We start from the raw sequence: 72,089 nt of genomic DNA on the forward strand, positions 1-72,089 counted from the left end.
CCTGAAGTTCTTCCATGACAAACTTCGGACTTCCGGGGTCTGCGAAGTTCAATAAAAATGAAAGGAGCGCTGGTCACACATGCGCACAAGCGCGACCAGTGCACAATTCATTTCTATGGAGCTGCCAACAGACTCCGGAAGTCCAAGGTCTGTCATGGAGAAATTCGAGGGACTTTCGGTCCCTTGTTCTCCTTATCGCTGGGCGTACCAGCGATCCCACATGTATCACCTATCCTGTGGATAGGGGATGCATGTCTTTTATAGGAACAACCCCTTCAGTGGCGTCGCGCTGTAGCAGCCATAGCGGCTGCTAGCAGAGCCTCCGTCCATGGGAGGGGGGGCCCGTGCCACGGGCCCCATAGCAGCCGCTACGGCTGCTACAGTGGTAGTTACGCCACTGCATAAGAATGATATCTTCATGTTGGAGTGAGCATGATCTTCCCAACTGGAGGCATATCATGTTCACAGACAGAAATATGGGTCCGTATTATGAACCCATATTGTAATTTGTGTACTACAGTATAGTGCTTTTGTGTAACTCCACGAGGCACAGTATTTTCTTACTAGAAGCAATGATTCTAGAGAAAGAATAGCTAGAATAGGGTGTGCATATGTTAAAGCATGCTGTGATTTTTTTTTATGGGAATCCATGAGGTAAAAATGTCTGTTTTGCCTCTGTGTAACAGGGGTGTCATAAAGAGTAGAGCTCATAGAATGCTATGGATTCATGGGATATGGATTACAAATACGGCAGTTTTCATCATAGAGATGGTGAATCCGACAAGAACTATTACCTGAAATTAAACAGGTTTTTTACTTTGTAAAATCAAAGCAGGTCCGCCAATGGCAGTCATGAGAGCTTTTGCTCTGCACTATTTGAGAGGTTTATACATACTGTTCCTATATCCTATGGACAGATCCTCTGGGTGCCAGAGGACACAACCTTTCTGATACTGGCCAGCATTAGGATGTTATCTGCGGCGGCATCAGGGAATGAAGAGGATTGCAGCGAGGAGCAGTAAATAAGTGCTCGGGTCTGGTCTGGGGTCTGCATTTATTGAGATGTCTTTTTCTTGTGTACTGAATTCATTTTGAAGTCTGAGGTGCAAATTAATTTTTGGGTCTGATCTGTTGTCTGGATTAATTTTGGGGTCTGGTCTGTACAGCACATCGAAAAAAAATCTGAACTTCTTGGAAAACCAAATCCAGCCAATGAATTAGAACCAAAACACAGGAGAGTTTGCACATTTTTAGTTCATAAGTCCTTACTCTGACACTGTATTCAGTGAGAGTGAACTGTGTGAGACGACCAGCGATAGTCCCAACTCTGGTCACAACGCTCATCAGCTTTTCTGATAGATCTCAGAACCAGCAGAACAAGATCACTTTGCAATCAGGGAATACGAGAGACTTCAAACAATGATGGCAGATTGAATCATCAGAAGCCAGTTAAAAGCGAATTATATACAACTTCTCTAAAGATGGTCTGATAAACCAAATTTTTCCAACTTGCAGCATGGCTGTATCAATGCCTCAGACCAGACCACCTCTAAGGGCTCATTCGGACGAGCGTGTATCTCGTTCACGTGATGGGTGTTAAAACAACAGGCGTCATGTATTTCAATGGGGCCGTTCACACGACCGTTGTTTCAACAGAGCGTGCGAACGGTCCATGAAAAAATCGGACATCTATTTTCCTGCGTGTCACGCATCCCTCCATAGACTCTAGTCTATGGGGGATCCGTGACAACACGTCCCGCACGGGTGCACCTCGGACGTGAAAAACTGCAGTTTTTCACGTCCGAGGTTAGCTACGCTCATCTGAATGTAGCCTAATAGAGTGATCACAATTACCATGTTAGAATTATTAGCATACTTGTCTAGTTTACTGTAAGGCCAAGGCTACAATGAGACTATTTGTAGTACTACATAATTTATTTTAACTTATGAGTGCCAGCTGCAGTCCAAGATTGCATGCAACTCAATGTACTCATTTGGACTTCAGCTGTAGCTCAATAGATAAAATCAATTATTTAGTACTACAAAAAGAAATCCTACATACATAGCATTTTCGTTTTTGTAGCATTTTTTATGTCAGTGGTGCATTCATCAAAAGGTATCACGCTCTAGGCATGGCGTACTTCTCCATAGGCTTCTCAATAGAACTTCAAAAACACCAGGTAAAGTGCCTGTAGACAATGACACAAAATAAAAACGCCTCTGAAATGCATTTAAAAATGCCATAAAAATACTTGAAACACGTAGCGTTTTTAAATAGTTAGAAAAAAGTGTGTGTGAAGGAGTTTCCGCCACTATTATAATGGCTCCCTGTGGTCTTCATCCTTTGCACAGTCCTGTTTAGGGGGTGTCCTGGGCAGTCTGCATGTCGCGGACAGTATGAACGCAGCTAGTGGAAGATTGCGCATGCTTATTCTCTTATGCTGGTTTTGTTTTGTTTGCATATCCAAATGGATCTCCAGCCTTGTGATAATGATGATATCATAATAATTATAATAATAATAATTATTATTATTATTATTATTATTATTCTCTTAATCAGTATCCTCTAATTATTCTTGAGATACAGGAGTTGTTGCATAGTCCATTTCTTGACTTACCGATAGGGTTTTCCCACAAATAACATTGTTAACCTATTGATACGATAGGTGATAAACATTAGATCTGTGGTGTCTACCTTTACTGTATATTAGAATTAATCACTTCTTTGGAGAGATAAATTATAATAAACTTCTGGCAACTAAACAAATTCTTGGAAAATGAAAGATTTGAAAAAGAAACAATATGAGCTAACATCTATTCTTTCGTCTTTTGGCCTTTCATCTTTTCCTCCTGTTTTTACCAGGGTTATTGTAGATTTGAAAGCAATTTTAAGACTAGAAATCATTTTTATCGTCCCGTACCTAGAAAAATATTTGACAAAGGCCTTGTTCATTTGTCAACTAAAAATTGATTTTATTTTTTTCAAAAGCCGGTCACTCCTTCACAGTTTTTTTTTTTAAATCTTTTTTTTCTTGGAAAACTTTGCAGTAAAGAAGATCAATTAAAAGGACAACTCCTCAAATAACTATTAGTGATAGAGTTATGAGTGACTCAGATTTCTATAATAGACATTATCACATTTTAATGTCAATGTAGTACTGTGAAATAAAAAAATAATGGTACAATTTACGCAGCTCATGTTCATTGCTTTAATAGGTGAGGAATTACATTTAAATTTTATGCAATGGAAGTATCATACTTTATCATCAAAGTTCGTAGGCTTAAAGAGGTTGTACCATGTCCATAAGAAAGTAAGACGCTTCTTAACCAGATGTATAATACCAACTGAAAGATTTGGTATGGATTTGGAAAGCCACTTTTCTTTTTTATCATGACAATGACTCAATTTACATTGCAAGGTCCAAAAAAATTCTAACAGGGAGTATCTGTCTCATCCAGGGAAAGCTTGATTAGATGGAAGGAATCCAGGAAAGCTGAATATCCCTAGCAAGGAATAGTTTGCTAAGGGTGTTGGTAATTGCATACCTCCCAACTTTTGAGTCTTGAAAAGAGGGACATTTTAAGCCACACCCCCTAACCACGCCCGATATCTCGCATAAGCACATCAAATCGCGCCCAGCTCCTCCTTCAAGTAACTAGAGCATATTCTTACTGCGGATCTCTAGACTTACAAAAAAAACTAGATAGATAGATAGATAGATAGATAGATAGATAGATAGATAGATAGATAGATAGATAGATAGATAGATAGATAGATAGATAGATAGATAGATAGATAGATAGATAGATAGATGTTTAATGGAGAAATGTGTTTTTTCTTTTTATTGCCACTATTATTACTATTCTCCCACTCCTGCCAGGAGAGGGAGAAGTTACAGCAGTCTAGCGAGTGGGAATGTGCCTGGAGACACAAGATTTTCTAAAACCATAAAATAATGTAATTTATTTTATGATTTTATAAATGCTAGTGTTCCCATGCACTAAATTGTTTAAACTGTGTACTCACCAGTCACCCCTGTCTTGTGGCTTCGTTCTTCTCCTCTCCAGTGTTCTGCTTCGGTGTGTCTGCTGCACTCTGCTCCCTTGCTCCAGGCAGACTGCTGCACAGGCAGCGTCGTTGCAGGGGGGCGGGGCTGGCAACAGGGAGGGTCCGGGGCAGGGCGGGACATTGCTCAGACTGCCTGGATGGCGGGACAGCGGTGAAAAACCGGGACTGTCCCGCCGGATCCGGGACGGTTGGGAGGTATGTAATTGCTCAGTTGGGGCCTTTGGATTTTTATAGAATGAAGGACAGGTACAGTGGGGCCTATCATTCCCTTCCTGTCCAGTACAAGATTTTCTCTGCAACTCAGGTGTTGCAGTTCAGTTCATCATGGAGAGATAAAAGGTGTGCACTCTGTGCATTGGGTGAGGCGATGTGAAAAGAGACAGAACCTGTCCATCTGTCTGTAGACAATAAGGGTATGTTCACACGCAGTGGTTTCAGACATAATTCAGGTGTTTTACGCCTCGAATTACACCTGAAAGAACGCCCCTAATACGCCTGCAAACATCTGTCCATTGCTTTCAATGGGAATTACAATGTTCTGCTCCCACTAGCCTTTATTTTATGCATTGCTGTCAAAATACGGCGTGTAAAATGGCGGCTCGTCAAATGAAGTGCAGGACACTTAAAAAACGGCCGTAAAAAACGCTGCAAAAAATGTGAGTTGTTAAAAAAACTTCTGAAAATCAGGAGCTGTTTTCAGGCGAAAAAAGCTCCGTAATTTCAGACGTATTTTGCTACTGCGTGTGAACATTCACTAATACTGAGGTCTGCTAGCCTCCTGCTGTACATTTGCATGTTGTGTAAGGTAACACATGGATTCTGGTTTTGTTTTGGGTGGTTGGTAGTATGCCACTTGTATAGTGAGGGAAAACGTGATAAGTTAGCTTTCAGCACTAAATGTTCAACAAACTTCTGACATGTTATAGTGACATGTCATAAGTTTTGATTGGTGGGGCTACGAGCACTGAGATCGCTAATAACGAAGCGGCAGAGTTTCTCGTGTGAGTGCTGAGCCTCTTTGTTTCTGTTCGGCTTTTTCCGGAAATCAATATAGTGGTGTACGGGCTCAGCAGAAAGTCTATGAGCCTGTACACTGCTACGTCGGCTTTCCGGAAAAAGCCAAATAGAAATGAAGCGGCTCAGCACTCACATGAGCGCTTCTGCTGCTTTGTTTTAGCGATTGGTGGGGGTCCCAGTGCACCGATCAAAAGTTCTGACATGTCACTATGACATGTGAGGACTTTGTTGAACGTTTAGTTACCCTTTAAGGCCGTATGTTTATTTTTCATATTCTGTCACCAAATAAAGAACAGGAAACCCACCTGTTTGATTGAAAAAATAACTTCTGTGGCACTGTCTCTGACTACATTTTTCCTACCACTACAGAGCTAATTCCATATATATATATATATATATATATATATATATATATATAGCAACAGTTCCAAAAAACAAGACAGCACTCCAAATTCAGTGATAGATAGGATCACTTTAATCACCTATTGCGACGTTTCAACCCTACTCAATGGGGTCTTTCTCAAGCAATCATTGCTTGTGAAAGACCCCATTGAGTAGAGTTTGAAACGTCGCAAGAGGTGATTAAAGTGATCCTATCTATCACTGAATTTGGAGTGCTGTCTTGTGGAATTGTTGCTGGCTATTTGGGACACTGGTCGTGTGTCTGAACAAGAACCTGTGCACCCGATACTAAAGAAAACGGTGCTGCTTCTACTTTGTTTATATATATATGTGTGTGTGTGTATAGCACAATGCCAGTTAATTTCTGTAAGTGCGTAAGTGCTAATATGATATTTGAGTGAATATAAAAACATATGCTATGTGTATTAATTGCTAATAAGAGATAATCGCAGTATGCAATATTATTAGCATATGGTATTCAATCTCATCGAATGTACACGGAGATATTTGAATTTGTTATAACATGTTTATGCTTTCTGCTATAAAGAAGAGCCTGTGGCAAGGAACTCAAGCCCTGCATTGTAATTGTACAATAAATGTAGTACTCGGACTAATTAGAACAAGAGGGTCGAGAAAGTCAGCGGGGAGCCGGTACTCCAATGTAACCATATGAAATGTGCAATGTTTCCTGAATATAGAGCAAAGCAAAACTACAATCTACCACCCTTCTAGGCAGATGTAATTAATCCACTCTGGCCGCATGAATAACATTTGTCGTTGGATACGGTGTGCATAAAACAGAAACATTAATCGAGGAAAACAAAACTGCTTAACTTGTCTCATTGAGCAACATTCGATTTTTATCAGATGAGCTTTGATTGCCTTTTTGAAGTTAATGGTATAGTCAACCTCATTCTCTGCAGTCTAAATGGGCTTTTAGCAAGGCCCCAGAGTGTCTAGCCATTTTGTCCTAAAAGCCTGTTCTTTGGTTGTGATTTATAGTTAGCATCTGACCTGTTAAAGCAATGACCCTTCACTCTTTCAAGATTAACTACGTATGTCAGGTCTTAGAGTAGTCTGTGTTGATCATTTCACATGCTCCGCTGCATTAAAATTTGGTACCCTGAGGTTATTATAAAAATAGTTATATCATGTCATAGACATATAATGTCTGTGTGTAGACAAACTGTATGTTACAGTGCCTTGTGAAATTATTCACTCCCACCCTTGGAGTTTTTCCTGTTTTGTTGCGTTACAACCTTGAATTCAAATGGGTTTTAAATTTGATTCTATGAAATGGACCTTACAAAATAATCCAAATTGTTACAGTGGAACAAGAAAAAAAAGGGTAAGTTCACATGTAGTGTAAATACTACAGATTTATGGCAATGGATTTTGTTGCAGCGGAAGTAGCAGCAGAGAGGATGAGATTTGAAAAATTGCAGGTCGAAAAAAAATAAAAAATATTATACTTACCCAGAATTATTTTATGTGCTTCCTTGTCCACACCAGCCTCCTGGGGTGACGTTTCATCCCACGTGACCATTGCAGCCAATCCCAGGTTGCAGCAGTCACATTGGATGAAACATCATCCCAGGAGGCTGGACTGCAGGACAGCAGAGGGACGCGCCACCATGGCTAAGTAAGTATGAAACTTTTTTTTTTAGTGCAGTTTCCGCATCCCGGCTTAAAAACTGCACCACAATTTGGTGCAGTTGTTTGGCTGGAATTCCCTGCTGTGCCCAGGGCAGATACGCTGAGTGCTTTTAAATAAATAAAAAAATAACTGCAGCAGAACTTTCACGTTCAGCTGACCGCCGGGATTCAAAGAGGAAAAAATAAAAAAAATGGTTTGTCCTCAAGGCAAACGTTGGCCATATTCTTAAGAGGTTAATTATTGTTTGCGCCTCAGTAAAAATATTTTGCACCTTTAACCCCTGCAGCCACTTTTGACCTTCTTGACAGAGCCTGATTTTTCAAATCTGACATGCCAATTTATGTTGTAATATCTTTGAAATGATTGTACCTATCCAAGCGATATCTGAGTTTTCTCGTGACACATTTTACCTTAACCCCTTCCCGACATTTGTCATAAGTATACGACATGTAAAGCCAGTGCTTCCCGCAAAATGTCAGAAGCTGAGTCGGTGCCATCATCCCCGGATGTCAGCTGTATCTGACAGCTGACATCCTGCTGTAACGGCGGGACCAAAGTTAACTTCGATTCCCACGATTAACCCCTTAAATGCAGCCATCAAAAGCGATGGCTACATTTAAGGTGTTGCAGCTCATCGACACCCTAGCAATGAAACCGCCGGGGTGTCGGTGGCTGCAATGGCAACCGGAGGTTTAATACTGGCCTCCCGGTGTGCCTAGCATGGAAAACTTCCAGCCACCGCCCGGAGGCGGGGCCTGAAAGGCTTCCGTAGCCGCCGGCAAGATGGCGCCGGCTCAGGAAATGAGCCAGCGTCATCAGCGGTAGATATCAGCTGTATGTTACAGCTGACATCCACCTGTAATGGCAGGAACCGGAGCTAGCTCCGATCCCTGCCAATAACCCCTCAGATGCAGCGATCGGATGTGATCGCTGCCTCTTTGTGGTTGCTAGCAGATCGGTACCTGTGCCCTGCAATCGCACGACTGCCAACTCCTATTATGACACCAGGAGACCTAACAATGGCCTCCTGTTTGCCATTACGGAAGTTGATTAGGCCCCGCTGGGAGGCGAAGCCTAATCGGCTTGCTGTCAGTGAATGACTGACAGATCTAATACATTGCAGTACGTAAGTAGTGCAATGTATTAGAAAAATAATCTGACAGTTGGACCTTCAAGTCCCCTAGTGGGACTAAAGTACAGTGTAAAAAAAAATGTGAAAAATAGTTGTAAAAAATATAATAAAAGTTTTATGTAATAAAATAAAACACAATCGCCCTTTATCCAGTATTAAGTCCTTTATTATTGAAAAAAATAAATAAACCATACATATTTGGTATCGCCGCGACCATAACGGCCTAAACTATAAAAATATTATGTTATTTATTCCACGCGGTGAACGGCGTAAAAAAAAAACGTAAAAAATAATGCCAGAATTTCTGTTTTTTGGTCACTTTGCCCTACAAAAATTTAAATAAAAAGTGATCAAAAAGTCGCATGTATCTAAAAATGGTGCTGATAAAAACTGTAGCTCGTCTCGCTATATTATGTCCATCTATATTAAGGAGAACATGGAGAGGGGATTCATACAGAAGTCCTCCTCTCTGGCTGGAGCAGGATTCTTCTTTGTCAAGCAAAAGGATGGTTCTCTGCGACCCTGTGGTAAAAAAATCATATCCCTTGCCACTGATCTCTGAACTGTTTGACCGCATACGAGGAGCCAAAAAATTTTCTAAGCTAGACCTGCGGGGGGCTTATAACCTAATCCGGATTCGCCGGGGTGACGAATGGAAGATGGTATTTAACACCCGTGATGGTCATTATAAATATCTAGTAATGCCCTTCGGCCTGTGTAACGCTCCCGCGATGTTCCAAGAGTTCGTTAATGACATCTTCCGTGACCTCTTCTATGTTTGTGTTGTGGTGTTTCTTGATGACATCTTGATTTTTTCTCCAGATCCAATGACTAATCAGAGACATGTCCCTCAAGTTTTGCTGCGGTTAAGGGAGAATCGCCTGTATGCCAAGCTGGAGAAGTGCATATTTGAGAAAAATGCTCTACGCTTCCTGGGCTACATCATCTCGGATCAAAGCCTCAAGATGGATCCTGAGAAGGTAAATGCCGTCCTGGAATGGCCACGCCCTCAAGGTTTGATGTCCATACTGCATTTCCTGGGATTTGCCAATTTCTACAGACAGTTCATTCCAAAGTTCTCCTCACTGACATCTTCTATCTCTACCCTCACTAAGAAAGGCATGAACGCCAAGGTGTGGTCTCCAAAAGCGGAATATGCATTTAATAGCCTGAAGAGTGCCTTCACGTCAGCCTCTATCCTCCATCATCAGAGATGTATCTTGACAGTTTTCGTTGGAGGAGGACGCCTCCTCTGTTGGTGCTGGTGCACTCCTGTTCCAGAGAAGTTCCAAGGACAAGACAGTGGTATGTGACTAAACTCTTCTCTTCTGCAGAACGCAACTACTCGATTGGGGATCGGGAGTTACTGGCCATCAAATTGGCCCTGGAGGAGGGAGACATCTACTATAGGGTGCAGTTCATTCCATCATGATTTTCACTGACCACAAGAATCTCACCGATCGCCAGATGGCCCAACGACTGAACCCCCGTCAAGCCAGGTGGTCTTTGCCCGGTTCCAGTTTGAGCTCCACTACCGTCTGGTCGACAAAAATGTGAGGGCCGATGCCTGGTCCAGGTCGTTCGAGACAGAGGACACCATGGAGTCTCCACAAAGTATTATTGACCCGTCTTGCATTGTCTCGGTCAATCCTCTGCAAGTTAGAGACATCCCTTCGGGGAGGACTTTGTACGCCTGGCAGACAGAGGTAGAATCCTCCTCTGGGGACACAGCTCCAGACTGTTAGGTCACACGGGCACCCGTAAGACCCGAGACCTGATGCTCATAATTTCTGGTGGCCCACGCTGCCCAAAGACATCATGGACTTTGTTTCATCCTGCTTGGTGTGCGCAGCTAACAAGGTTGCTCACGCCAAACCTGCTGGCCTGCTCCAGCCGCTGCCTGTGCCCTATGCTCCCTGGCAGTATATAGCAATGGACTTTTTTACGGACCTGCCCCACTCTGCGGGATGCAGTGCAGTCTGGGTGGTGGTGGATCGATTTTTGAAGATGGCTCACTTCGTTCCGCTGACCGGTCTACCTTCTGCTTCTCAATTGGCCGCCCTCTTCATCCAACACATCTTCCGGCTGCATGGCATGCCTCGGCATTTTGTGTCAGTTCACCTCAAGTTTCTGGAGAGCCCTCTGTAAACTCCTCAATGTAAAGTTGGACTTTTCTTCAGCCTACCATCCTCAGTCCAATGGTCAAGTCGAGAGGATCAACCAAATCATGGGGAACTGCCTACGAAACTTAATCTCCGAGCAGAATGATGAATGGGTGCAGCTTCTTCCTTGGGCCGAGTTCTCGAACAATAATCACTCTAGCAAGCACACAAAAACCACACCGTTCTTCATTGTCTACGGCCAACACCCACAAATTCCTCTCCCAGTGTCCATTATGTCTGAGGTACCAGCATCTGATTCTGCTTTTATAGACTTCCTGCAGATCTGGCAGCACTCTCGATCCTCCATTCTGCTGTCAGTCGACTGCATAAAATGGATGGCAAACACAAGGAGAAGAGAACCTCCTCAATATCTCCCAAGCACCAAGGTCTGGCTGTCCTCCAGGAATATCTAACTGAGAGTGCCATCATACAAGTTTACTCCCAGGTTCCTCGGACTCTTTGAAATCGTACAGCAGATTAATCCTTTCTCCTACATGCTTCAGCTGCCTCCTACCCTCAGGATCCCTAACTCCTTTCATATCTCCATCCTGAAGCTGGTGGTCCTGAACCACTATACCAAGATTCTTAGCCCTGCAATGGCTTCCAGCGGTTCTTCAGATACCTTCGAGGTTAAGGAGATCTTGTGCACCACGAAAGTAGGAGGAAGAACTTTTTATTTGGTGGATTGGAGGGGGCTTGGTCCTGAGGAGAGGTCCTGGGAGCCAGAAGAGAACCTTAATGCTCCTACCCTCCTGAAGAAGTTTCTCTCTCGCTCTGGCCCCAAGTGGAGGGGGCGTAAGAGGGGGTATAATGTAATGCCCATGGCCACGGGCCACCAGGTTTACTTACCTCCTGATGGCCGCAGCCATGGATCAGTGAGCGCTGGTCCCATCTCCTCCTCAGAAGATGCCAGTGCTCACTTCCACTTCACTCGGCCGGCTTCCATGGGGTCTTCTTATAGTCCATGGTGCTCATGGGCTAATTTAGTACTTTTACTCAGGTGTGCGCTCGCCCTTTAAGAGCGGGCATGAGAGTGCGCGCGCACCTGAGTAAAAGCACCAAATTAGCCCATGAGCACCAACGACTATAAGAGGGGCCAGTCCCTTCCTGCATTGCCTGAGCGTCGTTGTCATTACCCTAGTTTGTCTCTGCAAATGGTCTCCTAGTGTCTTCCAGTTCATAGTGTTTCCCGTTCCTTCTACCTGTAAACTGTGTCCCGTGCTATCCTGGTCAAGTGCCATATTTAGTTGGAGTCGTGCTGTGCTGTGTACCACGCCTGTCCTGTTACACCACTCCTGGTGTCCGCCTTCTGCAAAAGTCCCATCCAAGCCTGCCTTACTACTGTCTGAAGCTACCACAGATACACCTATACGAACTATAGACTTTGACCTGTGTCCTGTTGGCCAGCTGCCATACCGTAAAGGTGGTATGGCCCAGTGAGTCCACACACCCTACGTGACACCCAGGTATTTAAAATGTGGACCAATCTGTAGCCTCTCCGTTGGTAGCATGAAGTCAGCCTGTTGAGGTCCCACCAGAAGAAGTGAGGATTTAGTCCAATTAATAGCAAGACCAGACAGCTTACCAAAATCAGTGATAAGCTGAATAGCATTATAATGAAATAGACCAGTCATTTAAAAACAGCAACATGTCATCTGCATAGAGGGCAATTTTTTCATGGAGCATCCCATATTGGAAACCTCTCACATCATCAGCCTTTCTAATAGCCGCCGCAAGTGGCTCGATGGCCAGGGCACATAATAGAGGTGGAAGGGGCACCCCTGTCTCGTCCCGCTATATATACAGCGGAATCAGAGATCAATCCATTAGCCTTAAGTCTAACCCTGGGAGAATCGTACAGAAGCCGAACCCACTTAACAAAGGTGTCTCCAAAGCCAAGACATTTTACAGTGGCCCAGACATATTTCCATTCAACACTGTCGAAGGCCTTAGCCACGTCAAGTGACGCCACTGCCTTAGCACCCTCAACAGATTGTGTCATCTAAAGATTAAGAAACAGTCTCCTGAGGTTAACAGCTGTGGACAAATTGGGCAGGAAGCTCGCCTGGTCCTGATGCACCACTTTACTAATTATACCGGATACTCGAGTAGCCAGGAGTTTCGCAAGAATCTTGACATCTACCGTTAATAAGGATATCGGCCTATATGAGTCAGGTTGTCGGACATCCTTACCGGATTTGGGAATTAAGACAATAATAGCGTCCGTCATGGATATTGGGAGATCTCACAGAGAAAAGGGTTCTTGATATACCGCAAGTAGCTGTGGCAGCAGCTCTTCTTTGTATAGTTTAAATACCTCAGATGGAAGGCCATCCACTCCAGGGTACTTATCATTAGCAATGGAGGCAAGGACCTCCACCAATTCATACAGTGTAAGCGGAGCATCCAACTTGGAACTATATATGTTTGCATAATACTTTCTCAGAACCTCAAGTATCTCTGGGGAGGTATCTACTACCCCTCCAGTATCATCATACAACTTTTTAATGTACGGGGAGTCTTGTTGTGCTCTGGAGACTACAGCTAGCAGATGTCCCGTCTTTTCCCCCTCCTCAAAAAAGCATGGTTTCTGGAAGAAACGTCTATGACTTGCCTTTGTCAATAGATATTGGCGTAGCTGTTCCTGGGCCTCCCTAAGTTCCCTCTGACACCTTTAAGACGGGTCATGTATTAATGCCACTTACGCTCACTGCACATCACCCCTGAAACTTTGTTCTCGGGCCCTAGAGGATGATATGACCTTATTGACCTCTTTGATCAGGGTGCCCCAGAGGAAGGCTTTCATGGCATCCCAAACCACAAGAGGTGATGCAGAGCCCACATTATACGAAAAGAACTCTAGGATTTGTGCCTGAACAGGGACTCTAGGGGTTAGGATTTTCAACCAGTAAGGATTAAACCTCCAGAAACCCAGTGTTTTACTTCCCATGGGAGGCAACCCCAGGGACATCTGTATTTGACTTCCTCTAACATACCCAAGGCCGGGGTGTTTCCCAGGACCAAGTCAATTCAGGATAGAGTGCCATGTGTGGTAGAGAAACAGGAATAACATCTAGAGTCCAGGAATCTAGAGCGCCACAGATCTATCAATGCCACTTCATTAAGTATTTTACCAAAAGCTGTCAAACCTCCCCCACCAGACGGTGCGCCTCCCACTGCCCTATCCATAGAATTATCTATAGTATTAATAAAGTCACCCATTATCACCCAGAGTGCTTGTGGAGCATGTCTGGTAAGCTGTAGTATTCTCTGAAGGACGTCGCCTGAGAAGGGCGGTGGAACATACACCGTCGCTATAATACATAGGAAATGAAACAGTTTACTGTATAAACATATAAATCTACCTTCATCATCAATTTCAGAGCTAAGGCATTCAAATAGAATAGCACGATGAAAAAGGATGCTCACACTTCTAGAGTAGGCGGTGTGAGTGGCATGAAATGCCTGCCCTATCCATGGTTTCTCAAGCAAAGATAGCTTATCTGGGGTCATATGTGTCTTCTGTAGGCACAACACCAAGGGTTGAGTGTCCTTAACAAAATCAAAAACAGCTCTCCATTTTGAAGTATCCCCAAGACCTCTAATATTCCACGATATTAATTTTACGAAGGTAGTCATAACACCATGTATGGAGAATAATAGAAGGTGAACAAAATTTGCTATGAGTGTAGTAGGATTTAAACCCTCCCTAGTTTCCCCCCCCCAAACTAAAACCCCAGAACTAAAAAAACAGAGCCCCATCCAACAATTCCCTTAAGGTGCAACACAGGGACCAGGGATAAAACATATACAGAGTCCAGCAGAGCAGCTGCTCCTATCAGGGTACAGCCAGTCCGCTGGGGGTCAGGAGCAGGTTAAATAGTCACAGCCTTATAATAAACCGGTATACATACATAAGGACTAACTGCTGTCGTCTATTGCATCTATAGCGCAGGAGAAGAAAAGGAAATGAAACAGGAAAAATGTAACCCACCTCCCTTCCCCTCCATGCTCTCTTGTAACAGAGCATCAGGGCACATGTGTCAAGTGAGCAAAACACAAACGTAATCAAGGAAAGTCCATGGCAACATTTATATTCACGCCACCCGGGTATCATTAGAAATTGAGAAAGAACGAGGAAAGGAAAGACAGAGACAAGAAAGGCATTAGCTCTTAGGGTATGTTCACACGCAGTGAGCAAAAACGTCTGAAAATACTGAGCTGTTTTCAGGCGAAAACAGCTTCTGGTTTTCAGACGTTTTTTTAACAACTCGCGCTTTTCGCTGCATATTTTACGGCCGTTTTTGGAGCTGTTTTTCAATGGAGTCAATAAAAAAACTACTTTAAATACATCCCAAGAAGTGTCCTGCACTTCTTTTGACGAGTCGTCATTTTATGCGCCGTATTTTGATAGAGACGCGTAAAATAAAGGCTTGTGGGAACATAACATCGTAATTCCCATTCAAAGCAATGGGCAGATGTTTGTAGGCGTATTAAGGGCATTTTTTAAATTTATAATTTGAGACGTAAAACGCCTGAATTACGTCTCAAAACAGTGCGTGTGAACATACCCTGATACATCAAAGAGCCGGGTATGTGTATACAAGAAGTCTCAGTCAGGAGGATTTCATAGGTGTTGATCATGCTGATCCAGCCATCTCACCGCCATCTTCGATTGTTCAAAGAAATGTGTAGTCCCTCAAGCAACCACCCGTAAGCGGGACGGGTACAGCATCACGTATGGAACCTGTAGAGCCCTCAGATGCGGCTTCACATCTAAGAATTGTGATATTTTCTTCTGAATGTCCATAGAGTAGTCTGACTACAAGGATATTCGTCTGCCATCCATCAATAGGTCAGGCTGATCTCTAGCTTTGCGAAGTAGAATGTCGCAGTCTCTGTAGTGCAGAATTTTCGCTAGCATAGTACATGGGGGACTGCCCGGAGGTTTTGGTCTCAAAAGAACTCGGTGTGCCCTCTCTACCGCAAATAGCGGAGTCAATTTATTTTTGCCGAAGGTTTTAAGCGGCCAGGATTCAATATATTCCGTGAGGGTAGGCCAGTCCACCTTTTCCGGCATACCAATTATGAGTATATTGTTTCGCCTAAAGCGGTTTTCCAAATCATCCTGCTTAGCTTTAATGGCCACTATATAATCAGAATGGTTGTCCCCTCTCCTCTGCAACGGTGTAAGCACATCCTCAACTTCACTAACCTGTTGTTCCAGGGCAGTTGTTCTCTCAGAGATCTTTTTAACATCCTGCCGGGGAATAGAAATGTCCTCCTTTACACTGCCAACTTGAAAATAGTGTAGTGTAAGCAGATAGTGTAAGCAGAGGTTGCACAGTATTGTCTCCCTGCACAGCCTCACCCACACTGTCCTCATGCTCCAAATCCAGGGAACATATCCGTATCTCCTCCCCTCCATCCACATCCTCCCCACTCACTGTTTTCTGAGCAGAATTGGCTGACAGGACCTGTGATGCCATGTTTCCTTCTGAGGAGGCATGTCAGGCATACTTACTGAGCCGTGCTGCAGCCTCCCGTTGCTTGTATGAGGCGCGGCTAGCACGCGCTGGTGTCTGTGGCGCAGTGCCATCTTGGTCTTCCTTCTCGCCCCCTTTACCTGCCTTCCCCTTCGCCACGATTTCTCGGTGGAGGCTCGGAGTAATGCCGGAGTGTGACCGGAGTAGTCCCCCACAGAGTAGGACCCTCGTAGAAGTCCCAGGTACAGGATAACGGGCACTGAAGGGGAAAATGTCAGGATCCCAGCAGGTGCTCATTACTGCTGCGTCCTCTCACATCGCTTGCCGGCTCTATCCCCAATTCATTGTATATTTAATGGGAACCTGTCTGGTAGCTTTAACCCCTTGAACCACCACCATGCATTTTTTCAGATGCAGCAAAATCTATAAAATCAACTTTTAACGGCACACACTATATGCTAATTACTCATTAAAGTGTCATGGTGCGGTGCAGCTATCCAAAAGAGTCACATAGTCCTGCCTCCAAACCCACCTACCCATGTTTGATTGACATACCCCTGGCTGATATAGCTTTCTCGGATGCGCCATTGCCTTGTACTACTTGGGGGGCTGTGTGGCACTATATACAAGGGGGAGCTGTGTGGCACTATACACATGGGGGAGCTGTGTGGCACTATATACAAGGGGCTGTGTGGCTCTACTAAGGGGGGGATGTGTGGCACTATCTGCTAGGGGGGCTGTATGGCACTATTTACAAGGGGAGGGCTGTGGCTCTATCTACAGGGGGCTGTGTGTGGCGCAATCTACAAGGGTCTGTGTGTGGCACTTTCTACTAAGGGGGGCTGTGTGGCACTATCTACTAAGGGGGCTGTATGGTGCTATATACAGGTGGCTTTATGGCACTATATACAAGGGGGAGGTGGGGGCGCAATCTACAAGTGGGGTGCAACACTGTCTACAGGCGGGGCTGTATAGCACAATCTACAGGGGACACTATATATAAGGGGGCTGCGTGTGGCATCTGGGGGGGCCCCAGTCAAGAGTTTTCTATGGGGCCCAGTCTTTCCTAGTTACGCCCCTGGTGCCCAGCTTGTGCCACCATAACAAGGCAGATTTCTAATTATTATGCTGTGTTTCCCGGTTTTAGAAACACCCTACATGTGGCCCTAATCTTTTGCCTGGACATTTGACAGGGATCAGGAGTCAAAGACTACCATGCGAAATTGAGGCTTAATTTGGTGGTTTACAAAATATTGGTTCACAATTGCAGGGCTCTGATGTGAAATAATAAAATAAATCCCTGAGAAATGACCCCATTTTGGAAACTGCACCCCTCAAGGCATTTATTAAGGGGTGTAGTGAGCATTTTCACCTCACAGGTTTTTTTCCATAAATGAATGCGCTACGGATGTTGCAAGGTAAAAAATTAAATTTTTCCCTAGATATGCCATTTCAGTGGCAAATATGTCCTGCCCAGCTTTTGCCACTGGAGATACACATTCCAAAAATGGTTAAAATGGTTCTCCCGGGTATGGCAATGACATATATGTGGAAGTAAACAGCTGTTTGGGCATGCTGTAGGGCTTAGAAGGGAGGGAGCGCCAGTTGGCTTTTGGAGCGTGGATTTTGCTTGGTAGTAGTTTTGTTTGGAGTTTTACTGGTGTTTCCGTTTATAATGTGGGGGTAGATATAATCTGGGCAGACTACATCAGGGCAAAGTCAGGTGGTATAATAACGCGGTAAAAAAAAACAATAAAATAATCTATAGATGTGTGTTACTCTGTGAAGCAATCCTTTCTGCACAGGCCAGTGTCACTCTGATAAACTGTGTCCTTTCTTATCCCCCTTTTGGTCCACACTCTGCACCTTTGTAGCTTGGTGAATTTTGCTGGAAAGGGTTGTCCTCGTCTGATACGGGCACCCTCGCTTCCAGCAGATATGTTTGGGCCCTACCCTTCCTGGTTTCCTAATTATAGGGCCTTGATAAATCGTCTCTTGAAACAGAAGAAATGTTCCCCTTGGGCCTGCACAACTGCATATTTTTTATTTCCTGACTTATTGGAAGCTTAGCTAATTGTATTTTTTCATAGAGGTAGTGGTATGTGGGCTGTTTTTTTGCGGGGCAAGCTGTTGTTATTATTGGTAGAATTTTGTGGTACATGGAACTTTTTGATTACTTTTTATCCTAGTTTTTGTGAGGCAAGGTGACCAAAAAACAGCAATTCTGGCATAGTTTCTTTTATACAGCATTTACCCCTGCTGTATACGAACATTAAACATATGTAAATACACCTTTCTCTTGCTTATAAAGGACCAAACAAATCAGAATTATTAAAACCATTACATGCCCCTGAGGTAAAATTCAAGATATTGTATTCTATATTCACCCCTTGGTGTTTTTCTGGTTTTATTGCATTACAACCTTGAATTAAAATTATTTTTTTGGGGGTTTGTACCATTTCATTTATCTACCACTTTAACCCCTTCCCGACATTTGTCATATGGATAAGTCATGGAAAGCTAGTGCTTCCCGAATTTTGCCGTATCCATATGACAAATGGTGGACACCGGATCAGAAGCTGACTCAGTGCCACCATTCCCCAGTGTCGGCTGTATTTTACAGCTGACACCCTGCCATAACTTGTGTTGCAATTGCTACATTTTTTATTGTTTTTGAGGATCTAATTTTTCATCAGCAGTGAGGTACAGCAATGGGGAGTCCCACTGCTCCCACATATGCTAATTTGTACTTTGGCTGGTGGGAGGAAACTGTAGTTTTTGGAGATAAATTCTCCAGGTGGACCTCATCTATAGGTCTCTGGATAAGATATATTGATGACGTGCTGTTACTCTGTAATTCCACAGTTGAGGATTTGCATGCCTTTGTGGCAGCTCTGAACGAGAATGATCTAGGGCTGAGTTTTACGAGTGAGATCAGTGATCAATCACGATCATTCCTAGATCTTAAGATCACCAAAACTAAGGAAGGTACAATTCGAACTAAAGTGTACCGCAAAGAGACAGCAACAAACAGTTTTTTACAATGGGACAGTTGTCACCCTTATCCCCTCAAACAAAGTATTCCAAGGGGCCAGTTTATGAGGGTACGCCGAAATTGTAGCTCTTTAGATAATTTTGAGCTACAGTCACAGGATCTGGCTACTAGATTGAAGGAGAGGGGTTTTCCCAAAGAGGTAATTAAAAAGGCTTATAAGGTGGCAAGAGATTCTGATAGAACGAGTCTCTTAGTTCCAAGAAAAAGAAAAGATGAAAAAATCACAAGACTCATAGGCACTTTTGACTCCAAGCAATCAGAAATTATGAAAATACTAAAAAGATACTGCCGTATTCTCAGTGCAGATATGGACTTGGCGGATCAGATCACTCATCAGCCATCAGTCACGTTCCGAAGGGGTAAGAATATCAGGGACAGAGTGATGCTGTAATGCCGGGGTAGGGAGACAGACAGGTGAGCCCTAATCTACCCGCCACTCAGTCCCTGCCTACTTGCAACGACCCGTCCTAGACGACGGCGTACAACTGGGCGACGGTCCCTACTCTCACTATGTGCACGACAGACAGACAGACAAGGGTACAAGGAAGCTAAGGGAAAAGGGGCAGATGCCCACGGCAACACCGTGAGCTACAAGAGTAGTGAACGAGCCGAGTCAAACCAGGAGTGTATGAGGTACCAAACGTAGAGCAAGAGAGTAGTCAGTAAAGCCAGGGTAAATATGAAGCAAAGGACAAATAGTACAAGCAGCAGCAGCAGAGCCAGGAAACCAGCAGAATCACAGGGAAAGGAGAAGCAGGAAATGAAGGTCTAAATAGACAGAGGGCGGGATCTAGCTCCATCTGGCCAGGCTGTGATAGGCTCTCCCACTTCTCAGCCACCCAGCCTGAGTGGTAGAAGAAGGAGTCACTCCATCAGACTTAGGAGCAGGTGCAGACTGAGTAACCACGGGCGTCGACACAGAAGCTGTGTCTGGCAGATCCTTTACAGATGCATAGTTGTTTTGATCCTATACCACAAAAAGGAACATGGCTAGATAGGAAGATTCCAGGTACATACAAGTGTGGCAGCTGTAGAGCTTGTAACTTTATCCAGAATGGGAGAAAATTCAAAAGTGTCACTACCGAAATCGAGTATGATATACGAGATTTTGTGATCTTATTACATGCCCATGCCCACTGAATTATGTGGGTAAAATTATTCGGCAATTTCATCGCCGAATTAGAGAACATGTAGGAGATGTGACAAATGTCAGAGATACTCCCACATCTAAGCACGTACATGAAAACATCATGGAAGAGCAGAATGTTTAAGATTCCAGGCGATTGAACTGGTCCTTCCTCTGAAATGGGGAGGGGACTGGGACAATCTAATCCTGAGAAAAGAGGCCCAGTGGATCTATAGACTGGAATGTATACAGCCAGAGGGTTTAAATGAGCAGACAAATTATACATGCTTTATCAAAACATCTATTCATCTAGAATCATCTATTAATCTTTTATCTTTAATATATACAGTTATATGAGCAGACATTTTGTACTTGCTTTATTTAAACATATATTGATCTAGAGTCATCTATTAATCTTTAAGTCTCAAAATTGGTATAGTTGTCCCATATTATGGACAAGATGTACTATCGTACAAAACACTTCTTTTTATCTACTAATCCACACCTCATAGTGTTTCACCAGAGGGTTTGTTAGATTAGGGGTTGCCAGATTGCAGTGTTGAGCTGGACAGCAATCTTTGTTCTCACGTCAATATTTTGCTCCGCCCCCTAGATGTGAGGGCTAGAGGCGGTAATGAGATGCACTCTGCGGCCTTTCTTTGCACATGCGCGTTCGGCCTGGCGATGGTGATGGGTTCCGGGTACGTCAAATGACACGCCAGGAGTCACAATACCATACGTCACGAATGACATGGGCGATTTTGATTGGCCAGTTTCGGGACTTAGCCTCAACCCAAGGGGAGGAGTATTAATTATATAAACCCGGAGTCCTGAGGGAAGCGTGCCGCTGATATCAATGCGAGCACGCTTCCGTGTATGTAACAGAATATCTGTTACAAATCTATATCACTGGCGTAGTAGCCAGTCGACAAAAACACAGACCCCAGATGAAATGTTATATATAGAAATGCGTAGGGTCAGATGAGAGAGGGATTTTAGTCTAGGTGACAGCAGTATCGTTGGGCAACCCCAGCACTGGGGTACATAGGAGCGGTAACTGCAGGCTCTGGTGCGGTGTAGGGTCCCATTCACCAATGGTTAAACGCTGTTTGATCCCATATATTCTAACATACTCATTTATAGGAGGGTTCGCAAATGAACCAGAAATTGCAGTATATTTAATAATCTTTTAACAAGCACGGTGCACTCTTTTCACAGTGGTAATTGTACCCCTGTTTTTAGCGAGTTATTCAATAAAATTATAAAGTTTTACTCATTAGTCACTTCAGTGAATTGTAATCTTCAATACTTTGAGGGAGCACAAGTTAAATATCATAAAAAAACTCTGAATTATTCGTATACAGCAGGGGTACTAAACTACTATAGTGAAGGTCCATTTACCTGGGTGTGTCGTGAGGTGTAGTGCCGAACTGAACACCAACAGTAATCTCGGACTTCTGCCACAAATTTGTAGTTTGATATGCAGCGCATTCAATAGGGCTAATCCATGAGTAGAAATGAAACAGATTTTCTCGAACCCACAAACTAGGCCTTAAGATGTCGTCTTGTTAAAGTGCAGCTTCACCTACAGAATCATTTCAAACTGACAGCCAGGTAGGTGTTTTAAAAGCAATGCCTTCCTGACATAAGAACAACTGTCATGTCTTTGCCACCCCTTCCTGCAGCTGCTGTGATTTTTTTTATTAATGGAAATGTAAATTATATAAAATAGTTTCACAAAATAAAGCGCTATACTCACATTGTACCATAAAAATTCTGCTACACGCTGTGCCCCCTGTAGATACAGCCACACAGCAGATAGTGCCACATAGTATTCCTTGTAGAAATTGCACCATGGGCCATAGGGCCAAACAGAATGCACACACTGTGCCCCCTGTAGAGAATGCCACACAGTGTTCCCTGTAGATAGTGGCACACTGTGCCTCCTGTATATAGTGCCACAGTGTGCTCCCTGTAGGTAGTGGCACACTGTGCTCCCTGTAGATAGTGGCACACTGTGCTCCCTATAGATAGTGCCACACTGTGCACCCTGTAGATCGGGTCACACAGAGTGCCCCCAAACAAAGTGCCACACAGTGCCTTTTGTAGATGGTGTCACACACAGTGCCCCATGTATAAAGTGCCACACAGCCACAGACACTAGTTACCAATGACAAACCTCTGTTGCCTGCCCTAACCATTGGCTACTGACCCGTGATGAACCTTGCCTCCTGCCATGCCCTTTTGCTATACCTGACTTTCCCTGTAGCAAAGTACAGAGCCCTGTATTGAGGTTAAAGGGTGAATACTGTCACGGCTGTGGGGTATGTCGACCCACTAGGCCGCTCCGCCTTAGCGGAGAATCAGCTGGCAAAACAAAAGTCTCTCGGATAAGGGTACCTGGGTAGAAGATCAGGCAGATACTTGGAGTAGCAGACAACTGGTAAAGCAGGCACAGATGATGCTTGGAGTAGCAGTTGACACTGGATGTGGCAGATGACAGTAGACGTGGTAGATGACAACAGACATGACAGATGAGGCAACAGACATGGCAGATGAGGCACACACGACTCCAATAGGCTTAGGCTCAGGAACAAACACATCAACATGGAGCAGGAAACAACTAAGGGACCATTTGAATAGACGAACACAGGAATACAAAAAATGCAAGGAGAGGAAGGGCAGGGCCCTTTTTAAAGTTCAGGGTGTTACTGGGTTGATTGGAAACTTTAGACAGGTGCGTTGGCCCTTTAAGGCCGGCAGTGAGCTCGCACACGCACCCTACAGGACACATGAGAAAATAGCAGCCGTGTGTGTCGACTTCTCTGAGGAGGGAGATGCCGACATGAAGATACAGTACTGCGGTTGCGGCTGCCGGTAAGTGGGACGTGCCGGTGGTCAGCGACTGTGGGTATAACGAATACCAGGGGTTCCCTTAGACTCCGCTCCCTGGTTTAGCCCTACATCAAATCTCTTGGTGACAAAGTGGGCTCACACCCCCCACTGCTGACCTCATGACAGATTATCCCATGGGCCCCGTGACAAAGGTTATGGAGAAATGGCCAAAGTACAGATGTGTCCACCCTTACCTTTGCTTGAATCTGATTAAGGACTCCAATTTCTCATGAAACCAATTCAATACAATATCTCAACATGTTAGAAAAACCCTTGACAGTCTGCAATTCAGATTACAACAACTGGGTGGACCCACATAGACAAATATAGCATTGACATCTCTTGACAGAGTATCGCCTTGTGTTTTTTTCCAAAGCTGGTCATCTCATGCCACACATCACAGAATATGTTGAGATAAGAGGAAAGGTAAAAAACAATACATTTCTGTCATGAAATTGGGAAAGCGTGGAAACAAACATAAGGTCTTTCTGTCCTGAAGGGCTAATTGAGATCTTTGCTATGGGCCCCCTGTACACCACTATTTGTGCCGTTTACTTTTGTTACAATATTTGTCCTCTGAAATAATGGGAATTTCTAGAAGTAAGCCTGTGTTCACATCAGCGTTGGGCTTCCATTCATGGGTTCCGTTAGACCTTTCAGTCAGATAAATTCATGAACGGAAAGCCAAACGGAAACCATAGCTTCCATTGGCATTACCATGGATTTCAATGGAAATGCTTCCGTTGCAGTTGGTTTCCATTTGTTTCCGTTCAGTAAAGTTTTTGTTTTTTGAACGGAAACAATAGCGTAGTCGACTACGCTATTGTTTCAGTTAAAAAAGCATAAACATTACGGAATGGAAACAATGGGAAACCATTTGAAACAGAAGCATTACCATTGAAATCAATGGTAATGCCAATGGAAGCTATTGTTTCCGTTTGGCTATTCATTCATAGGTTTCTCCGATGGAAAGCTGCAACGGAACCCATGAACGAAAGGCCGACGCTGATGTGAACAGGCCCTAACAATTGGGCCCATGTGGCTCATGAACATTTACAAACCATATGTGTTTTTACTATATTGTCCAATGGACTAAATAGGATTTGTAGAATTCACTTTTTATTGAACAACAAATAAAGGCAATTAAGGGACTATTAGCTAAATGGACCTTAGTCACTTTTTAAGCTGCAGAACGGGTTAATTGAGGTTGTCTTACCTCTGTCTCTTAGATTTGTATTTCTCATAGCTTTAAAGGGAAATTAAACATTCAAGGATTGGCAAGAGGGGCTAGTTTAGTCATCAATTTATACATGTCATACTTATACACGTAGATCATAATTAGAAGTGTTGACTTTAGAAATATGTGACCATTTCATGTTGAGAATTTTATCATTTTGTTATTTTTTTTCTAAATGAGTGAAATGAGAGTGTATGCATTACATTCTCCATAATAATTTCTTATACAGTGCCGTGCCATTATAACTTCTTAGGCCTCATGCACACGACCGTAGCTGTGTGCACGGCCCATCATTGCGGCACGGACGGCCACAGAGTTTTATCCACGGGCTGCCCGTAAATTACAGACCGTGCACACATTGGTTTCAATGAGCCTGGATGCAACCCATAATAAGACATGTCCTATCTTTTTGCGGTCCAGGCTCCTGGCCAGTGCACGGACAGTGGAAACCATGGTTGTGTGCATGGGCCTATAGCAATGAATGAGACCGCAATTCAACCGCAAAAACACGTTTCTGTGTATGAGGCCTTAGATTGTGATTTGTCTAGATTGCAATTACAGAAATTGATCCATCTACTATATTTATTTCAAGATTCGCATATATGCAAACATAAAATCCACGTGGTATCCACCATTAAATCAAGGCGATTTAATGGCGATTTCATGGTGTATGCCACGTGGATTTCAACTTTGTGTATGTGCGATTTGAAACCATTTATTTGTGAGTATAAATTAAAACCCCTTAAAAAGTCTGGGGCTGGCGTAAACCTTATTGCACTATGTTGGTTCCATCCTCTCCATAAAGCAGCTGAGAGAACAAGGGGATATACAGAGACAAAATGCCTGTTTGAAAGGAAATACAGCAGTTTGGATAGACATCTTTTCTTAGGAGGTCGTGGAGAGTTATACTACCTCACCGATGTATCTGGGATTCTAGTCGAGTGTAACAAGTACTGAATTAATTGGGAAGTTGGACACATTTCTCTAATGTTGCTGCACCCAATACATATAGCGGTGTGCTTGTGGGTATCTTCACCTTATTGTTCTTATTGTTCTGAGGACACCTGATAAAGAGCAGCAGAAGCAGGTTATCCAGCATGTATTTTTGGAAAATTACAAATAAAAATAACTGGTGCTGTAAATGAGGCAGTATTTGCTGCGGTACCACGGTAAAAATTGCAACTCAACCAAAACATGTGGTATCAGAATGCCCTGTTATGTGTAATGCCCCGGGCTATCTTCACTGAACACTCCCTCGACCCTCTCCCCCTCTCTGCTCTGAGTGATGGCTCTAACGTTCAATCAGGAGACTACTCGAGCCCTAATTCAGGGCAGAGGAGGCAGCTGCACAATTGTGGCGCCAGGGGCATTAAAAAGTAGATTTCTAAGGGATTAAACTGCTGTCAAATTCCCTTTAAGGCTCTATTTACCAATAAAATATCCCAAGCAGACAGACACTATGCATGATAATACACACATTCAAAAATATAATGTCCATCTAGTTTTATATCTTTAAACGGCAGTCTATAGGTTTGAATTGATCACGCTGAACAGATAGAGGACGGAGAGTTACATTCCTCATTGGAACTTCACAGTGACATCTTTATTACAAGGAATCAATCAGTCCTTATCTCACCAGGAAAGAATCCTTGAGCTCTAATGAACTGATTTTTAATGTTGATCTGCATCTAGACAAGAGCAATTCCCTCACAGCAACTAGAAATTTACTGAAAGCAAATGCTGTCCCTATACCTCAAATAGCGTTAATTTTTTCTTACACTGCTTTTTAAAAAGAAGAGGGGTGATATCATAGTTTCATAGTTACATTGTTAGTACAGTTGACAAAAGACACATGTCCATCAAGTTCAACCAAGGGATAGGAAAAGGGATGGGAAAAAGGGAAGGTATATATATATACATATATATATATATATATATGTATATATATATATATATATATGTATATGTATATATATATATATATATATATATATATGTATATATATATATATATATATATATATATATGGACATTACACATACTTATAGGGGTTGTCTGGGCATGGGGCAGTTTTTCATGCTGATGACCTATCCACAGGATAGGTCATCAGTATATGATCGGTGGGGTCTGACATACGCACCCCGTACCGATCAGCTGTTCCAGCTGCCTCCGTCACCGGATGTTATGCACTGTATGCAGTGTTCAGTGCCGGAAGCAGATGGCTCAGTACACTGCATAGCAGCCATTCTGGGTTACTGCAGAACTGCTCCTGCTGATTTGATAAGTACAGATATGCAGTTCTGCAGCATAGCCGCTGTACATTGTACGGAGTCATTTGCTTCTGGCACTGACCACTGCACAACTGGTGATGCAGGAGGCAGACAGAACAGCTGATTGTTGCGGGCTCTGGGTCTTGGACCCCACACCGATCATATACTGATGATCTATTCTGTGGATAGATCAGTATGAAAAACCCCCACATGCCCCGACAACCCCTTTAAGCTGGAAGAGTAGTATGAATTGACTGATGTATGCTTGCAGGCAGCCGGTAGTGGGTCATGCCAGGAGACGGTGACCACTTCTTTCTACTACAGAGACTCAAGGAACTCCCAAGGGTTCACCGTTAAATCTTGTGAGACAACGGACAGGATGAAATAATGGAATTTACAGCTACAACTAGTAGGGTATTAACCCCTTAACAACATGCCACATACATGTACGTGACAGCAGTTAATGGGAAATATGGAGTGGCTCACAAGTTGAGCGCTTCTCTATAATTAGCAGGTGTCGGCTGCGTAATGCAGCTGATACCTCACTCAACGGCCAGAATCAAAGATCACTGTGATTCAACCCGTTTAACCACTTAGATGCCGTGACCGCTGCATCTAAGGCATTAGAATGAGGAGGGGGCGCCCTGTGATATGCCATGCCTTCCCCTGGGATGCGATCGCAGGGTGCCAATTGTCATCATGGTAGCCTCGTGTAATAATGAAGGCCCTCAGGTCAGCCATCATTGCACTCCTATGGCCTCCGGCAGAGCTTCATGTAAGAATCATGATTTACTGCAATACATTACATATATTGGCCCAATAAGTGTCTACTGTGTTTTTTTTTGTTTTGTTTTTGAAAGTACTATATAGCTTTTTTAAGTCTGTTTCGTTTGGAGAAAATACACTAAATTACTGTGTATGAATATCTCAAATGTAAAAACAGAGATCTATCTAATGTTATTTATCATGCCCAGGTCTGTTACAATGGCAAGGGGGCATCTTGGAAGAAGAAAAATGGTTTTACATGAGCATAGAAGGATTTTCACTGTAGAAACAAAAGTTATTGTAATGCTTAATTTTTTTAATGGCTGGATGTCTTCTAGAAGGGAGCAACTAAGTAACTAAGAAAGACTAGGCCCCATAGCAAACTTTTGACCATGGCCCACCCCGGGTGCCACAAGCAGCCCCCCTTATAAATAGTGCCCCCTGTAGAATGTGCCATACAGCCCCCCTATACACAGTGGTATATAGCCCCGCCTATATACAGTGCCACACCCCATTTGTTGTTAGCGCCCCCACCTCCCCCTTGTAGATAGTGCCATACAGCCCCCTGTAGATATAGCCATAAAGCCCCCACTGTATATAGTGCCACACAGCCCCCTCCCTTGTATATAGTGCCACACAGCCCCCCTTAGTAGAAAGTGTAGCACAGCCCCCCTTAGTAGAAAGTGCCACACACAGAGTCCTATAGATTGTGCCACACTCAAACCCCTGTAGATAGAGCCACAGCCCTCCCCCTTGCAAATAGTTCCATACAGTTCCCCCATATGTATGGTGCCACACAGCCCGCCTTGTGTATAGTGCCACACACCTCCCCCTTGTGTATAGTGCCACATGGCCCCCCTTTGTTTATAGTGCCACACAGCCCCCCCTTATGTATGGTGCCACAAGGCAATGAAGCATCCGAGAAAGTTGTATCAGCCAGGGAGATGTCACTCAAACAAGGAATGGTGGGTTTGGAGGCAGGACTATGTGACTCTTCAGGATAGCGACACCGCCCCATGACCCTCTAATGAGTAACTAGCATATAGTGTGCGCAATTTTAAAAGTGGATTTTAAGGATTTTGCGACATCTGAAAAAAACATACAAGTGAATGTTTGGAAATATTGTCAGGTCATGTATTACCGCATGGTGGCGGTTCAAGGGGTTAAAACTAGCTGACAGATTCACATTAAATATACAATGAATTTAGAACAATTCCATTTGCCCTGCAATTTTGTTATTATAAATATATCCTATATAATTACAGATCCAGAACCAAGCTCTGACATATATACAGTACCACAACCAAGATTAGTACATAAATACAGCACTAGAACCAAGCTCTGACATATATACAGCACCAGAACCAACGTCATACATAAATATAGCACTAGAACCAAGCCCATACATATATACAGCACTAGAACAAAGCTCAGTACATAAATACATTCGCAGAACCAAGTTCAGTACATATATACAGCACCAAAACCAAACTCATTACATGTATACAGCACCAAAACCAAATTCATTACATATATACAGCACCAAAACCAATCTCATATGTATATACAGCACCAGTACCAAGCTCATTACTAACATACATCATCAGAACCAAGATCAGTACATATATACAACAAAACAAATACAACTCAATTTAGTGCAACCCCTGCCATATAGGTTTGTACAGTGTAAAACTACAGCTCCCAGCATGGCTCGAACAATGGTAAGGATATGCTGGGAGATGCTGTTTCACAAGAAAAAAATCATAACACCCATCATATCGCTGCAGATCACACAGTGACTGCATTACTGATTAGAGGCAGAATAAACATTTATATTAAGTGACTCACCAGTGACATCTCAGATTCTAGTTCTTTTCTTCTCCCTCCGGTCCAGACATCTATGATGGATTTCTACCGGCCATGACCGATTTCTGCAGTTTTCCGCTCAGATGTCTTCAGCTTCTCACTTTTAAAACATGTCTGCACCTATAAACGAAGTTAAAATTCTCAACACCTCTAAATATAATAAAGCACCTTACACTGCACCTCTAACTATAATAGCAGGTAACCCACCCCTGTATATAGTGTCCCACATATAGCCCACCCTATAGAAAGTGCCCTAAAAATATCTCCCCTATAGAAAGTGCTCTACATGTAGCCCACCCCTGTATAGTGTCTCACATATAGCTCCCCCTGTATATAGTGCCCCACATATACTTCCCTGTAGATAGTGCCCCACATCCCCACATATAGACCCCCCCTGTAGATAGTGGCCCACATATAGACCCCTCTGTATGTAGTGGCTCACATCCCCAGGTATAGACCCCCCTGTATATAGTGGCCCACATATAGACACCCCTGTATATAGTGGCCCAAATATAGACACCCCTGTATATAGTGGCCGACATCCCAACATATAGACCCCCCCTGTAGATTGTGCCCCACATTCCCACATACAGACCACCCCTGTAGCTAGTGGCTGACATCCCCACATATAGACTCCCCCTGTATATAGTGGCCCACATATAGACGACCCCCCTGTAGATAGAGCCCCCACTATAGATAATGCCATTCACAGTTTTATGAGAAAAAAACAAAAAACGTTACATACTCACATGATCCCGCTCCCACGCTGTCCGCTGGCAATGCAGATCTGCTCCCTTCTGAGCGGGTCTGCAGGAGATGAACGACGCGTCATCCAATGTTGCTGATTGGCGGGGCAGAATGACTTGCCCCGTCAATCAGCGCCTTTCAAGCACGGAAGCGGCACGATAACGTCATCGCGCCGCTAGCCACTCAGAATCATTGTAAGGAGCTGAATGGTCGGAACATGCCCGGCCATTCAGCGCCAATACATGTATTTGGCTGTCGCTAGCACCGGGGCCCCCTCCATTGCTAGCGATGCCTACGGGCATGAGATGGCCTGTGTCGCCTGGCCCATACATAGTAGCGGTGCTACCGCTGTTGTAGCCACAACGGCTGTTAGGGGTACGCCCGAGCATATGGGGGGCGTGTTGGCTGGTGGCACAGGCCCCCTCATGCTGCAGGCCCTGTAGCGGCCGCTACGGCTGCTACCGAGGTAGTTACGCCACTGCCGTTAACGCTCCATGACCTACTATTACGTCACGCAAAGTAGAGCGTTTCGCGCTCTGTGACCTAATAGTAGGTTATGAGAATAATCGCCCTTCCGCCCTCCCCCCCTCTGTCTCGTACAGCAATTGCCACAGCTCCTTCAGCGGGGAACGAACGCGATGTCCCCGCCGATTAACCCCTTAGAAGCCGCGTTCAATAGCGATTGCGGCTTCTTAGGGATTAAAGCACCATTGAGGTCCCGTGACATTATTGCAGGCGGAAACGGTTGCTACGGCATCCGGAGGCATAACAATGGCCTCCGGCTATGCCATCTACAGAAGCCTAGTGGGTCCTGACAAAGTCAGAACCCACTATGCTTGCTGTCAGCGAGTAGCTGGCAGCTCTAATACACTGCACTATGCATGTAGTGCAGTGTATTCAAATTGTGATCACGGCCTCCTGCCCTTAAGTCCCCAAGTGGGACAAAGTAAAAAAGTCAAAATAAGTTGTATAAAAATAAAAAAATAAAAGTTTTAAAGTAATAAAAGTAGAAATCCCCCTTTTCCCTTAGCAGTCCTTTTTTATTAAAAATATAAATAAAATAAATAAATAAACTATACATAATTGGTATCACTGCATCCATAACAACCTGAACTACAAAAGTATTTTGTTATTTATCCCGCGTGGTGAACACCGTCAAAAATAATAATAATAAACCATACCATAATCACAATTTTTTGGTCACTTTAACTTACAAAAAATGGAATAAAAAGAGATCAAAAAGCTGCATGTACCTAAAAGTTGTACTGATCGAAACTACAGTTAGTTATGCATAAAACAAGCCCTCACACAGCTTTCTTGATGGAAAAATTAAAAAGTTATGGCTCTTAGAATATGGCAACACAAAAAGGAAATTAATTTTTATAGAAAGTATTTTATCGTGCAAACATAAAAAAACTATAAACATATGGTATCGCCGTAATCGTATTGCCCCGCAGAATAAAGTGAATATGTCATTTATAACACACGGGGAATGCTGTAAACAAAAAAGGAATACAAACTATAGTAGAATTGATGTTTGTTAGTCACCACGCCACTTAAAAGATAGAATAAATGCTTATCAAAAAGTCGCATGCAACCCATGAAAACTACAATGAATTCCTCAAGGGGGTCTAGTTTCCAAAATGAGGTCACTTGTAAGGGGTTTCCCCTGTACTGGCACCTCAGAAGCTCTGCAAATGCAACATGGCGCCCAGAAACCAATCCAGAAAAATCTACATGTCAAATAGCTCTCCTGCATTTCTGAGCCCTGCCGTTTGTGCAACCAGCAGTTTATGACCATATGTGGCATATTGCCGTAATCGGGAGAAATTGCTTTTCAAATATTGTGGTAAATGTATCCTTTATTCCTTCTAAAAATTACAATTTTGTAAGTTTTATCTGAAAAATATGTGATTTTCAATTTCACAGCCTAATTCCGCAAAATGCAGCAAAACAACTGTATAGTCTAAATGCCCACTATACCCCTCGATAAATTTCTTGAGGGGTGTAGTTTGCCAAATTGGGTCACTTTTGGGGGTTTCCACTGCTTTGGCACCACAAGACCTCTTCAAACTGGACATGGTGCCTAAAACAAAAAGGAGACCTCAACATCCTCTAGGTGTTCCGTTGCTTCGGAGGTCAGTGTTTCAGTCCATTAGGACACTAGGGGCACATATGGGATATTTCTAAAAACTGAGGAATCTGGGCAATAAGTATTAAGTTGTGTTTCTCTGGTAAACCCTTCTGTTTTACAGAAAAAAAATGGAATAAAAATAATTTTCTGACAAAAAAAATGAAATTTGTAAATTTCACCTCTACTCTGCTTTAAATTTCTGTGAAACAGCTAAAGCGTTAATAAACTTTCTAAATGCTGTTTTGAATACTTTGAGAGGTCTAGTTTCTAAAATGGGGTGTTTTATTGGGGTTTCTAATATATAGGCCCCTCAAAGTCACTTCAGAACTGAACTGGTACCTAAAAAAGTGGATTTTGATATTTTATTCAAAATATGAGAAATTGCTGCTTATGTTCTAAGCCTTGTAACGTCCTGTAAAAATAAAAGAATGTTCAAAAAATTATGCCAACATATAGTAGACATATGGGAAATGTGAACTAGTAACTATTTAGAGTGGTATAACCCTCTGTCTTAAAAGCAGATGCATTTAAATTCGGAAAAATGCTGTTTTTTCCAAATGTTCTCAAAATGTTGCCATTTTTTTTACAAATAAACACTGAATAAATTGACCAAATTTTGCCACTAACATAAAGCCCAATGTCTCACGAGAAAAATAATCTCAAAATCGCTTGGATAGTTATAACCCCTTAATGACCAGCCTATTTTGGACCTTAATGAACAAGCTATTTTTTACGTTTTTCAATTGTCGCATTCCAAGAGCTATAACCTTTTTATTTTTATGTCGACATAGCTGTATAAGGTCTTGTTTTTTGCGGGACAAGTTGTATTTTTTAATAGCACCATTTTTAGGTACATATTATTTATTGATTAACTTTTATTAACTTTTTTTTTGGGGGAGTAGAAAAAAATCTGAAATTTCGCCACTCTTTTTTGCGTCCTAAATCTACGCCGTTTACCGTGTGGTAGAAATAATGCAATAACTTTATTCAGCGGGTTGTTACGATTGCAACGATACCAAATTTGTATAGTTTTTGTATGTTTTACTACTTTTACACAGTAAAAACGCTTTTTTTTCAAAATTATTTGTTTTTGTGTCTCCATATTTGAAGAGCCGTAAAGTTTTTATTTTTTCGCCGATGCGGTTGTATGAGGGCTTTTTTTTGCGGGACGACTAGTAGTTTTTTATTGGTACCATTTTGGAGTAGATGCGACTTTTTGATCACGTTTTATCACATTTTTTTAAAGTCAGTATTCACAGAAAACAGCAATTTTTCCATAGTTTTTTATTACATTTTTTACGCCGTTCACCGTGTGGGACGAGACGTAGTTTTGATTGGTACTATTTTGCGGTGCATGGGACTTATTGATTCATTTTTATTATGACTTTTTTGGGGGGCAATGGAAAAAAATTGCAGTTTTGCCATTGTTTTTTGCGTTTTTTTTTTACGGTGATTACCTTGCGGTTTAAATTACATATTAACTTTATTAATTGAGTCATTACGGTCGCGGCGATACCATATATGTGTACTTTTTTTTTACTGTAATTTTTATTAATAATCTTTATTTCACATTAATTACTTATTTTTTTTAGTCCTACTAGTGGACTTTACTATGCGATCTTCAGATCGCTGCTATAATGCTTTGGTATTCTTCATATACCAGAACATTATTGCCTGTCAGCGTAAATCTGACAGGCAATATATTAGGACGTGCCTCTGGCGCGTCCTAATAGGCATATGTCCAGGGCAGACCTGGGGGCTTTTATCAGGCCCCCGGCTGCCATGACACCCCATCGGAGACCCGCGATTGCATTAGCTGGCCACCAATGTGTGATAGAGGGGGCTCACTCCGTCTGTAAACATGTTAAATGCTGCGGTCGCTATTGACGGCGGCATTTAACGGGTTAAACTGCCGCGATCAAAGTAAGCTTCGATTGCAGAGGTTGGAGCAGGAGCCCGGCTGTCATCAGACAGCAGAGCCCCGGCTCCAGCCTGCACGGGACACCAGTGCAGGACTTAGACTGGGTCACCGTGAAAAGGTGACAGCCTAGCCTAAGGCCCCTTAGTGACCAACGTGAAAAGGCATACTAGTGGTCACTAAAGGGTTAAGGGGTTAAACTCATGTCAAATAGTAGTCAGTACACAGCTGCCATTATTTAACTGATTCTGAGTAACCCCATATAAAGTTCAGCTGTTCTATAAGGGTTTTCCTGCCATTATCTTTGTTGCATGTGACAGCAAAAGCCATGGCCCGGAAAGAGCTTACAACACATCAAAAGGGATCTGATTGTTGAAAGGCATCAGTCAGGAGAAGGGTACCAAAGAATTTCCAAAGCATTAGATATACCATGGAACAGAGTGAAGACGGTCATCAAGAAATGGATTACATTTGTCACAACAGTGACATTACCAAGAGCTGGACGTCCCTCAAAACTTGATGAAAAGACAAGACGAAAATTGGTCTGGGAGGCTACCAAGAGGTCTACAGAAACATTAAGGATGGGTTCACACGACCAATTTTCAGGCGTAATGGAGGCGTTTTACGCCTCGAATTACACCTGAAAACACGGCTCTAATACGTCGGCAAACATCTGCCTATTCATTTCAATGGGTTTGCCGATGTACTGTGCCGACGACCTGTAATTTTACGCGTCGCTGTCAAAAGACGGCGCGTAAAATAACAGCCTCATCAAAAAAGTGCAGGACACTTCTTGGGACGTAATTGGAGCCGTTTTTCATTGAATCCAATGAAGAACAGCTCCAAATTCTGTCCGTAATGGACAACCTGCAAAACGCCAGTACATGCTACTACGTCTGAAATTCAGGAGCTGTTTTCTCCTGAAAACAGCTCCGTAATTTCAGACGTAAATGCAGTTATCGTGTGCACATACCCTTAAGGAGCTGCAGGACTTTCTGGCAATTACTGGTTGTGTAGTGCATGTGACAACAATCTCCCGTATTCTTCATATGTCTGGACTGTGGGGTAGGGTGGCAAGACGGAGGCTTTTTCTAACAAAGAAAAACAAGCCTGGCTATGTTTTGTAAAGACCTACATTAAGTCTGCCAGAAGCATGTGGGAAAACGTGTTATGGTCTGATTAGACCAAGGTTAAACTTTTTGGCCATAATTTAAAAATGTATTTTTGGCGCAAAGCCAACGTTGCTCATCACCAAAAGAACAACATACCCACAGTGAAGCATGGTGGAGGCAGCTTTATGCTTTGGGGCTGTTTTTCTCCAGCTGGAACTGGGGCTTTAGTCAAGGTGGAGGGAATTATGAACAGTTCCAAATATCAGGAAATATTGGCACAAAATCTGCAGGCCTCTGCTAAGAAGCTGAAGATGAAGAGGAATTTCACCTTTCAGCGCGACAACGACCCAAAGCATACCTCCAAATAAACAAAAGAATGGCTTCACCAGAAGAAGATCAAAGTTTTGGAATGGCCCAGCCAGAGCCAAGACCTGAATCCCATTGAAAATCTGTGGGGTGACCTGAGAGGGCTGTACACAGGAGATGCCCTCGCAATCTGACAGATTTCGAGCGCTTTTGCAAGGAAGAGTGGGCAACAATTGCCAAGTCAAGATGTGCCATGCTGATAGACTTCTACCCAAAAAGACTGAATGATGTCATAAAGTCAAAGGGTAATTCAACAAAGTATTAGTTTAAGGGTGTGCATATTTATACAACCACATTATTTTTGCTCTTTATTTCTATTTTTCCACCCTAAAAGATTTCAGTTTGTTTTTCAATACAATTGTACAGATTATGGGTCACATTAAAGGTGGAAAATGTTCTGAAATTATTCATCTTGGACTGATTTTGTAACATGACAAAAACCTGGCATTTTAACAGAAGTGTGTAGGCTTTTTACATTCACTGTTTATAAGGTGGCCAACAGCCACCATTTTTCCACAATTTGTGTGCCACAAACTGATCTCTAATGTTAATCTAAGTTAATTTAAAAGAGTTCTCAACTTTGGACAGCCCCTAGTTGTTACAAGGGGCCCTTGACAGTAAGATGATCACAAAGTTTTCCCTGCTGGAACCCCCAGTAATCAGCTGTAATCTGTGGGAAAACTTGGCGGTAAGTGTTCAATTTCCATATAGCATTGCTATAGGAGAAATTAACCATTACACAGTGCTTATTAAAATCTTTGTATTGTCTGTGTGATGTAGGACAGCTCTTAAGAGAGAGAGAGATATGCTTTTTGTAGTCATTGTCCACTGTCCAAAAGATGAGGATCCTAAACATGGGACAACTTCTATAAACTCAAAATGTCTTGATGGGCTATATGAAAATTGTCTTTCTAAAGTAGACAACCCTTTTAAGTTGAATTGAGGGGGTCTAAGCCTTGTGGCTGAAGTGGCTATGAACTAGTAAACTATCATGGCCCTATGAACTTCAGAAACATTGCTCAATATATTTAGATAATTTTAGTGAAACAGAAAAAGGCAGAAAAAGGAAGTGCTGATTTTATTTGCTAATAAGGGGTCCAATACACTTGAAAAGTTGTGGTTGTATTCAGAGAATTCAGTGTTGTACTGTAGATTACATGCAAGGGAGAAGCTGAGGCTGGGTGTAGAAAAGATGAACTTCCCCGCTACTACCACTGCTGTTTGTGTACAAAAAGATGAAATGATTACGAGGTGGAAGTAAGTTATAAGAGCCGTTTTTATCATGTGGTGTGATGTAGAAGCAAATGTTCCTATACATATATCAATAAAAACTCAATCAAGGTGAGAGCGGCTGTATATCTACCATAAAGTCCTTTCAGTCGGAATGAGGGATAACTTGTTGTTCTGCTGCTAAACGAAAGCAGAAATGAATAAGCCTGGGGAAAGAAAGAAATCTCTGCTCTGTGTGCTACACATGTACCTAAGTGAAGGAACAAATCAGAAAAGAGAGGAATCATATTTAAATCCTCCTATCGTAGTCTGGGGATCTATCATTCATTTGCTATACATCATCCTTCTCCTGAGGAGGATGCGTGCAGAAAAAAGCAATAGGCGGCCAGTCCGTTTATACCACACTACTCAGTATAATGCTGCTGGCAGGAAACGGATGCCTTTGATTCATCTTGGGATATACATCCACCAAAGGCAGCTAAAGAGAATATTAGAAAGGCTTTTCTTGCTTTTTTGTAATCAATTTTCCACAGCAGAGCGGCTCGTGCACCAGACTGGAAGCAGTTTGTTTTAATCAGGAGCAACTCTCCGAAATGAAACACAATTTCATTTTCTTTTAGAGCTAAGGGTTAAATACAGAAGATGGGAATTACATAAATAGAATTCAAGGTTCTTCCACACTAGGTGAATGAGTATATTGTAATCACTGTGAATGATACAGAAAAATTCCGCTACTATCATTAAAACATGCCATATAACTAGTCTTATTTTAACACATATGTCAGATGATCTTCTCCTATGATAGTAACTTTACAAAGTATATTTATCTGTCTGCAATATCTGATTTATGCACAAAATATAAAATGAATAGCATTTCATATATGATCTCCCTCAGAGTCATTATCAAGTACTATGATGATTCTATACATATAGGGGGAATGTTTGTAATGAAATAATATCGGCTGTCAGATCATTCTGTTGTTTGCAACTATGCAACATATGCGTAAAGGATTTGCCAGACACAGCTTCTGTATCGACGCCCGTGGGCAATCAGTCTGCACTTGCTCCTATGTCTGTGAGACTGACCCCATCTTCCACCACTCAGGATGGCAGGCTTAGGAGTGGAAGAGCCTATCACAGCCTGGCCAGACGGAGCTAGCTCCCGCCCAGTGTCTATTTATACCTGCCTTTCCTGTTCCTCCTTTGCCTGTGATTCTTCTATGCTTGTTTCCTGGCTTGCTGCTGCTGCTTGTACTACTCATCCTCTGCTTGTTATTGACCTTGGCTTTCTGACCACTCTCCTGCTCAGCTTTTTGTACCTCGTTCTCTCCTGGCTTGACTCGGCTCGTTCACTATTCTTGTTGCTCATGGTGTCTCCGTGGGCAGCTGTCCCGTTTCCCTAGCTTCTGTGTACCCTTGTCTGTTTGTCTGTCTTGTACCCCGTCGCTTAAGACGGGTCGTTGCAAGTAGGCAGGGACTGAGTGGTGGGTAGATTAGGGCTCACCTGTCTTTCTCCCTACCCTGTCATTACAATATGACTCCTGATGACAGTTATAGCAAGACCTTGAGACTCTTTGTGGGGGCTCAGGGCTACTAAGATATTCCCTGTCCAAGGTCTACTCTCTTCTCCAAAACTCCCCAGACAAACCCCCCCCCCCACCATACCTACTTAAATGGGAGGAAGACCTAGGTCTTGCTCTATCTCCTACACAACAGACTCGGATCCTTAGGCTAACACATAAGACCTCCATCAGCTCCCGATACCAAGAAACGAGTTATAAATTGCTGACCAGATGGTATAGAGTCCCCTCTCGCCTGCACTCTATTTTCAAAGAGATATCACCAAACTGTTGGAGATGTAATAAAGCAAAGGGCACCCTCCTACATATTTTCTGGTTCTGCCCAGTACTTTCCCGTTTCTGGGAGAAGATTAGGTGGGTAATCTTTGAGGTAACGGGTACCACCATTACTCTGGACCCTGCACTTTTTCTTCTCCACCACTGTGATATCTCCATTAAAGATTGTAAGCGCTGTTTACTTTGCTTTCTTGTATTGGTCGACATGCCAATGTATTCCACTTCTGTGGAAAAAAAGAAGCTCCTACTATATTTCAGTGGATCATCAAGACTAATGACATAATGTTGATGAAGACGGGTACGAGAGATACCGTGAGACATGAAACAAATGGATGGAGTTTCAAGACACAGAATCTTATAGAGACTTCCTTCAAGGGTTGTGAGAGAGTACCTCTGGTTCGGGTGATCGAAAGACCTGTGTATAAAGATTTTGACCAGGAGGGTGAGAGGGATATTTAATTAATTATTTCCCGTTGGTTGTTGCTTTTTTTTCCCCTTAAGATGACTTGCTCTCTAGTTATAATTTAAGTTAAATAGACTAGATATCGAGCTTATACATATTAATTGTAGAGACCAGTGTTTATGTTTTTATTAACTCTTATGTATATTTTTTTCCCAATGCTTTCCTTATTTTGTTAACCCTCCAGTCCTCCTTTTTCTGTTTCTATTTTAAAACCAAATAAAGAAATATGTATAAAAAAAAAAGAACATACATTTTAACCCCTTAGTGACCAGCCTATTTTAGGCCTTAATGACCAAGCTATTTTTTACATTTTTCCATTGTCTCATTCAAAGAGCTATAACTTTTATTTTTGAATCGACATAGCTGTATAAGGTCTTGTTTTTTTGCGCTACAAGTTGTATTTTTTAATAACACTATTTTGGGGTACATATAATTTATTGATTAACTTATTAACTTTTATTTGGGGGGAATAGAAAAAAAAACACCAATTTTGACACACTTTTTGCGTCCCAAATTTACGCAGTTTACTGTGTGGTATAAATAACACAATCACTTTATTCAGCGGGTTGTTACAATTGCAACAATACCAAATTTATATAGATTTTTAATATTTTACTACTTTTACACAGTAAAAACACTTTTTTTTCAAAATTATTTGTTTTTGTCTCTCCATTTTTCAAGAGCCATAAAGTTTTTATTTTTCCAGTGATGCAGTTGTATGAGGGTTTTTTTTCTTTTCTATGCAAGACAACTTATAGTTTCTATCGGTACCATTTTGGAGCAGATTTGACTTTTTGATCTCTTTTTATCACATTTTTTTTTTTTAAGGCAGGATTCACAGAAAACAGCAATTTTTTTTAAAAATGTCTTATTTTATTTTTTACGGCGTTTAACATGCGGGTTAAATAATGTAATAAGTTTATAGTTGGGGTTGTTACGGATGTGGCGATACCAAATATGTGTAAATTTTTTTATTTTAATAATAAAGCATTTTGCAAGGTGAAAAAGTGGGTTTTTAAAAATTTTTTCCACTTATCTTTTTTATTAACTTTATTAAACTTTTTTTTTTTACTTTTTTACTAGTCCCACTAGAGGACTTCACTATGCGATCGTCCGATCGCTTTTATAATACACTGCAATACTTTTATATTGCAGTGTATTACTTGCCTGTCCGTGTAAGGGCATGCCCCCACGTGGCGGATTTCCTCCGCAACTGTCTGCATCAATGCCGCACCTAATCCGGGTTGCGGATTACGGCTGCGGATCTGCCCAAAATGTGCAGTAAATTGATGCGGACTAGCTGCTGCGGACTGCGGAAAAAGTGCTTCCCTTCTCTCTATCAGTGCAGGATAGAGAGAAGGGACAGCACTTTCCCTAGTGAAAGTAAACGAATTTCATACTTACCGGCTGTTGTCTTGGTGACGCGTCCCTCTTTCGGCATCCAGCCCTACCTCCCTGGATGACGCGGCAGTCCATGTGACCGCTGCAGCCTGTGATTGGCTGCAGCCGTCACTTAGACTGAAACGTCATCCTGGGAAGCTGGACTGGAGACAGAAGCAGGGAGTTCTCGGTAAGTATGAACTTCTATTTTTTTACAGGTTGCTGTATATTGGGATCGGTAGTCACTATCCAGGGTGCAGAAACAGTTACTGCCGATCGCTTAACTCTTTCAGCACCCTGGACAGTGACTATTTACTGACGTCTCCTAGCAACGCTCCCGTAATTCCGGGAGCCCCATTGACTTCCTCAGTCTGGCTGTAGACCTAGAAATACATAGGTCCAGCCAGAATGAAGAAATGTCATGTTAAAAAAGCAAGACGCATCCGCAGCATACATAACATGTGCATGACAGCTGCGGACTTCATTGCGGAATTTAGAATCTCCATTGAAGTCAATGGAGAAATTCCGCCATGAGTCCGCAACCAGTCCGCCACTGCTCCGCAACAGACAGAGCATGCTGCGGACACCAAATTCCGCTCCGCAGCCTATGCTCCGCAGCGAAATTTTACGCATCGTCTAAACGAACACTTCTAAATTTAAGTGGAAGTCAATGGAGAAACGGCTCCGCTGCGGATTAACGCTGCGGAGTGTCCGCAGCGGAATTCAAGTGAAATTCCGCCACGTGTGAACCCAGCCTAAAACGGACAGGCATCTGCTAGGCCATGCCTCTGGCATAGCAGGCATAACTTGTGGCAGACCTGGGGGCCTTTATTAGGCCCCCCGGCTACCATAGTACACACCGGCACTCTGCAATCACACGCAGGATGCCGGTGGCGTGAGAGAGGGAGCTCCCGCCCTCTCTCGAAAACCACACAGAAACGGCGCTCAATAGCATCTCAGGGGTTAAACTGGCGAGATCAATACTGATATTGATCTTGCCCGTTAGAGCAGCTAAGGTAGCTGAGAGCAGGAAGATTTAACGGCTCCCTGCTCTGTTTATTTATTCAGATTTAGCGCCGTGAAAAGGCGTATGCATCAGAATAAAGCCCATTAGTGGCCGCCGTGAAAAGGCATATTGGCGGTCAGGTTTACGGGCTTGTCCACATGTAGCAGAATTACTGCGGATTTTCCGTCCATTATTGTGGAGGGAAAATATGCAGCAGAGTACAGTAGCAGCAAAGTGGGTGAGATTTAACAAATGTCATCCACACGCTGTGTAAAAACTCCAACCAGAAATTGACCTGCGGTGCGTATTTTTCGGACTGCAGCATGTAAATTTCTGCTGCGGAAAGTGGACTGACTTGCTGCCATTTTCAGAGGAGATGTCACCATCTCCCAACATTGAGAAAAATGCAGCAAAATATGCACCATTTTCTGCAGTAAAAAAATGCAGGAAATGGTTTTCCGCAGCGGATTGTCAGCTACTTTCAACGGAATTGCTCCAGAAATTTTTTCAGCAATTCCATTATGTGTGGACAACACTTTACTAGTATTTTACTGCTCTAGCGTTCTGACATTACTTAAGGAGGGTTTCCCATAATCAATATTTATCACCTATCCTCAGGATAGGTAATAAATATCTGATCGTTGGTGCAGTGGCCGAGCATCCGCAGTACCGCTTCAATTATATGGGGCTCCCAGGAATGGAAAGGTAAGCCCGTAATACTGATCAGATATTTATTACCTATCCTGCGGATAGGAGCTAAATGTTGTTTGTGGGAAAACCCCTTTAAAGTGTATGTCCACTGAAAAATAAAAACTTAACAGTGCTCTTAGATACTCATATACAATACTTTTTGGAGTCTTTCCATTCAAATCCCAGCCATTAGTTTGGCTGCCGACCCCCCCTTTTTTCTAAGTCGCTAACAAGAATTTATCTTTGTATGCCATGGTACAAATACAGTGGAACTGCCGTCCGGTCACCGTTCACTGCTTCTACAAATTTGCTAGCTCCTCTAGTCACACTTTGACACAGCAGAAACTGTGGACAAGTTGCAGAAATTAGAGAGTAGTTAGACAGTATTAATCAGAAATGCTCTCTCTCTCTCTCTCTCTCTCTCTCTCTCTCACTCTTTCTGGATGTATGCTTTAAACGAGACCAAGATTGCAACATTTTAAACGAAGTTCCTTTTCTGTATGTTAAACATGTTAAAAGGGCTATTAATAAAAAATATATATATATTTTCACATTTAAATATACATTTCAAAATTCTGTATTTTGTGCAATCAGTATATCAGGCCCAAATGGAACCTGTCATCACATTTTTAGCCCCTAAACAGACCCTTGCAGCATAAAGTATAAAATGGAATTATAAAGTAGTGCACACTGTATGTTAATTATCGGTGAAGAGGAGTTATGCAGTCTGTTCGCTTACCACGTAGCTCCTGGCTGGATCCTGATTGATTGCCTTTCGGACGTCAATCAAACCAGTAGGGGCGTGTTATGAGACTGGACTGCATCACTTCACAGGAGAGCTTCACCGCCCAGACAAAATTCCCCAATTAACAAACAGCACTACTCTATAACTTCATTTTATAATTTATGTAGCAAGGGACAGTTTAAGCAGAAGCATATTCAGAAACCTATTACCATCTGGTAAACCCACATGGTGGCGGAAATGTTGTGAAAGGTTCCCTTAAGGCCGGTTTCCCACAGATCAGATACGCTGCGTAAAAACGAAGCAGCATATCCGACCTGGAATACGCAACCCAGTGAAAAAAACTGTTCATACTTATCCCGGTTATTGTCATGGTGACGCTTCCCTTTTTTGCTGTCCGACTCCCAGGATAACGCTGCAGCCCATGTGACCGCTGCAGCCTGTGATTGTCTGAAGCAGTCACATGGGATGAAACCTCATCCCAGGAGGCCTAACAGAAGGAAGGAGCAGGGAGTTCCTAGTTTTCGGAGTTGTGATTTTTGTGGCAGAATAGATGCGATTCCACCACAAAAGTCGCAACACTTGGCTATTTGTTGCGGGTTTTATATCCCCACTGAATGTGGTAATAACTTTGAAATGCTTTAACCTGTCCAAAAGATTGTTTTCTCGTGACACATTGGACTTTATGTAACTGGCAAAATACATTCAGTATTTATTTGTGAAAAACACCAACATTTAGCGAAAAATTTAGAAAATTAGCATTTTTCTAAATTTTAATGTATCTGCTTGTAAAACAGGCAGTTAAACCACACAAAATTGTTCCTAATTAACATCCCCCATATGTCTACTTTAGATTGGCATTGTTTTTTGAACATCCTTTTGTTTTTCTAGGCTGTTACTAGGACGTAACTTTAGCAGCAATTTCTCCCATTTTAAAGAAAATGTCAAAAGGCTATTTTTACAGGGACCAGTTAAGATGTGAAGTGGCTTTGAGGGCCTTATATATTAGAAATTAAGTCACCCCATTTTAAAAACTTTACCCCTCAAAGTATTTCAAACAGCATTTAGAAAGTTTCTTAACTCTTTAGACGTTTCATAGGAATTAAAGCAAAGTAGAGGTGAAATTTACAAATTAAATTTTTTTTGTTGCAGAAATTCATGTTTTTATCCATTTTTTTTTTTTGTAACAGGAAGTTTTACCAGAGAAATGCAACTCAATATTTATTGCTTAGGTTCTGCAGTTTTAGAATATATCCCACATGTGGCCCTAGTGTGCTAATGTACTGAAGCACCGGCCTCAGAATCAAAGGAGAAGGATTTTGGGATCTTTTTATTAGAATATATTTTAGGCACCATGTCAGGTTTGAGGGCTCTTGCGGTGCCAAAACAGTGTAAATCCCCAAAAAGTGACCTCATTTGGGAAACTACACACCTAAGGGATATTATCTAGGGGTATAGTGAGCATTTTGACCGCACAGGTTTATTGCAGAAATGATTGGAAGTAGGCCGTAAAAATGTAAAATTTATTTTTTTCAAAGAAAATGTAGGTTTAGCTAATTTTTTCTCATTTCCACAAGGACTAAAGGAGAAAAACCATCACAAAATTTGTAAAGAAATTTCTCCCGAGTAAAACAATACCCCACATGTGGTCATAAACTGCTGTTTGGACATACGGCAGGGCTTATAAGGAAAAGAGCGCTATTTGGCTTTTGGAGATCACATTTAGCAGGAATGGTTTGCGGAGGCCATGTTGCATTTGCGAAGCCCCTGAGGGGACAAAACAATGGAAACGCCCAAAAAGTGACTCCATTTAAGAAACTACACCCCTTGAGGAATACATCTAGGGGTGTAGTGAGCATTTTGACCTCACAGATGTTTCATAGAATTTATTAGAATTGGGCAGTGAAAATAAAAACAATCCTTTTTCTTCGATAAGATGTAGCTTTAGCGCAAAATTTTTCATTTTCTCAACAAATAAAGGAAAAAAAAGAACACCACTATTTGTAAAGCAATTTCTCCCGAGTACGGCAATACCCCATATGTAGTCATAAACTGCTGTTTGGGCACACAGTAAGGCTCAAAAGGGAAGGAGCGGCATTTGGCTTTTGGAGTGCAGATTTTGTTGGATTGGTTTCTGGGCGCTATGTCACAATTGCAAAGCCCCTGTGGGAACAAAACAGTGGAAACCTCCCAGAAGTGACCACATTTTGGAAACTAAACCCCTCAAGGCATTTATTAAGGTGTTTAGTGAGCATTTTCACCCTACAGGACGTTTGCATAAATGATTGCACTGCGGATGGTGCAAAGTAAACATTTAAATTTTTCCATGGATATGCCAATTCAGTGGCAAATATGTCATGCCCAGCTTGTGCCACTGGTGACACACATCCCTAAAATTGTTAAAAGGGTTCTCCTGGGTATGGCGATGCCATATATGTGGAAGTAAACAGCTGTTTGGGCACACTGTAGGGTTCACAGGGTAGGGAGTAGAGATGAGCGAACCGGGACAACCGAACCCGGTTTCGGTCCGAACTTCCGGAAAAGTTCGGTTCGCAGCGAATCCGAACTTCACCGGGTTCGGCCGAACCCGTTTTGACCGAACCCGGTCAAAAACATTATACAAATCGGCAGCCACTTGTCTCTATCAATCACTGATAGAGAAAAGAGGCTGCTGATTAAAAATAAAATAAAAAGCATTTCATACGTACCCGGTCGTTGTCTTGCGGACGAGTCCCTCTTCTTCCTCCAGTCCGACCTTTTCTGACGCGGCAGCCTGTGATTGGCTGCAGAGGCCTCTGCAGCCTGTGATTGGCTGCAGAGGCCGCGGCAGCCTGTGATTGGCTGCAGCGCTCACATGGGCTGCATCGTCATCAAGGGATGTCGAGAGGGACGCGTCACCAAGGCAACGGCCAGGAGACCAGACTGGAGGAAGCAGGGAGTTCCCGGTAAGTATGAACGTCTTTTTTTTTTACAGGTGCTGTGATCGGTAGTCACTGTCCAGGGTACTGAAACAGTTACTGCCGATCAGTTAACTCTTTCAGCACCCTGAACAGTGACTATTTAGTGTATGTGCACACACACTAATTACGTCCGTAATTGACGGACGTATTTCGGCCGCAAGTACCGGACCGAACACAGTGCAGTGAGCCGGGCTCCTAGCATCATACTTATGTACGATGCTAGGAGTCCCTGCCTCTCTGCAGGACAACTGTCCCGTACTGTAATCATGTTTTCAGCACGGGACAGTAGTTCCACGGAGAGGCAGGGACTCCTAGCATCGTACATAAGTATGATGCTAGGAGCCCGACTCCCTGCAGTGTGTTCGGTCCGGTACTTGCGGCCGAAATACGTCCGTCAGTTACGGACGTAATTAGTGTGTGTGCACATACCCTTACTGACATCGCCTAGCAACGCTGCCGTAATGACGGGTGCACACATGTAGCCACCCGTCATTACGGGGCCTCATGCACACGACCATAAAAACACCCGTTATCACGGGTCGTAATTACGACCCGAAATAGCGGGCCCATAGACTTCTGTTAGCCACGGGTACCTTCCCGTTTTCTCACGGGAAGGTGCCCGTGCCGTTAAAAAGATAGAACATGTTCTATTTTTTTATTTTACGGGCCGTGCTCGTAATTACGACTCGTAACTACGAGCACGGCCGGCCGGCCACGGGCAGCCGGCCGCTTTTGCGAACCGTGCTGTCATTATAATTATAGCAGCACGGCCCGTAAAATAGAACATGTTCTATTTTTTTAACGGCACGGGCACCTTCCCGTGAGAAAACGGAAAGGTACCCGTGGGTAACAGAAGTCTATGAGCCCGTTATTGCGGGTCGTAATTCCGACCCGCAATATTGGGTGTTTTTACGGTCGTGTGCATAATGGGAGCACGGCTCGGAAAAACGAACGGCTGCCCATGCTCATCTCCTGAAATACTCTGTGCTGCCTAAGGGTATGTTCACACGGCCAAATTTCAGACGTATACGAGGCGTATTTTGCCTCGTTTTACGTCTGGAAATACGTCTCAAATACGTCGGCAAACATCTGCCCATTCATTTGAATGGGTTTGCCGACGTACTGTGCAGACGACCTGTTATTTACGCGTCGTCGTTTGACAGCTGTCAAACGACGACGCGTAAAAATACAGCCTCGTCAAAAGAAGTGCAGCACACTTCTTTGGACGTTTTTGGAGCTGTTTTCTCATAGACTCCAATGCAAACAGCTCCAAAAACGGACCTAAAAAACGCAGCGAAAACGGCGTGAAAACGCCGCGAAAAATGCGAATTGGTAAAAAAACGTCTGAAAAGCAGGGTCTGTTTTCCCTTGAAAACAGCTCTGGATTTTCAGACGTTTTTGTTGACTACGTGTGAACATACCCTTAAACTCTGTGGACAGGTCAGGATCCTGTATATTTTAAATGCTGCTAGGGAACCCGCTCGATCCACTATATAAGGCTACGCTACAGTGCAGCATTTAAAAGAAACAGGATCCTGACCTGTCCACAGAGTTTAAGGCAGCACAGAGTATTTCAGGAGATGAGCGTGCAGATTCAGTGCTGCTGTGAACTCTGCTCTTACCATTACGTAGCTCTCAGTCTGTTACCTCTCCTCCACTCCTGTCCTCAAGAACACCTTCACATGATTGGCAAGTCACCACGTAATGGTAAGAGCAGAGTTCACAGCAGCACAGAGTATTTCAGGAGATGAGCATGCGGATCTTGTGCGTGGTGGTGACTTGCCAATCATGTGAACGTGTTATAGAGGACAGGAGTGGAGGAGATGTAACAGACTGAGCTACATAATGGTAAGAACAGAGTTCACAGCAGCACAGAGTATTTCAGGAGAGGAGCTTGCAGATTCAGTGCTGCTGTGAACTCTGCTCTTACCATTACGTAGCTCAGTCTGTTACCTCTCCTCCACTCCTGTCCTCAATAACACCTTCACATGATTGGCAAGTCACCACCCCGCACAAGATCTGCACGCTCATCTCCTGAAATACTCTGTGCTGCTGTGAACTCTGCTCTTACCATTACGTGGTGACTTGCCAATCATGTGAAGGTGTTCTGGAGGACAGGAGTGGAGGAGAGGTAACAGACTGAGAGCTACGTAATGGTAAGAGCAGAGTTCACAGCAGCACTGAATCTGCATGCTCATCTCCTGAAATACTCTGTGCTGCCTTAAACTCTATGGACAGGTCAGGATCCTGTTTCTTTTAAATGCTGCACTGTAGCGCAGCCTTATATAGTGGATCGAGCGGGTTCCCCAGCAGCATTTAAAAGAAACCGTGTTTGTGTATGTGTGTGTTTGTGTATATATGTGTGTTTGGGTATGTGACTTTGTCTGTTTTTGTTTTTATATGTATGTTTGTGTATATGTGTGTGTGTGTATATATGGGTGTGTTTGTGTATATGCGTTTGTGTATATGTTTGTGTATATATGGGTGTATTTGTGTATATGTTTGTGTGTAGATGTTTGTGTGTGTTTTTGTATGTGTGTGTTTGTGTATATGTGTGTATATGGGTGTGTGTTTGTGTGTATATATGGGTGTGTTTGTGTATATGTGTATATGTGTGTTTGGGTATGTGTGTTTTTGTTTGTATATGTGTTTGTGTATATGTGTTCGTGTATGTGTGTGTATAACTGTGTGTGTGTGTGTGTGTTTGGATGTGTTTTTGTTTGTATATGTGTGAGTTTGTGTATATGTGTGTGTTTATCTGTTTATGTGTGTGTGTGTGTGTGTGTGTGTGTGTGTGTGTGTTTATATCTTGTTGTGTTTGTGTATATATGTGTGTGTCTGTGTATGGTTGTTTGTTTGTGTGTGCGTGTATATATGTGTGTAGGTGAGTAGAAGTATTGTTATTGTTCACATTGATAACTGTTTTTTTATGTTGTTGCAGATTTTGATGTAGCGATTGGACTACATCTTCGATTCGTTGGACTACTGCGTAGATCTACGTTTTTTCAAATTTTAATAAAATGGTTAACGAGGGTTTTGTTGGGGATTTCTTATTTCAATAAAAAAGAATTGTCTTTGTGTTTTTTTTTAAACTTTATTAGTGCCTAGATAATGGCAGTTGGCTGATTGACAGCGTCCATTATTAAGGCGGTACTTAGTGTTAGCCGGTGCAGAGGCTAGCACTAACCACCCATTATTACCCCGGTACCCACCACCACCAGGGGTGCCGGGAAGAGCTTGGTACGATGCAGTACCCGACCATCTGTTGTGATGGTCGGGTACTGGGGCGGCCGTAGGCTGGTATTATGAGCCTGGGAAGGGCCAAAATCAGTGGACCTTCCCACCCTTTTTTTTTTTTTTGAATTTAACAAATTTAGCAATAGACGGGTCCCCCACATTTTTAATAACCAGCCATATACAAGGCCGCAGCAGTCTGGCATTACATTGGTGGGAAGGGCCACTGGTTTTGTCCATTCCCAGGCTAATAACACTGTGTTGTATGTGGCTGGTTATGATAAATTGGGTGGAACCCCATGTCTTTTAAAAAAAAAATTTTAAATAAATAATTAAAAAAAATGACGTGGGGTCCCCCCACTTTTATAACCAGCCAGATACAACACAGCAGCAGCAGCCTAGCATTACAAGGGTGGGAAGGTCCACTGTTTTTGGCCCTTCCCAGCCTCATAATACCAGCCTGCGGCCGCCCCAGGGACCGACCATCACAACAGATGGTCGGGTACTGGATCGTACCTGGCTCTTCCCGGCACCCCTGGTGGTGGTGGGTACCGGGGTAATAATGGTGGTTAGTGTTAGCCTCTGCACCGGCTAACACTAAGCCTCGCCTTAGTAATGGATGTTGTCACTCAGACAGCGGCCATTACTAAAGTGGTAGTAATAAAATTTGAAAAGAAAAAGACAAAGATATAGATAAAATATTTTATTGAAATAAAGCACCCCCAACACAACCCTCATTAACCATTTTATTGTAGAGAAAAAAACGTCATCTAAGTAGTCCTCGAAACCGACGTAGTCCAAACACCAAACCTGTGAAAAAAAAAATGAAATAAAACATGTCGTAGGCTTAGATTCAGTTTAATGTGTGATACTGACTTTTATACCATGTATAGAAGCCTGCCGTGAAGTTGACTTAGATACAGGGCGCCAGCAGACAGTATCATACATGGCCATACATACATATATACAAACATACATACAAGCATGCACATATATACATGCAAATATACATACATGCAAACATACACACATATATACATGCAAACTATCATACATACATGCATACACACACACACATGAAAACATACATACATACAAACAAACATGCAAAGATACATACATACATATATACAAGCATGCACAAATATACATGCAAACATAAATACATGCAAACATAATTACATACATGCACATAATATTCAGAGAATCTCTAGTGACTGGTATAGTGCCAAGGGACTGGCGCAGGGCAAATGTGGTGCCTATTTTCAAAAAGGGCTCTAGGTCTTCCCCGGGTAATTATAGACCAGTAAGCTTAACATCCATCGTGGGGAAAATGTTTGAGGGGCTATTGAGGGACTATATACAGGATTATGTGACAATAAATAGCATTATAAGTGACAGCCAGCACGGTTTTACTAAGGACAGAAGTTGTCAAACTAACCTAATCTGTTTTTATGAAGAGGTGAGCAGAAGCCTAGACAGAGGGGCCGCTGTGGATTTAGTGTTTTTGGACTTTGCAAAGGCATTTGACACTGTCCCCCATAGACGCCTAATGGGTAAATTAAGGACTATAGGTTTAGAAAACATAGTTTGTAATTGGATTGAGAATTGGCTCAAGGACCGTATCCAGAGGGTTGTGGTCAATGATTCCTTCTCTGAATGGTCCCCGGTTATAAGTGGTGTACCCCAGGGTTCAGTGCTGGGACCACTATTATTCAACTTATTTATTAATGATATAGAGGAAGGGATTAATAGCACTATTTCTATTTTTGCAGATGACACCAAGCTATGTAATATAGTTCAGACTATGGAAGATGTTCATGAATTACAGGCAGATTTAAACAAACTAAGTGTTTGGGCGTCCACTTGGCAAATGAAGTTTAATGTAGATAAATGTAAAGTTATGCATCTTGGTACCAACAACCTGCATGCATCATATGTCCTAGGGGGCGCTACACTGGCGGATTCACTTGTTGAGAAGGATCTGGGTGTACTTGTAAATCATAAACTCAATAACAGCATGCAGTGTCAATCAGCTGCTTCAAAGGCCAGCAGGATATTGTCGTGTATTAAAAGAGGCATGGACTCGCGGGACAGGGATGTAATATTACCACTTTACAAAGCATTAGTGAGGCCTCATCTAGAATATGCAGTCCAGTTCTGGGCTCCAGTTCATAGAAAGGATGCCCTGGAGTTGGAAAAAATACAAAGAAGAGCAACGAAGCTAATAAGGGGCATGGAGAATTTAAGTTATGAGGAAAGATTGAAAGAATTAAACCTATTTAGCCTTGAAAAAAGAAGACTAAGGGGGGACATGATTAACGTATATAAATATATTAATGGCACATACAAAAAATATGGTGAAATCCTGTTCCTTGTAAAACCCCCTCAAAAAACAAGGGGGCACTCCCTCCGTCTGGAGAAAAAAAGGTTCAAGCTGCAGAGGCGACAAGGCTTCTTTACAGTGAGAACTGTGAATCTATGGAATAGCCTACCGCAGGAGCTGGTCACAGCAGGGACAGTAGATGGCTTTAAAAAAGGGTTAGATAATTTCCTAGAACAAAAAAATATTAGCTCCTATGTGTAGAAATTTTTCCTTCCCTTTTCCCTTCCCTTGGTTGAACTTGATGGACATGTGTCTTTTTTCAGCCGTACTAACTATGTAACTATGTAACTATGTAACTATATATATAAACATACATGCAAACATACATGCAAAAATAAAAACATGCAAACATACATACATGCACATATATACATACATACATACATTACAACATACATACAAACATACATGACAACATACATGCAAACATACATACATACATGCAAACATACATACACACATGCAAACATATATACATGCAAATATACATACAAACATGCACATGTATACATACATGCCAACATACATGCACATATATACATACATACATACATGACAACATACATACATGCAAATATATACATACATACACACATGCACATATATACATACATGCCAACATACATGCACATATATACATACATGACAACATACATACATACATACATGACAACATACATATATACACACATGCAAATATACATACAAACATGCATACATACATACATACATACATGCAAACATACATACATACATACATACATTCATGCAAACATACATACAAATATACATACACACATGCACATATATACATACATACATGACAACATACATACATGACAACATACATGCAAAAATACATACATGCAAACATACATACATGCAAACATACATACATACATACATGCAAATATATACATGCAAATATACATACAAACATGCACATATATACATACATGCCAACATACATGCACAGATATACATACATGACAACATACATACATGCCAACATACATACATACATACATACATACATACATACATGCCCAAAAAAAAATAATACGTTCATACTTACTTTCCTCCTGTCTGGCCTCCAGCGATGACGTTTCATCCATGTCGCCGCTGCAGCCTGTGATTGGCTGCAGAGGCGGTCACGTGGGATGAAGCGTCATCCTGGCGTGCGTGACCGCCACTACAGCCTGTGATTGGCTGCAGCGGCGAAAGGGATGAAACGTCATCGCTGGAGGCCGGACAGGAGGAAAGTAAGTACGAACGTATAATTTTTATTTTTTTATTACATTTATTAAAATTGTATTTTCCGCGCGCCGAGCATGTACTGTGAAGGTTGCTGAAAGAGTTAGTGCAGCCCATTAACTCTATCAGCACCCCGGACAGTAGCATGCTCGGCGCACGTAAGTGACAGGTTCGGTCAGAACCGAACTTTTTTGTGAAATTCGGCGAACTAGCCGAACCGAACTTTTGATAAGTTCGCTCATCTCTAGTAGGGAGCACCATTTGGCTTTTGGAGTGTGGATTTGCTTGGTAGTAGTTTTGTTTGAGTATTGCTGGTGTTTCCATTTATAATGTGGGGACATATGTAAGCTGGGCAGAGTACATCAGGGGCATAGTCAGGTAGTATAATAATTGGGTTAAAAAAAACAGTAAAATAATTCATAGATGTGTGTTACGTTGTGAAGCAATCCTTTATGCACAGACCAGTGTCGCACTGATAAATGGTGTCCTTCCTTATCCCCTTTTGGTCCACACTCGGCACCTTTGCAGTTTGGGGAATTTTGCTGGGAAAGTGTTGTCCCGGTATAATACGGGCACCCTCGCTTCCAGCAGATATGTTTGGGCCCTCCCGTTCCTGGTTCCCTAATTTTAGGGCCTTGATAATTTGCCTCTTGAAACATAAGAAATGTTCCCCTCGGGCCTGCACAACCACATATTTTTTATTTCCTGACTTATGGAAGCCTTAACTAATTTTATATTTTCATAGATATAGTGGTAGGAGGGCTGTTTTTGTGCGGGACAAGCTATAGTTTTTATTGGAACCATTTTGGGGTACATGCGACTTTTTTGAAAGTGACATAGCTTTTTCGTTTTTTTAATACAGCGCTCCCCATGCTTTATAAACTACATGTTAACTTTATTCTGCGGGTCAGTCCGATTCTGGTGATACCTAATTTATAGCACTTTTTTATGTTTTACAACTTTTTGCACAATAAAATTACTTTTGTAAGGAATGTATTTGACAGGAATGTTTTGTAAGGAATATATTTTTTCTGTCGCCAAGTTGTGAGAACCATAACGTTTTAATTTTTTAGTCGACAGGCTTTTTTTTGCGAGATGAGCTATAGTTTATATAGGTACCATTTTTGGATATATGCGACTTTTTGATAACTTTTTATTCCAATATTTGTTGGGCAAAGTGACCAAAAAACAGAAATTCTGGTATCGTTTTTTTTTTTTTACGCTGTTCACCGCGTGGAATAAATAACATAATATTTTATAGCTCAGGCCGTTACGGTCGCACCGATACCAAATATATATGGCTTATTTTGTTTTTTTTTCAATAATAAATGACTTGATAAGGGATAAGGGAGATTGTATTTTATTTTATGAGGCCTTATTTACACGAGCGTAGTTCACGTCCGTGATACGCGCGTGAAAATCACGCACGGTGCACGGACCTATGCTAGTCAATGGGGCCGTTCAGACATTCCATGTTTTTCACACAGCGGAAACTCACAGCATGTCCTATACTTTAGCTTTTTTCGCGCATCTCGCACCCATTGAAGTCAATGGGTGCGTGAAAACCGCGCACAGCACACGGACGCACTTCTGTGTGCCCCGTGTGATTCGCACTACAGTTGTTGAAGAAATGAAGGGAATAATAAAACTACCTCCTTAATTTCTGTTTATAAACATCCAAACCACGTGTCATAACGATGCCATACTAAAGCAGAAAAAGCACAGCAAAATCTGTAAAGCAATTTCTCCCGAGTAAAACAATACCCACATGTGGTAATAAATGGCTGTTTGGACACACGGCAGGGTTTAGAAAGGAAGGAGGGCTATTTGGCTTTTGGAGCTCAAATTTAGCAGGAATGGTTTGCGGAGGCCATGTCACATTTACAAAGCCTCTGAGGGTACAAAACAGTGGAAACCCCCCACAACTGACCCTATTTTGGAAACTACACCCATTGAGGAAATTATCTAGGGGTATAGGGAGCGTTTTGACCACACAGGTTTTTTGCAGAAATTATTGGAAGTATGCCCTGAAAATGACAATCTGATTTTTTTCAAAGAAAATGTAGGTTTAGCTAATTTTTTCTAATTTCTGCAAGGACTGAAGGAGAAAAAGCATCGTAAAATGTGTAAAGCAATTTCTCCCGAGTAAAACAATACCCCACATGTGATAATAACCGGCTTTTTGGACATACGGAAGGGCTTAGAAGGGAAAGAGCGCTATTTGGCTTTTGGAGATCACATTTAGCAGGAATGGTTTGCGGAGGCCAGGTCACATTTGCAGAGCCCCTGAGGGGACAAAACAATGAAAACGCCCAAAAAGTGACTCCATTTAGGAAACTACACCTCTTGAGGAATTCATCTATGGGTATAGTAAGCATTTTGACCCCACAGATGTTTCATATAATTTTTTAGAATTGGGCAGTGAAAATAAAAACAATCCTTTTTCTTCGATAAGATGTAGCTTTAGCGCAAAATTTTTCATTTTCTCAACAAATAAAGGAAAAAAAAGAACCCAACATTTGTAAAGCAATTTCTCCCAAGTACAGCAATACCCCATATGTGGTCATAAACTGCTGTTTGGGCACACGGCAGGGCTCAGAAGGGAAGGAGTGCCAATTGGAGTGCAGATGTTGCTTAATTGGTTTCTGGGCGCCTGTGGGCCCAAAACAGTGGAAACCCCCCAGAAGTGACCCCACTTTGGAAACTACACCCCTCAATACATTTACCTAGGGGTATAGTGAGCATTTTAACCCTGCAGATGTTTTATAGAAATTAGTGTGCACTCGATGTGAAAACGGGATTTTTTTTTCCATAGATATGCCTTATATGTGGTGCTCAGCTTGTGCCACCATAACAAGACAGCTCTCTAATTATTATGCAGTGTTTCCCGGTTTTAGAAACACCCTACATGGGGCACTAATCTTTTGCCTGGACATTCGACCAGGCTCAGGAGTGAAAGCGTAACACGTAAAATTGAGGCCTAATTTCGCGATTTACAAAGTATTGGTTCACAACTGCAGAGGCTCAGATGTGAAATAATAAAAAGAAACCCCTGAGAAGTGATCCCATTTGGAAACTACACCCATCAAGGCATTTATTAAGGGGTGTAGTGAGCATCGTCACCCCACAGGTCTTTTCCATAAATGATTGCACTGCGGATGGTGCAAATTAAAAATTTATATTTTTCCCTAGATATGCCATTTCAGTGACAAATATGTCATGCCCAGCTTATGCCACTGGAGACACACACCCCAAAAAGTGTTAAAAGGGTACTCCCGGGTATGACGATGTCATATATGTGGAAGTAAACTGCTGTTTGGGCACATTGTAGGGTTCAGAGCGGAGGGAGCGCCATTTGTCTTTTGGAGAGCGGATTTTGCTTGGTAGTAGATTTGTTTGATTATTGCTGGTGTTTCCATTTATAATGTGGGGGTACATGTAAGCCGGGCGGAGTTTATAAGGGGCATAGTCAGGTGGTATAATAATGGGGTAAAAAAACAATAAAATGATCTATAGATGTGTGTTACGCTGTGACACAATCCTTTCTGCACAGGCCAGTGTCGCACTGATATATGGCGTCCTTTCTTATGCCCCTTTTTGGGGCTTTTTACTGGGAAAGTGTTGTCCTGGTATAAAACGGGCACCCTCGCTTCCAGCAGATATGTTTGGGCCCTCCCCTTCCTTGTTCCCTAATTTTTTGGTCCTTGATAAATCATCTCTTGAAACAGAAGAAATGTTCCCCTCGGGCCGGCACAACTGCATATTTTTTATTTCCTGACTTATTGGAGCATTAACAAATTTTATTTTTTCATAGACGTAGTGGTATGAGGGCTTTTTTTTTGCGGGACGAGCTGTAGTTATTATTGGTACCATTTTGGGGTACATGCGACTTTTGGATCACCTTTTATCCTACTTTTTGGGAGGCCAGGTAAACAAAAAAACGCAATTCTGGCATAGTGTTTTTAGCTTTTTTTCTATACAGAATTCACCATACGTTATAAACTACATGTTCACGTTATTCTGCAGGTCAGTACGATTCCGGCGATACCTAAAGTTTTACAACTTTTTTTCGCAATAAAATTTATTTTCAAAAAAGAATGTATTTTTTCTGTCGCCAAGTTGTAAGAACCATAACTTTTACATTTTTTTTGTCGACGGAGCTGTATGAGGGCTTGTTTTGTTTTGAGACAAGCTATAGTTTTTATAGGTACCATTTTTGGATACGTGCGACTTTTTGATCACTTTTTATTCCAATATCTGTAGGGCAAAGTGACCAAAAAACAGAAACTCTGGTATAGTTTTTTACGTTTTTTTTTTTACGCTGTTCACCGCGTGCAATAAATAATATCATATTTTGATACCTCAGGTCGTTACGGTCCCGGCGATACCAAATACGTATGTTTTTGTTTTTTTTTTCAATAATAAAGGACTTGATAACGGAAAAAGGGCGATTGTGTTTTATTTTATTACTTCAAACTTTTATTGTTTTCAAACTTTTATTTTTTTCACTTTTTTTTACACTTTTTTATACTTTTTTTTTTTACACTTTTTTTCAAGTCCCGCTAGGGGACTTGAAGTTCCAACTGTCTGATGTTTTTTTTTTCTAATACATTGCACTACCTACGTAGTGCAATGTATTAGATCTGTCAGTTATTCACTGACAGCAAGCTGATTAGGCTTCGCCTCCCGGCGGGGTCTAGTCGGCTTCCGTAATGGCAGAGCAGGAGGCCATTGTGTCTCCTGTTGCCATAGCAGCAGTCGCCAGTCCTGATTGCCTGTCAGGGCTGGTGATCTGCTAGTAACCGCTACGATGCAGCAATCGCTACACCCCTCAAGGAACTTATCTAAGGATATAGTTAGCATTTTGACCCCACAGTTTTTTTGCAGAAATTACTGGAAGTAGGCCATGAAAATGAAAACCTACGTTTTTTACATTAAAAATTTAGCTAAACCTACATATTTTTAATTTCCACAATGACTATTTGGCATTCAGATTTTGGTTTGCGGCGCCACGTCGCATTTGCAAAGCCCCTGAGGGACCAAAACAGTGGAAACACCCCAAAAGTGACCTCATTTAGAAAACTACAGCCATCAAGAAACTTGTCTATGGGTATAGTTGACATTTTGACCCCACAGGTTTTTTGTCTGAATTTATTTGAATTAGGCCGTATTTACTGGTATTTCAATATATAAATTGTGGGCGTGTGTAAGTTCTGAAAAGCAAATCAGAGTATAATAAAATGGCACATAAATAATAAAATTAATAATTCAAAGATGTGTGGTAAGCCTTGAAGCAATCCTTTATGCATAGGCCAGGTTTTTCGGGGCAGGTGTCGTGATGTCCCTTTTTATGTCCCTTTTGCTACACACTCTGCACCGTTTTTGGGATCTTCCCTTCTTTGCAGTTTTAGGAACGATGCCGGAAAAGGGATAGAGGTGATGCCTTCCCATGTATTGTGGTCAAGAGAAGGACATCCCTCTTGTCCTTATGCTTGACGAGCAACACGATCTCGTTGCATAATGCCCTGCTCTCACGCCTTCTGACAGGTTGGCCAAGCAGTGTTTTAGAGAGGCCTCTCTGGTTTTTGCGCACCGTGCCGCATGCTGCAGTATTTCTGGTGGAGAGGTATTTAAATAGTTGGATGCTGGTGTAGAAGTTGAGTTCTTCCCTTCATAAACCCAAAACCTGTAGGTGTACCCTGAGCTACTCTCGCACTGTTTGTACATTTTTATCCCATACGTTGCCCACTAACTGGGCAGGTTTTGGCGGAATTTTAGCCTACCCTTAAAATGTACAAGGGACTCATCTATTAAGAATAGCTTAAGTGTGTCCGGGGCATTGCCATGTGGTAAATTGGGATGTTGTACAAAACTTGAGCATCACTGCTGCATCTACAGGGGTCCACTTTAAGGGTCTAGCATATGATGACGTGGGGTTCTGGGCAATAAATTGTTGGGCATATAAATTGGTCTGGGCCACCATAAAAACACAAAATAAAAAAACCTTAAAAAAAATCTATTTCTGTGAGGCCTTCAGTCTCAAAACTCATCACTTATCTGGGGGTTGCCTCAGCTAATGTCCTGGGTCGCCTTTGCGGGGGTTCCTCATCACTGAATGGATAGGAGATAGAAAACACAGCGCCACATAGTGTAGATTACCCGGGCAATAAAAGTACAATATCCAAAAATCCAAATAGGTGCTCACCTAGGATAAGAGGATAACGGACAGTTGAGAGAATAGTAGCTGCTGCTGCCAGGACTCAGTGCCGGTGTTCCAAGGAAAACCGCAGAGGATATGCTGATGTACAGAAAAAACAGAGTCTCCAAGGCGCTGCTGCACTAGGAAGGCAATAGGCATAAACGATATGTAATATTCAAGCGATTTATTGAAAACAAGGCTACGCGTTTCAATGCCGGTGCGGCATTGAAACGCGTAGCCTTGTTTTCAATAAATCGCTTGAATATTACATATCATTTATGCCTATTGCCTTCCTAGTGCAGCAGCGCCTTGGAGACTCTGTTTTTTCTGTACATCAGCTCATCACTGAATGATGATGAGGAGGAGGAGGACAAGATGTATGGGGCTAATTCCTCTTCTCCCTCGCTGGCGGAATCGGTGTCAGAGGCCAAGATGGCGTATGCCTCCTCTGTTGAATAGGCCCTTTGGGATGATTGGGACATTTTATTAGGGGGGCCTGTTGTGCTTGAACACGTGTAACACTGACTTTATTTTTACACAGGAGGTTGTGTGTGTTGTGCTTTTACACATGTATTTCAAAATTGCTGAATAAAAAAAAAAGAGAAAATAAAAGTTTAGAAAAAAAATTTACTGAACAAACTTCAACCACCAAAAATTATGGCAATATAAAACTGTAAAGAATTACCTGACTAACTGACACAAACTAAAATTTAGTAACGCTGAAAAAAAAAATTACAGTAAATTTAGGCTAAAACTACAAAGCTACGCTATGTAAAATGTAGTGAACTTCAGTAAAAAAAACTGAATGTCTGTCACTAACTGATGCTAAATCTGTAACACTATAAAAAAACTGTAGTATAAAAATTATACGCCAGTAAATTTAGACTAAAACTATAAAGCTACAGTAATCAGACACTAAATTTAACACTATATTTTAGAAAAAACTGTAGTATAAGGAATATACTACAGTAAATTGACACTAACTTTAGAAAAATTGTATAGCTAAAACTACCTAAAATGCGATGTAATTTTTTTTAATTATAAAACGGACGCTAATCTATACGCCCGCTACCCTAATGCCCTACCTATGCAGTTAGGTACTATCTACCCCTAAGCTACTGCTACCCTAATGAACTACCTATGCAGGTACTAGCTACACCTAAACTATCACCACCCTAAGGTCCTACCTATGTTTTTTTTTTACTTTTTTACAGATTATAGACTCAGCACTCAGTGGCCGCAGGGCGCACACAAAAAGATGGTGCAGTAAAAATAGGCCCAAAATAAAAAAAGCTGTGCCAAAAAATGTGCACAAATGCAGAGCAGTGATAGAGGTCACTGATCAGCACTCGGAGCCTGCGAGGCACACACACACACATACACACACACACACACACACACACACACACACACACACACACACACACACACAGAGATGGTGCTGGCAGAAAAATAGAAAAACAAAACCTGCATAAAAAAAAACAATAAGACAGATGCTGATCAGTGATGTAGCGATCGGGATGGTGGCGCCTTCACTACTGCCTTACAAGTACATGGCAGGGATTGGTGCCATCCAATCCCCACCGTATTACTGTGCCCTGTGGCACATTGATAGGTTATAGCCACAAAAAGACGCGATTGGCCATTCTGAACTGACCGACCAATAGACCCCCCTGGGCCACGTGTAAAGATGGCCTGCTGTCAGGGACTGCAGCCATTTTTACTCTGCCATCTTTAGACACGGTGACCACGTTACACTCCAGTGTACCCATACATTGGATTGTGTTAAGTACATACGGACAAAAACGTACCCATACGTTGGATGTCGTTAAAGGGTTAAGTAACGGACACTTTACAGCTGTCAGTTACTACGTCTGACATCCAGACACATGTTTATGAGGAAAGAATTTGCACTGTGTGATCTTACGTTTGGCACATCCCCTTCGATGAACCCCTTCCCCCAGTTAACCAGTGCCCCAGGTGTTATTAGAGTCTAGCAACGTCCCTACTCTATGGGAATATATGGAGGCCTCAGGGCTTCATACCATGGAACGGAACAGACTTTGTGCACATGGCTCTGTGGTGTGTATCTGGCCTAAAAAACCTATATACGTTAAAAACGTCACTTTAATAGGTAATTTGCCCCTCCTCCCCGCATCACTCTTGTTTCATCTGTGACTGCACATTGGCCAATATCAATTTCTATAAAAAAAAAAAAAAATAGAAAATGATTTCACTTTAAATAATATTCATAGTAGTATATGACCAAATAAAACAAAAACACCATGCACAAAATATAATTTGCCATACTTGAAATACTTACTGTACATCACCATTGTCTTGCTCTCAAAGGAAATACACATTAACCAAATTCAAACATTAATTTTATTTCATGAATCCATTTTCATTAATTTTATTCTGATCAGACCTGCCTGTAAAAGTTCAAAGACATTTTGATATATGTTTGAGGTGATCCTCAGTGTTAATCAGGTTATACTGCAATATGATTCTAAAGGCCCTCCTGGGAGACAGCTTACTCTTCAAAGACAACTGCGGAGCTTACCTTTAACCCAAGCTTCTGCTCTAGATCATCGCTCTTTTGGTGTTTAGTGGTGTTTCAAGTTAGATTGTCTTTTTTCTATTCATACAATATGCTACAAAGTCCTGTACAATTATGCTTTTATTACAATAGCTGCTATCAATTCATATCTTAACTGTCATTTGACCCTGCTGCTGCAAGAAGGATTTGCTGTGGATTAGAGCACAGCAGGAAAGCGTGCACTGTTCTTTTAGAAATGGCATATCATTTCGCTTTTTTCTTAATCTTTTGTTTAAAAAAAAAAAAGTACCCGTTGTACCAGTTCTAGAATACATAAAATGTTTCTTTAACCTGAGACCAAGTCAAGATGGCGCCTCCACTGGCAAATCAAGAAATGTTTTTTTATCCTGTTTATTAAAGACAATATCCATTTTTTGTTAGTAGGTTCCATCAATGAAGAGCCCATCCCAGGGTGTCCCACTTCTGGGATCCCCAGCTATAAGGGAACCTGGCAGCAAGTGCTCAATTTATCCTGCAACACCACAGGGTAATGAAGTAAGTGTTTCCCTTGAAAAAAACGGTCTGTCTGTAAAATGCATAGAAGCGCAGGATCGTCCAGAACGAGAGATGCTCTTTGCAGCCACTCTCAACTCTTGCTAATAAATAAGGGTCCAAGGTTCCCCTCAGAATTTCATAATAGCGGATTTGAAAATGTAAACCAGGCAACCCATCCAAGGGTTAAGATTTACTTGTATTACACAACTTGAGCACGTTTGTTTAATGTGTTTCAGAACCTTGGGAGAGCAACATTTACTACGAAAATATTACAATTTAGCTATAGTGGAACGATATATCCATTTGAACTGGATTACATATCACATCTACATACAGCAATCTTAGTTTTGTTTAGTCCAAAAGCAGTTTGTAATACATTTTGTGATACTTTCAGAATAAAGTTAAATACATGACTTAAAGGGTAACTAAACTTTCACAAAATTTCTGACGAGTCATAGTGACATGTCAGAAGTTTTGATCGGTGGTGTCCAGGCACTGAGACCCCCACCGATTGCTAAAACGATGGTGCATGGGTTAGCGCTGAGCCACTTACACCGTGTTCCAAATTATTATGCACATTGGATTTAAGTGTCATAAACATTTAATTATTAGTTGTTCAATTAAACTCATGGATGGTATTGTGTCTTAGGGCTCTTTGGATCATTGTAATCAATCTCAGACACCTGTGATAATTAGTTTGCCAGGTGTGCCCGATCAAAGGAAAACTACTTAAGAAGGACGTTCCACATTATTAAGCAGGCCACAGGTTTCAAGCAATATGGGAAAGAAAAAGGATCACTCTGCTGCCGAAAAGCGTGAAATAGTGCAATACCTTGGACAAGGTATGAAAACATTGGATATTTCAAGAAAACGTAGGCGTGATCATCGTACTGCGAAAAAAATTGTTGCTGATTCAGAGCACAGACGGGTTCGTTCAGATAAAGGCATAATGAGGAAGGTTTCTGCCAGACAAATTAATAGGATTAGGAGAGCAGCTGCTAAAATGCCATTGCAAAGCAGCAAACAGGTGTTTGAAGCCGCTGGTGCCTCTGGAGTCGCAGATGGATGGAGTAGTGGATGGTTGGTGAATGGCCAATGATGTCCCAACAAGGCTTCGACATCAGCAAGGAGGTGGCGGAGTCATGTTTTGGGCTGGAATCATGGGGAGAGAGCTGGTAGGCCCATTTAGGGTCCCTGACGGTGTGAAAATGACCTCTGCAAAGTACGTAGAGTTTATGACTGACCACTTTCTTCCGTGGTACAAAAAGAAGAACCGTGCCTTAGGTAGTAAAATTATCTTCATGCATGACAATGCACCATCTCATGCTGCAAAGAATACCTCTGTGTCATTGGCTGCTATGGGCATAAAAGGAGAGAAACTCATGGTGCGGCCCCCATGTTCCCCTGACCTCAACCCTATTGAGAACCACTGGCGTAGCTATAGGGGTCGCAGCGGTCGCAATTGCGACCGGGCCCCGAAGCCAGGGGGCCCACGGCCCCCCGCATCACATCAATAAAAAGTTACTGTAGTAACTCGGGCCGCGGGCCCCTGTTACTATAGTAACATACTTTACTTACCTTCCTGGTTCCGGATGGCAGCGGAGGTCCTGACGTCAAGCGCTGTGCGCAGCGCATGACGTCACAGCGCTATGCCGCCGCGCACAGCATCGAGACGACAGAACTCCCGCCGCGGCCGAAGAGGAAGGTAAGGTTAGCCCTGACTGGCGGGGTCCTACTCCCGGGACCCGCCAATCAGCTGTTTTGAAGGGGCCGCAGCACTCGTACGAGAGCTGCTCCCCTTCATTCCTGTCACTTCATTCCGGTCACACTGTGAATCGGTGTCGGCGATTCACAGTGTGGGCGAGTAGTGAAATGAAGGGGAAGCAGCTCTCGTACGAGTGCTGCGGCCCCTTCAAAACAGCTGATTGGCGGGTCCCGGGCGACACATCAGCTATTGATGGCCTATCCTGTGGATAGGCCATCAATGTTTAGGGACTGCACAACACCTAAGCCTACGATGTAGCAGGCTTAGGGGGCCCATGAGACAGGATCACAGATTGTGTGATCCTGTCTGCTGGGCCCTGTATCTAAGCCAATCACATGGTAGGCTTAGATACATGGCCCATGCGTGATCCTGTCTGCTGGGCCCTGTATCTAAGCCAATCACATGGTAGGGTTAGATACATGGCCCATGCGTGATCCTGTCTGCTGGGCCCTGTATCTAAGCCTACCACACTGTAGGTTTAGTTACAGGGCCCCAGCACACAGTAATCTTATACTGTATAAGATTACTGTCTGCTGGACCCTGTATCTAAGCCTACCTTGTGGTAGGCTTAGATACAGGGTCCCACAGACAGTATCACACATGGGCCCTGTATCTAAGCCTTAGGGTATGTGCACAGACACTAATTACGTCCGTAATTGACGGACGTATTTCGGCCGCAAGTACCGGACCGAACACAGTGCAGGGAGCCGGGCTCCTAGCATTATAGTTATGTACGATGCTAGGAGTCCCTGGCTCGCTGCAGGACAACTGTCCCGTACTGTAATCATGTTTTCAGTACGGGACAGTTGTCCGGCAGCGAGGCAGGGACTCCTAGCGTCGTACATAAGTACGACGCTAGGAGCCCGGCTCCCTGCACTGTGTTCGGTCCGGTACTTAAGGCCGAAATACGTCCGTCAATTACGGACGTAATTAGTGTGTGTGCACATACCCTAACACATGTGTTACTAATCATTTTTTGTGTGTTTTCTTACAGGTTCGGTCGTTGGACTACGTCGGATTCCAGGACTACTCCGATGACAGCTTTTTTTATTAATAAAATGGTTAATGAGGGCTGTGTGGGTTATTTATTTTTATTTTTTCTATGTCTTTGTGTTTTTTTTTAAACTATATTACTACCGCCTTAGTAATGGCCGCCGGCTGATTGACAGCATCCATTGCTAAGGCGGGGCTTAGTGTTAGCGGATGCAGAGGCTAACACCAACCTCCTTTATTACCCCGGTACCCACCGCCACCAGGGGTGCTGGGAAGAGCCGGGTACGATCCAGTACCTGACCATCTGTAGTGATGGTCGGCCACTGGGGTGGCCGCAGGCTGGTATTATCAGGAGGGGAAAGGCCAAAAACAGTGGCCCTTCCCATCCTGGTAATGCTGCCTGCTGCTGCTTTATTGTATCTGGCTGGTTATGAAAATGGGGGGGACCCCACGTCATTTAAAATAAAATAAAAAATAATTGGAAAGAACGATGTCGGGTCCCCCCCAATTTTCATAACCAGCCAGATACAACACAGCAGCAGCAGGCAGCATTACAAGGGTGGGAAGGGCCACTGTTTTTGGCCTTCCCCAGCCTAATACTACCAGCCTGCGGCCACCCCGGTACCTGCCCGTCACTACAGATGGTCGGGTACTGGTTTGTACCCGGCTCTTCCCAGTACCCCTGGTGGCGGTGTGTACCGGGGTAATAATGGGGGTTAGTGTAGCCTCTTCACCGGCTAACATTAAGCCCCGCCTTAGTAATGGAGGTTGTCAATCAGCCAGCGGCCATTACTAAGGCGGTGATAATAAAGTTTAAAAAGATACAAGCACATAGAAAAAATATTTTATTGAAATAAAAAAACACAACCCTCATTAACCATTTTATTGAGAATAAAAAAAACGCCGTCATTGAAGTCCTTGTATCCGAAGTCCAACAACCGAACCTGTAAAAAAACACAAACACACAAAAATAATCAGTAACACATAAAGAAGCAAAATTATTATTCTTACCTATCCTGGGTCCAGCGCTGGAGCCGCAATGTCAGCGAGCTGTGTCCTGTATCTAATCCTATCATGTGTGATACAGTCTGCTGAGCTGTGTATCTAATCCAATCATGTATGATACTGTCTGCTGGGCCCTATATCTAATCCGATCATGTGTGATACTGTCTGCTGAGCCACTGTATCTAATCCTATCATGTGTGGTACTGTCTGCTGAGCCACTGTATCTAATCCTATCATGTGTGATACTGTCTGCTGAGCCACTGTATCTAATCCTATCATGTGTGGTACTGTCTGCTGAGCCACTGTATCTAATCCTATCATGTGTGGTACTGTCTGCTGAGCCACTGTATCTAATCCTATCATGTGTGATACTGTCTGCTCGGCCACTGTATCTAATCCTATCATGTGTGATACTGTCTGCTGAGCTGTGTATCTAATCCTATCATGTGTGATACTGCCTTCTGAGCCACTGTATCTAATCCTATAATGTGTGATACTGTCTGCTCAGCCACTGTATCTAATCCTATCCATAGTTTATAGGGTCGTAGTGCTATAGATATGCTATGCTGTCTCATATACACACTTTTTTTGGGGGCGGACACATATGTATTGGGGCTATTTCCCGGACATTTTAAGCCCTGAGGGTATGGTCACACAGCAGCGTCTGTTACGGCTGAAATTACTGTGCTGTTTTCAGGAGAAAACAGCACCGTAATTTCAGCCGTAATGGCATGTGCAGGCGTCTTTTGCTGCGTCCATTACGGAAGTAATTGAAGCTGGTTTTCCATGGAGTCCATGGAAAACGGCTCCATTTACGTCTGAAGAAGTGACAGGCACTTTTTGACGCGCCGCCTTTTGACAGCACATCGTAAATGAATGGGCAGATGTTTGCCGACGCTTTTGAGCCGCATTTTCGGACGTAATTCAATGCTAAAACGCCCGAATTACGTCCGTAAATAGTGTGTGTGAACCCAGCATTAGTGACGCCCCGGCTGCTAGTGCTGCATTGTTGGGTCACTTAGGAGACCCAGCGATGCAGCTGAAAGCGGACCGTCGGCCATGAGAAGTTTGCGGGGGGGGGGGGGGGGCCAGTAAGAATTTTTGCATTGGGGCCCATGAGCCTCTAGCTACGCCCCTGTTGAGAACCTATGGAGCATCCTCACGCAAAATATCTATGAGGGTGGGAGGCAGTTCACATCAAACAGAAGCTCTGGGAGGCTATTCTGACATCCTGCAAAGATATTCACGCAGAAACTGTCCAAATACTCACAAATTCAATGGATGCAAGAATTGTGAAGGTGATATCAAAGAAGGGGTCCTATGTTAACATGTAACTTGGCCTGTTAAGTTTTTTTTATTGAAAGAGCTTTTGATTTCTCTAAATATGACCTCCTGATGCTGCAAATTCAACAAATTACCATTTTAGTTCTCTGTACAACCTTTAAAATGTTTTTATCTCTGTTGTGCATAATAATTTGAAACAGTGCATTTTGAGTTTTTTACTTCTAAAAAAAACTTTGTTATCATTAGGAGATTTGTTCAATAAAATTTGCATTATACTCCAACGGTTGATGGCTTGAAGATTATACTGACTGTCATTTGCATTGACTATTTAGGAAAATCAGCGAAAAATAACATTTGCATAATAATTTGGAACGCGGTGTAGTTTCTGATCGGCTTTTCTTTGAAAGCCGAACAATTGAATGTTGAGACTTTCTATTGAGCCTGTACCGAATTGCTCTGCTTTCAGAGAAAAGCCAATCAGATACTGAGTGGCTCACCCAAGCGCTTCTGATGCTTCGATTTAGCAATCGGTGGGGGTCTCAGTGCTCGGACCCACACTAAGCAAAACTTCTGACATGTCATTATGACGTTAGAAGTTTTTTGAAAGTTTGGTTAACCTTTAAAGGAGCTCCGTACGAATGTAGATATATGTTATAAAGTGCGAGCACATTCAATTCTCACAGTTTGTAATATACAATATGATAAAATTCTGCTTCTGAAAGCAACTACAACATGTACAGGTGAGCAGCAAGCTGTCAGATCAGTATAGGTCTACTCTTGTGAACTGACACATGGATGAGCTGGCTTCAAAAGAATTCAATTAAATTAGGCTAATCCGTGCAGTATCTTACAAGGACAATAGTAATGGCCGGACACAGGCTGAAAGGCCGGCATGAACAGGGGTACAGGGAGGATAGGGTTAACTTTTTAGAGGGAGGAGTAGGAGGGTGAGTTAGGGATGAGTTGGGGGTGGCATTAAAGGGTGAGGTCAGGGGATATATAGGGTGAGCAGGGGCATTGAGCGCCATTACCAGGCAGACAGTTTAGATATTTGTAAACTCCCTGTTTGCTATTAAACTTACCTCATGGAGGCGCTGATGGTGCAGCTTCGGGCTGCTGTCGCTGAGCGGGGATGGCATGGCTGGAGGAGGAACTGGGATGGACTGGTCCCGGTGATAGGTCATCTGAGGTGTCCTTGCCTGCTGGGTCTGTGGACTTGCCTGGGCCTTCTGCTCTGATCTGCGCTCCGCCAGGGAGCTAGCGTTGACGTCATCTCCCATCCTGTGGCGTTCTCATCGGGCTTGTCCACCTGAGCGCCTGAGTCATGAGGTGCAGCCATGGGTCAGGTGCAGGATTAGGAGCCCCTCTTGGGACCCTCCAGGCTGGGCACCCGGGACCAGGGGGCCCGGCCTGGAGGGTCTGGTCTGAGAGGAATTCTAGGAAATGGCCTAGCCTTGCAGAGATGGGGGCCGGCTCCCTTGCCTCTGGGACCGACCTCTGTCTCCCGTCGACCCACTCGTGGAGCTGGGGCAGGCCAGTCTGGCGATGCACCTGCCCGCCGGTCGTCTGAAGGATGTCCCAAGATCTGCACGTAGGCCACAATAGGCGGTGACGCAGCGTGGTCGGCGGTCTGCTAGTGAGCGGGTGCTTCCTGGAGGACGGGCGGCAAGGCCCCGGTCAGCGGTGGAGGTCCGTGATGTCGCTGCAAGGGGTCGCGGATGTTGGGTTGAAGACGCCTATTCGGGCCAGGCTGGTCCGTGTGAGGCTGACGACATGGATGATGAGGATGGTCGTCAGGAAGGATCCTTCGCCCCGGCTGGTGGGGACAGAGCACCTGCGCAGTCCAGTGAGTCTATATCTCCTTCATGCTCCTTTCTGGCTAGATTTAGGTCCCCAGGGGTAGGGGGTGGTTCATTGGTTGGGACTGTGGAGGAGTTAGTCGCTAGTGGCGCATCACAGAGGCGTAGGGGTGGGGGTGAAGTGCAGGAATTGCAGGGATGTGTAAAATAACTTATTGCGCGGTGCGACGGCAGTTTGTTGCAAGCTTCTTCACCAGGTCTGGCGTGGGTGCCACGGGCGGTAGGCCTGTTGTAGTGGGTGATCAGCCCTTGGGGGCAGGGGCACTTCTCAGGGACGCCGGGGTGACTGTCTCGGTTCAGACTGATAAGGATAAGGATGTAGACAGGGTACAGTTGGACGATAAGGCAAAGGGGGAGGTGTATGTCTGTTTTGAGGGCCCTTTGGGGGCTCATTTGAAGCAGGAAGTTAGAGATAAGATTTGGAGGTTCGAATATGTTGAGATATTCTCCCTTCTTCCCCTTAATTTGGATAAGAGCAAGCGCTTAGAGAGCAAAAAAGAGGAGGAGGAAAAGCGTAGGTATAGGTTGATTTCCTGAACTTTTGCCAATTGGTTACAGGCGTTTGCCATTTTGGCGAGTGTTATACTTGAGAAGGCGCCGGAAAATTGTTCCGCCCTCTACTGCTATATGGATACTATCGGGGAAGCCCATCGGGTTTATGGGGGACAGTCTTGGCTGCACGGGTTCTTCTTTGTGTTCTACTTGTGTTCTACTCTACTATACACGGTGGAGTGGGTAGCAGCTCGTTTTGGTGTTCCGCTTGCACCTGACAAAACGGAGGGCCCTCGGTTTTGCTTTGTTTTTCTGGGGATCACCATTGATTCTGTTAACATGTAGTTCCTGTTGAGAAGTTGGAGTCCCTGCGGGTTGATATTGGGAGAGCAAGACACTTGCGGAAGATAGTGCTCAAGGAGTTACAATTGCTTCTAGGCCAATTTAATTTTGCGTGCCGGATTCTGCCCCTGGGCAGGGTGTTCTGTAGGAGGTTGGCGACGGTAGGCGTTCGGGCTCCACATAATTATGTTAAGTTGAACAGGGAGCACAGGGAGGATTTGGATATTTCGTTGGAGTTCTTGCAAATATACAATGGAAGGTCGCTTCTTATATCCCCGGTGGTAGATAATTTTGATTGGGAGCTATTTACCGACGCTTCTGGTAATCGGGTTCGGCACCTATTGTAAGGGACAATGGTGTGCGGCACGGTGGCTGGCGGACTGGGACGAACTTGGATTGGTGAGGAACCTTGCTCTCCTGGAAGTTTTTCCTATTTTGGTGCATGTGGTGATTTGTGGTGAGTGGTTCTGGGATAGCACGTTGCGCTTCCATTCTGATAATATGGGGGTAGTGTTGGCCATTAATAATGTATCGGCGTCTTCTGCTTCTGCCTATGAGGCGCCTCAACAAGGCTCGTGGAAAAGTTAACAGGGCTGACTCGAGTTTCGTAGTTTAGAGTGGCTGCGTCTTTGTCCGCCATTATGATTTTGAAGATGGGCTGGGAAATTTCTGCTTAGGGGATAGGGTTCATTTGAATGCCGTCGGCGTTGACCTTTGGGCCCTGCGGGTCCAGGAGGGGATAGAGCGTGCCTTGTTGATTGGTGGGGGTTCTCATACTTAAAGGTGTTCTAAGTATGTTCGGGTGGCGGATCGGGGGTCCTTGGTGTTGGTGGTAAATTGGTGTGTGGGGATTCATCGTGGGTTTGGTCCCTACCAAATTATACAATTGCTCAGTAGTCTGGCTTATTTTGGGCTCCTGCTGGGTGGTATGCCAGGGAGTGGTTCACACTCATTACAAGCCAACTGCGGTTTATAACGGTGCTCCTGAGCCTGCGGGGAAACGGCTGTGGGTAAATATACTATATATTGGGCAGTGTGGCCCCATATTTTTTGTAGCTCCAAGGACACCCCTTTCTCATTGTTGTATTTATACAAAAGAATTGTTATTTTATGTATGCTTTTGTTAATAAATGGCTGCTGTGGCCGAATTTATCCAACCTAATATCTCGGTGAGTTTTACTGGTCGGGTAAGTTGGGGTCACAAGGAGGCCAAAGTAACAGTAATAGGATATAAAACATATTGCCTGGACAAGTTCTGGAATCCCATGGTCAAGTAACGGCCGGACACAGGCTGAGGCCGGCATGACCAGGGGTATAGGGAGGAAAGGGTTAATTTTTTAGAGGGAGGAGTAGGAGGGTGAGTTAGGGATGAGTTAGGGTAGGTGGCTTTAAGGGGCAAGGTCAGGGGTTATATAGGGTGAGCGGGTGAAATAGCGCCATTAACAGGCAGACAGTTTAGAAATTTGTCCTGCCCTCCCTCCCTAATTTTTTAGGATGCATTTTCTTAGTATGATTCCGGTTTTGCTCTTTCTTTTTTCTTTTTTCACAGGTGCATGGCTGTGGGTGTTTTGAAGGAGGAGTCACGGTGGCTTTGGTGGCAGATCAGGGGTCCTTGGAGTTGATGGTAAATTGGTGTGAGGGGATTCATCGTGGGTATGGACCCACCCAAATTATACAATTGTGCCGTTGTCTGGCTTATTTTGGGCTCCTGCTGGGAGATGTCCCGGGGAGTATTTTAAACTCATCACAAGCCAACTGTGTTTTATAACAGTGCTCCTGAGCCTATTGGGAAACGGCTTGGGATAAATATACAATATGGTGGGCAGTTTGGCGCCAGATTTTTTTTTTTTTGTAGCTCCAAGGACTCCCCTTTCTCATTGTTTTATGTATACAAAAGAATTGTTATTTTATGTATGTTTTTGTTAATAAATGGCTGCTGTGGCCGAATTTAACCAACTTAGTGTCTCGGTGTGTGTTTTACTGGTCGGGTAAGTTGGGGTCACAAAGGGGCCATACTAACAGAAATAGGATATAAAACATATTGACTGGACGAACTCTGGAATCCCATGGTCAAACTGCTTTCAGAGGCAGAATTGTATCACAATGTATATTACAGTTAGAGATGAGCGAACCGGGACAACCGAACCCGGTTTCGGTCCGAACATCGGGAAAAGTTCGGTTTGCAGCGAATCCGAACTTCACCGGGTTCGGCCGAACACGTTTTGACCGAACCCGGTCAAAAATATTATACAAATCGGCAGCCACTTGTCTCTATCAATCACTGATAGAGAAAAGAGGCTGCTGATTAAAAATAAAATAAAAAGCATTTCATACGTACCCGGTCATTGTCTTGGTGAGGAGTCCCTCTTCTTCCTCCAGTCCGACCTTCTTTTCTGATGCGGCAGCCTGTGATTGGCTGCAGAGGCCTCTGCAGCCTG

This window comes from Rhinoderma darwinii, chromosome 2, assembly GCF_050947455.1.
Source record: "Rhinoderma darwinii isolate aRhiDar2 chromosome 2, aRhiDar2.hap1, whole genome shotgun sequence".
NCBI lineage: Eukaryota > Metazoa > Chordata > Amphibia > Anura > Rhinodermatidae > Rhinoderma > Rhinoderma darwinii.